General features: G+C 44.0%; 4 protein-coding genes across 6 annotated transcripts in view; 1 reads left to right on the forward strand and 3 right to left on the reverse strand.

The window, feature by feature from the left end:
- Positions 1 to 18,323: 18,323 nt before the first annotated feature.
- Positions 18,324 to 47,922, reverse strand: LOC115191894 (intracellular protein transport protein USO1-like). Of its 3 annotated transcripts, XM_029749896.1 has the most exons (6): positions 47,676 to 47,922; positions 47,299 to 47,402; positions 45,539 to 47,039; positions 45,362 to 45,425; positions 18,698 to 18,765; positions 18,388 to 18,570 (listed from the first exon to the last, which is right to left on the reverse strand). In XM_029749896.1, the coding sequence occupies exons 2-5, from the start codon at positions 47,299 to 47,301 to the stop codon at positions 18,699 to 18,701; spliced, it is 1,635 nt and encodes a 544-aa protein (XP_029605756.1). In that variant the 5' UTR covers positions 47,302 to 47,402; positions 47,676 to 47,922; the 3' UTR covers positions 18,388 to 18,570; position 18,698. The 3 variants fall into 3 exon arrangements, with proteins under 3 accessions (XP_029605755.1, XP_029605757.1, XP_029605756.1); XM_029749895.1 differs by having other exon boundaries at positions 18,324 to 18,765; XM_029749897.1 differs by lacking the exon at positions 47,299 to 47,402 and having other exon boundaries at positions 18,324 to 18,765.
- LOC115191895 (neuropeptide Y receptor type 2-like) lies at positions 33,570 to 41,150 on the forward strand. Its single transcript, XM_029749898.1, has 2 exons — positions 33,570 to 33,947; positions 40,019 to 41,150. Exon 2 carries the CDS (start codon positions 40,050 to 40,052, stop codon positions 41,148 to 41,150), a length of 1,101 nt encoding a protein of 366 aa, XP_029605758.1. The 5' UTR covers positions 33,570 to 33,947; positions 40,019 to 40,049.
- A 1,349-nt stretch (positions 47,923 to 49,271) lies between the features above and the next one.
- Positions 49,272 to 60,568, reverse strand: pdlim3a (PDZ and LIM domain 3a). Its single transcript, XM_029749899.1, has 7 exons — positions 60,345 to 60,568; positions 55,883 to 56,034; positions 55,164 to 55,248; positions 54,723 to 54,910; positions 52,463 to 52,590; positions 51,104 to 51,215; positions 49,272 to 49,670 (listed from the first exon to the last, which is right to left on the reverse strand). Exons 1-7 carry the CDS (start codon positions 60,435 to 60,437, stop codon positions 49,481 to 49,483), a joined length of 948 nt encoding a protein of 315 aa, XP_029605759.1. The 5' UTR covers positions 60,438 to 60,568; the 3' UTR covers positions 49,272 to 49,480.
- Positions 60,569 to 62,667: 2,099 nt separating this feature from the next.
- The window catches only part of LOC115191897 (sorbin and SH3 domain-containing protein 2), a 78,409-nt gene continuing 77,211 nt past the window's right edge, over positions 62,668 to 63,865 (reverse strand). Inside the window, exon 25 of the mRNA XM_029749900.1 lies at positions 62,668 to 63,865. This exon is cut by the window's right edge and continues 1,352 nt beyond it. The gene's annotated coding sequence lies outside the window, so the exon portion shown is untranslated.

The following is a 63,865-nucleotide window of genomic DNA, read 5'->3' on the forward strand; positions in this document are numbered from 1 at the left end:
ATATCATGGGAAAATCAAAAGAAATCAGCCATGACCTCAGAAAAAAAATTGTAGACCTCCACAAGTCTGGTTCATTCTTGGGAGCAATTTTCAAACGCATGTTGGTACCACGTTAATCTGTACAAACAATCGTACGCAAGTTAAAAAAACACCATTTGACCACGCTGCCGTCATACCGCTCAGGAAGGAGACAAGTTCTGTCTCCTAGAGATGAACGTACTTTGGTGTGAAATGTGCAAATCAATCCCAGAACAGCAGCAACGGACCTTGTGAAGATGCTGGAGGAAACAGGTACAAAAGTATCTATATCCACAGTAAAACGAGTCCTATATTAACATAACCTGAAAGGCTGCTCAGAAAGGAAGAAGCCACTGCTCCAAAACCTCCATAAAAAAGCCAGACTACAGTTTGCAACTGCACATGGGGACAAAGATCGTACTTTTTGGAGAAATGTCCTCTGGTCTGATGAAACAAAAATATAACTGTTTGGCATTAATGACCATCGTTATGTTTGGAGGAAAAAGGGGGATGCTTGCAAGCCGAAGAACACCATCCCAACCGTGAAGCACGGGGGTGGCAGCATCATGTTGTGGGGGTGCTTTGCTGTAGGAGGGACTTGTGCGCTTCACAAAATAGATGGCATCATGAGGCAGGAAAATTATGAGGATATATTGAAGCAACATCTCAAGACATCAGTCAGGAAGTTAAAACTTGGTCGCAAATGGGTCTTCCAAATGGACAATGACCCCAAACATACTTCCAAAGTTGTGGCAAAATGGCTTAAGGACAACAAAGTCAAGGTATTGGAGTGGCCATCACAAAGCCCTGACCTCAATCCTATCGAAAATATGTGGGCAGAACTGAAAAAGCGTGTGCGAGCAAGGAGGCCTACAAAACTGACTCCGTTACACCAGCTCTGTCAGAAGGAATGGGCCAAAATTGACCCAACTTATTGTGGGAAGCTTGTGGAAGGCTACCCGAAAGGTTTGACCCAAGCTAAACAATTTAAAGGCAATGCTACCAAATACTAATTGAGTGTGTGTAAACTTCTGACCCACTGGGAATGTGATGAAAGAAATAAAAGCTGAAATAAATCATTCTCTCTACTATTATTCGGACATTTCACATTCCTAAAATAAAGTGGTGATCCTAACTGACCTAAGACAGGGAATATTTACTAGGATTAAAAATCAGGAAATGTGAAAAACTAAGTTTAAATGTATTTGACTAAGGTGCATGTAAACTTCCGACTTCAACTGTAACTGCCAAAATAAAATAAACACTTACATTAAGTGTCTTAAGAGGGCATTGGGCCACCACGAGCCAGAACAGCTTCAATTCACCTTGGCATAGAGGAATGATGTGACACCTTTCTTCCCTGAGAATTTCCATCATATGGTGTTTTGTTGATGGTGGTTGAAAACACTGTTAACAGACGGCCACGGCATATGGTTTACATCGTTTTCATGCTCATCAAGCCATTCAGTGACCACTCATGCCTTGTGGACAGGGGAATTGTCATCCTATGGGGGCATAGCCATGGTAGCCAAAATAATGGCCTGCCCAGCATTTTTATACATGACCATACGCATGATGGGATGTTAATTGCTTAATTTACTCAGTAACCACATGTGTGTGGAAGCACCTGCTTTCAATATACTTTGTATCCTTCATTTACTCAAGTGTTTCCCTTCCCCATGGCAGTCAATTGTAATGCAAGTATTATACACAACATCGTTCAATTCTCCCTTGGATAAGAGAAGCAAGGCTAATTGAATCTACCTTCTAATTAGTTTGTTGTGAAATCTGTTTCATTCCTTAAAGCTTGACTCCATAGAGGTTCAAACAACAAACAATGTTTTTTCCCCTCATTGCACATCACTGCATGACACTGTACTACTATTATTAATTTTGTTTATATGATGCTGGATGCTCTTTCCTCAAAACAAAAACAATAGCAAATGCGCCTCGGGCGGCCAGCGGTTCTGTTTCGCCTATCGTGGATCTCAGCCTCAATCGCATGTGAATATTACAGACAGTCCCAAGGTCTTACCATATCAATCTGAGTTTGTTGAAGGTCTTCAAAAGAAACTTCACTGCAGTGTGAACGAGGGGGATTTTTGTTAGATCCTGCTATTTTGATTGGTTGGATTAAGTGCGATATCCCCATCAAATATCTAATCTATTTAAGCCGTCACGTTTCAGAACTCTAGGGGCAATTCAGGACACACAAATCGACTCTCTTTGGCAAAGGAAAACCTAGTTATCACAGTGCAAATGCCTGCTATTTACATTTGGCTGCTAGGCCCGTAAAAGGGTATGCATGACATAACCGCATCTCCATATCAGCTACAAACCTACAATATATTGTGATTTATAATTTGGTATAATACCATCTTATTTTAAACGTGTCTTCATCCAATCATCGCCCTAGGTCCAGAAAATCAAGCAGATGTCAACATTTTCCTCCTTCCTATGGTCTTATTTACCCTACGGAGCAGACTGTTAAAGAGCACCGCGGTACTGATAAAACCTGCCACATGTATGCCCCCCCCCACAGACCTTTGGTGGAGGCAGCAAGGTAGAGAGCACCGATAATAAGATATCATTACCTCCCCACGTCAAGGCACGAATCCGGGAGAGAGGCACACATACCATTGATTTAGTGGTTCTGTGGATTGTGCCTACAATTTACTGGAACCATTTGGAGGGAGGGCAGTACGGTAACAACCTCTTCTGAGTTGGAGTGGAAATCCTGGGGCCTTGCCACGAGCACACTGCCCTTCTTGTTATGTAACCTAGATACTGTGTGTCTTCCATTCATTAGAGCCACTGTGGGGAGAGTGGAGGCTGGAGTCTCTTCTGAAATAGAAGGCTTTGAAACTGTTTCCTGTTCTTGTTTGTCTTCTTCAATTGTCATTGGGCATGATGAGATTCTTCTGTTTCTCTTATATGACTGCAAACTCTATGGCAGCTTTAAGGAAGAAAACTAGGTTTAATTTAAGAGTTGATTCTTGGGAGCTGTCCTCAAGCAGCCTTCTGAACCATTACAGATGAATGAGGTGTCAGGCCCCATGCTGTGTAGACGGGTGAGGACCGAGGAGAAGGTAATGAAAGGGATCCCATCACGGTATCACTCCCAATTAAATAGACGCTATTGTGGAAGGGTGATTTCTGTTCCGTATCACAGTTGTGTGTTGTGCTATCGACCATATGCCTCTGGTGATCTCAATGCTCTTGGCACATCATTTTAAACCAAACCAAAGCCAAGGTAAGATTAAATTTAAAACACACTGACCTGCTTTGAACTATCTATCTGGCCAATGATATTCTAATAAATGTCTGTCAGAGATGTTATATTCACCTAATATCATACACAAGACAGTATGGCTTCCATCTAACATGGACGAGTACATGATAAATACCCATCTGGCAAAAATGGAGAGTCAAACACCTGTTTGTAAATGTCAACATTTACAAGCAGGAATGTGGTTAAAATATGCAAAGGAGTCAGGTCGCCTTCATTTGGCCTGTGGCTAATGCAAAGCTGCTAGTAATTAAACGTGAATATGGTAATGTCAATTGATTTGAAGCGCAAACATTTTCTTCGCATTAGGCTAATAGTTAAATTCTCCGGTCGACATGTCTGATATAAAAAAAAATACATATAGATACATAGCTCAAATGTATGTAATGCCTGACAATATTCCAGAAATAAATGGCTATGACATTTAGACTGCAGGGTGGCCAATGGTTCCTTATTCGGCTTCTTAAATTACAATTGATGTATGGTTCAATGGAGACACATTTTTTTTTGCCACCAAGCCAAAGATTTGGCAATGAAATAATTTAAATCGTGATGGTGAGTAAAAACCCGAACCTTTAACATTCTGTCATGAAGAGCACATGTTCAACTTGACAAAAAAACATGTTTTCCCATCACAAGAAGTTAAAAAACTAAATGACTATAGTAAGTGCCTCTCTTCAGCTTAATTAAATAATGAAAAAAAATTGAGATCGGGCACTAGGATGGTTTAATTATTTATTTTAGTTTGTATCGATTTAAACAAAAACTATACATTGTACAACACTCCACAATATGTCCAAGTGTAGATCTAGGTCTTGTGCTTCCAATGACTGGTTAGCGGTGTTATAGTGCATTCATAACCAAGTGGGAAGAGAAAATTTAACACATTTGGGAAAAATCCACTTGAACGGCTCTTGAACTGGTGACAATAAAATAACTAGGGCTTTACAATGACGGTAAAAAGTTGGGAGTATTTTGAGGGGTTAGTGGGTTAAAATCTTCCTAGAAGTAACAGAGGGTGTATGAAGGGACATTCATATTGTCTTTATTCATATTGAAAATCAGATTTATTGAATTCACCATGTGATATATATATTAAAGGGCACTTAATTACATATAACAGGCTTTTAATAATGCAATATTGGTGCACAATTTCTACTTAACATACCAAAGGGATGCAAAAGACACTAACAGTACAATGAACGGTACACTGACTGAACTAGCCTGGTCCTATACTGCTAGTGCTAATAGTGCGTTGTTTTTATATCATTGCATTTTAAATGTGTGTGATTGTCCTTGTCTGTCAGTGTGTTTTGTGCTTTTTGGTTGACCTCAGGAAGAGTAGCTGTTGCTTCTGCAACGGGGATCCAAATAAATAAACAAATAAACAAATAAATAGCAGATTGAGGAGGGGCCCTGGCCCCACGCCAGACAGCGTGGGATACATCCTGCTGCCACTCCCTTCCATCTGTACCGCATTCAGGAAATCCATCAAGCCCAACGAGCCCCTTCCTGCTTCCCCTCATGGCACACAGTCTTGTATAACTAACCTTGACACACAATTCAGTCCCATTCAAAATCCTATTTTCCCTAACCCCTAAACCTAACCTTAACCCTAGCTCCTAACCCAACACTATTTCTAACCATAACCCTAAACCCCTAGAAATAGCATTTGACCTTGTAGGGATAAAAAAAAAAAATCCCAGTTGGTCAACTTTTTGTTCTGGTCCCCACAAGTATAGTTAAACAGGCCTGCTGCCACTCCCTTCCATCTGTACCGCATTCAGGAAATCCATCAAGCCCAACGAGCCCCTTCCTGCTTCCCCTCATGGAACACACAGTCTTGTATAACTAACCTTGACACACAATTCAGTCCCATTCAAAATCTTATTTTCCCTAACCCCTAAACCTAACCTTAACCCTAGCTCCTAACCCAACACAATTTCTAACCATAACCCTAAACCCCCTAGAAATAGCATTTGACCTTGTAGGGATAAAAAAAAAAAAATCCCAGTTGGTCAAAGTTTTGTTCTGGTCCCCACAAGTATAGTTAAACAGCCCCATTGACAAGGTCCTCCCATGTAGTTCTGGGCTGATTCCTCACCGTTCTCATGATCATTGCAACTCCACGAGGTGAGATCTTGCATGGAGCCCCAGGCTGAGGGAGATTGACAGTTCTTTTGTTTTTCTTCCATTTGCGAATAATCGCACCAACTGTTGTCACCTTCTCACCAAGCTGCTTGGCGATGGTCTTGTAGCCCATTCCAGCCTTGTGTAGGTCTACAATCTTGTCCCTGACATCCTTGGAGAGCTCTTTGGTCTTGGCCATGGTGGAGAGTTTGGAATCTGATTGATTGATTGCTTCTGTGGACACGTGTCTTTTATTCAGGTAACAAACTGAGATTAGGAGCACTCCCTTTAAGAGTGTGCTCCTAATCTCAGCTCGTTACCTGTATAAAATACACCTGGGAGCCAGAAATCTTTCTGATTGAGAGGGGGTCAAATACTTATTTCCCTCATTAAAATGCAAATCAACTTATAACATTTTTGACATGTGTTTTTCTGGATTTTTTGTTGTTATTCTGTCTCTCACTGTTCAAATAAACCTACCATTAAAATTATAGACTGATAATTTCTTTGTCAGTGGGCAAACGTACAAAATCAGCAGGGGATCAAATACTTTTTTCCCTCGCTGTACTTGTCCTCTTGTTCAGTTTTGCACCGGGGCCTCCCACTCCTCTTTATATTCTGGTTAGACAGTTTGCGCTGTTCTGTGAAGGGAGTAGTACACAGTGTTGTACGAGATCTTCAGTTTCTTGGAAATTTTTCGCATGGAATAGCCTTGAATACTCAGAACAAGAATAGACTGATGTGTTTCAGAAGAAAGTCTTTGTTTCTGGCCATTTTGAGCCTGTAATCGAACCCACAAATGCTGATGCTCCAGATACTCAACTAGTCTAAAGAAGGGCAGTTTTATTGCTTCTTTAATCAGAACAGCAGTTTTCAGCTGTGCTAACATAATTGCAAAAGGGTTTTCTAATGATCAATTAGCCTTTTAAAATGATACATTTGGATTAGCTAACACAACATGCCATTGGAACACATGAGTGATAGTTGCTGATAATGGGCCTCTGTACACCTATGTAGATATTCCATTAAAAAAATCTGCCCTTTCCAGCTACAATAGTCATTTACAAAATTAACCATGTCTGCACTGTATTTCTGATCAATTTGATGTTATTTTAATGGACAAAAAATGTGCATTAGGACATTTCTAAATGACCCCAAACTTTTGAACGGTAGTGGTTATAACAAAACATTAGGAACACCTGCTCTTTCATGACAGACTGACCAGGTGAATGCAGGTGAAAGCTATGATCCCTTTTTGATGTCACCTGTTAAATCCACTTCAATCAGTGTAGATGAAGGTGGAGAGACAGGTTAAAGAAGGATTTTTAAGCCTTGAGACAATTGAGATATGGATTGTGTGTGTGCCATTCAGAGGGTGAATGGGCAAGACAAAATATTTAAGTGCTTTTGAACAGGGTATTTTAGTAGGTGCCAGGCGCACTGGTTTGTGTCAAGAGCTGCAACGCTAATGGGTTTTTCACGCTCAACAGTTTCCCATCTGTACCAAGAATGGTCCACCACCCAAAGGACATCCATCCAACTTGACACAACTGTGGGAGTCCACATGGGCCAGCATCCCTGCGGAATGCTTTCAACACCTTGTAGAGTTCATTCCCCCGACAAGTTGAGGCTATTCTGAGGGCAAAAGTGGTTGACACTCAATATTAGGAAGGTGTTCCTAATGGTTCTACACTCAGTGTATATAATAATGGACACGGCCGGTGGCCCATGAGCCAGTTTTTTTTTTAAATGACTTTTGCGCTATTGCTCTGTTGTCATAATCGTCTATATCAGTGGTTCCCAACCAGGGGTACTAGAACCCCTGGGGGTACTTGGCCCATCCACAGAGTGTTCTTGAGAAGACTCATAACACCATAGACTTACTGGTAAAATGCTCATGAGGGGGTACTTCGGGGTACTCCGGGCACAGCAGAATTCAGTTGGTGGTACAGGAACCGGAAAAGGTTGGGAACCACTGGTCTATAATGATCATTTGGCTGACCAGTGGGCCATGGCCCGGCACCTCTACCAAGATGGGCAGCCCCGGTTCTCTGATTGGCTGGGCTGAGATGGCGCAAATTCACATTCAAAGTCAAACGTGCATCATCAAAAAGAGTGAAACCCGCTCTGACTGTCATTCAGTCAAAACAGGGTGGTGGCGAAAAAGAGACCAAAAAAGTGCTCGAGGCCTACACCGCTAAATGTGTGAAATGATCCAACTTATTTGCTAAAACATCCGGTTCTACTGGTCCAAGTGCTGTGTCTGTGGTGCAGTCGAGGTAGGAAGAAAACAAAAGAAAGACACACTCAAGCACACTGACACAGATCATGTAGCCTACTACTGTCAGTTAGGCCTAATATTTTGGCTGTATAATGTATGAAATATATTTCATACCTAACATAGTAAGCTAATTAGGGAAGGTGGATTGGGGGAACATTTAAACTACTAGGCTATAGCCTAACAAGTCATTAGATTGGCTTTTACAGTTTAACAGATAGGTAAGGCAAAAGCCATCTACTAGACATTTATACAGTGCTTTTCACTAAACACAAGAAATCACGTACTACAATAAAGGTCAATTCGGGGACTGTCTACGTATTTTAATAGTTTTATCAATGTTATTCACTTCTGAATCTCAGTCTCTTCCACCCAGCGAGTGAGTTTATGAGCTGTATTAAAAAGTGAGACTCTGGTGTTGGATTACATTTTGGTGTTGGATTACATAAACACAGCCTTAAATGCTGGAAAGTTCCGCCTATCTCCCGCTCATTTCATTTGCCGAAAGGCCTGTCACTTCTTGGCAGAAAGATGCGCAATAACGTGTGGCACTGTGAAACAATGGAAATCTACCCGCATCCACATAAACTAGTCCAGGCATCGTTTGCGTGTTTGACAAACACAGAAGGTTGAATACTGAATTCAATAGAAGAAAACAGAGAGAGAGAGAGACAGCCAGTGCCTTAACGTAGCCATTGGCTACAACCAAGACAATAAGGAACTGGCAGTCTCTCTCTCTCCTCTCTCTGTTTTCTTCTATTGAATAATATGCAGCCTAATGTTTAAACACGTATCTAATGTGGGCAGAGGGGAACACTTAAAATAAACTAATTTAAAATATTTAGTTAGGCTGTTCTAAGGTATTATGGGCTCTATTTTAACAAGCCTAACGTGCTGGTCAATCTAAGCGTTGGTGGCAGCACTATACAGTGCATTGGGAGAGTACTCAGATCCTTGACTTTTTCCACACTTTGTTACATTACAGCCTTATTCTACAATGGATTAAATCGTTTTTTCCCTTATCAATCTAAACACAATACCCCATAAATACATTTGTGCAAATGTATTAAAAATAAACAACTGAAATATCACAGTCACATAAATATTCAGACCCTTTACTCAGTACTTTGTTGAAGCACCTTCGGCAGCGATTACAGCCTTGAGTGTTCTTGGGTATGACGCTACAAGCTTGGCACACCTGTATTTGGGGAGTCTCTCCCATTCTTCTCTGCAGATCCTCTCAAGCTCTGTCAGGATGGATGGGGAGTGTCGCTGCACAGCTATTTTCAGTTCTCTCCACAGATCTTCGATCAGGTTCAAGTCTGGGCTCTGGCTGGGCCTCAAGGACATTCAGAGACTTGTCCTGAAGCCATTCCTGCATTCATCTTGATGGTTGTACAGTCGTCTCAAATAAAACTGTGAAGGACCTCGGCGTTACTCTGGATCCTGATCTCTCTTTTGACGAACATATCAAGACTGTTTCAAGGACAGCTTTTTTCCATCTACGTAACACTGCAAAAATCAGAAACTTTCTGTCCAAAAATGATGCATAAAAATTAATCCATGCTTTTGTCACTTCTAGGTTAGACTACTGCAATGCTCTACTTTCCGGCTACCCGGATAAAGCACTAAATAAACTTCAGAAAGTGCTAAACACGGCTGCTAGAATCTTGACTAGAACCAAAAAATGTGATCATATTACTCTAGTGCTAGCCTCTCTACACTGGCTTCCTGTTAAGGCAAGGGCTGATTTCAAGGTTTTACTGCTAACCTACAAAGCATTACATGGGCTTGCTCCTACCTATCTTTCCGATTTGGTCCTGCCGTACATACCTACGCGTACGCTACAGTCACAAGACGCAGGCCTCGTAACTGTCCCTAGAATTTCTAAGCAAACAGCTGGAGGCAGGGCTTTCTCCTATAGAGCTCCATTTTTATGGAATGGTCTGCCTACCCATGTGAGAGATGCAGACTCGGTCTCAACCTTTAAGTCTTTATTGAAGACTCATCTCTTCAGTAGGTCCTATGATTGAGTGTAGTCTGGCCCAGGAGTGTGAAGGTGAACGGAAAGGCACTGGGGCAACAAACCGCCCTTGCTGTCTCTGCCTGACCGGTTCCTCTCTCTCCACTGGGATTCTCTGCCTCTAACCCTATTACAGGGGCTGAGTCACTGGCTTACTGGTGCTCTTCCATGCCGTCCCTAGGAAGGGTGCGTCACTTGAGTGGGTTGAGTCACTGACGTGATCTTCCTGTCTGGGTTGGTGCCCCCCCTTGGGTTGTGCCGTGGCGGAGATCTTTGTGGGCTATACTCGGCCTGGTCTCAGGATGGTAAGTTGGTGGTTGAAGATATCCCTCTAGTGGTGTGCGGGCTGTGCTTTGGCAAAGTGGGTGGGGTTATATCCTGCCTGTTTGGCCCTGTCCGGGGGTATCGTCGGATGGTGCCACAATGTCTCCCAACCCCTCCTGTCTCAGCCTCCAGTATTTATGCTGCAGTAGTTTGTGTCGGGGGGCAGTCTGTTATATCTGGAGTATTTCTCCTGTCTTAACCGGTGTCCTGTGTGAATTTAAGTATATTTCCTCCACCTCTCTCTCTCTCTCTCTCTCTCTCTCTCTCAGTGACCATCAGGTTCTTGGTCACCTCCCTGACCAAGACGGCGGACAGCTCTAGGAAGAGTCTTGGTGGTTCCAAACTTCTTCCATTTAAGAATGATGGAGGCCAGTGTTTTCTTGGGGACCTTCAATGCTGCAGACATGTTTTGGTACCCTACCCCAGATCTGTGCCTCGACACAATCCTGTCTTGGAGCTCAACGGCCAATTCCTTCAACCTCATGTCTTGATTTTTGCTCTCACATTCACTGTCAACTGTGGGACTTTATATTGACAGGTGTGTGCCTTTCTAAATCATGTCCGATCAATTGAATTTTCCACAAGTGGATTCCAATCAAGTTGTGGAAACATCTCAAGGATCATCAATGGAAACAGGATGCACCTGAACTCAATTACGAGTCTCATAGCAAAGGGTTTGAATACTTATGTAAATAAGGTATTTGTGTTTATTTTTAATACATCAGCAAACATAAAAAAAACTGTTTTTGATTTGTCATTATGGGGTATTGTGTGTTGATTGATCAGGATAATTTATTTTATTTAATACATTTTAGAATAAGGCTGTATACTTTCCAAACGCACTGGGTATGTCCGAAATATTTTAGCTATTTTCACAACCACAATTATCGGCACAGTTGCTGGTGTTGGGGTGAAGGGCCTAGGTTTTGATGAATAAACAAGTTGTGGGTGTGTCGAGGTTTGGCCTCTCACTGGCCAAACAGAACGTGCTCCATGGCTAAATATATTGTTGCTTCAATTTGAGTATTTTCGGTCTTTTATGTATTGCCTTGGAATCAACTCCAATTCCAATGTTAGTCCATTATAGTTTGTTAAACAGCTTACAGAAACAAAATAACTGTCACGACTTCCGCCGAAGTTGGTCCCTCTCCTTGTTCAGGCGGCGTTCGGCGGTCGACGGCACCGGTCTTCTAGCCATCGCCGCTCCACCTTTAATTTTCCATTTGTTTTGTCTTGTTTTTTTCCCGCACACCTGGTTTACATCTCCTCATGATTACTATGTGTATTTAGCCCTCTGTTCCCTCCATGTCTGTGTGGGGTATTGTTTATTGTCTAGGTTGGCACGCTTCCGGCTGGTTTGCGCCGTGTTTAATTTGTACCCGTGATTTGTGTCAGCCGGTACTTTGTACTTTGTGTTGCCTCACTTGTTCTTTGGGCATTTGTTTTTGTGACGCGGTTGCGTTCTGTTCTTAAAATTGCCTCAGTAAAGTGCTTCTTTGTTCACTCATCTCTGCTCTCCTGCGCCTGACTTCCATGCACCAGCTACACCCACCGCATGACAGAATACCCCACCTCAATGGAGTCAGCAGGAGCTGGTGCCCCTGTTATAGGGTTAGAGGAGCACGTCCAAGAGCACGCAGCGGTTCCGCCATGGACCGCGTCGTCCAAACAATGAACCGCTGGGAGAGACAGGGAGTCCCTCCAGCACCCCCACCAGCACAACAGGGGCCTCCACTACTCGCTCCCCCTGCACCCGGTTCCAGTGGGATTTGTCTCGCCCTCCCTGTTCTTAAAATTGCCTCAGTAAAGTGCTTCTTTGTTCACCGTGAGATGGTGTCCGCCCTCGTCTCGTGCCTCTCGGGGAAAGCCCTGGAGTGGGCCAACGCCGTGTGGGTAGAAGGAGATGCGGTGCTGGACCACTTCGAGGAGTTCACCCGTCGTTTCCGGGCAGTCTTCGACCACCCACCCGAGGGTAGAGCGGCAGGTGAACGTCTCTTCCACCTGCGGCAGGGGACGAGGAGCGCCCAGGAGTTCGCTATGGACTTTCGGACCATGGCCACCGTAGTGGGATGGAACGACAAGGCCCTGATCGACTACTATCACTGCAGCTTGCACGAGGATGTCCGTCGGGAGTTGGCCTGCAGGGACACCACCTTCACATTTGACCAGCTGGTGGACCCGTCCATCCGGCTGGATAACCTGCTGGCCACCCGCGGACGTCCAGAACGGGCTCTGTTGGTTCCATCCTCCAGCACCAACGCTCCGATACCTATGGAGCTGGGAGGTGCTGCGCTTAGGGAGGCTGGAGGGGCCTTCTCGTGCACCATCTGTGGCCGCAGAGGTCACACTGCCGGCCGGTGTCGAGTTGGTTCCTCTGGGGGTCGAGGCAGCAGGCGGGGCACTCTAGTGTCACCCCAGGTGAGCCGGCACCATTCTCACTCAGAGCCCTCTGTTGCACACCTGTTTTTGCATGTAATTTTTCCTGTGTTTTCCCCGCATAAGGCGCTCGTCGATTCAGGCGCGGCTGGGAATTTTATAGACAGAGCATTCACTCATAGTTTAGGGATCCCCATTGTTCCGGTGGCTGTGCCCTTCCCAGTTCACGCTCTAGATAGCCGACCCTTAGGGTCCGGGTTTATTAGGGAGGCCACCGCTCCCCTGGGCATGGTGACGCAGGGGAGGTCCCAAGGAGAGAATCAGTCTCTTCTGCATTTCCCGTGGTGCTAGGCCTTCCCTGGTTAGCCTGTCATGACCCCACTGTCTCATGGCAGCGGAGGGCTCTCACGGGGTGGTCGCGAGAGTGCTCGGGGAGGTGTTTAGGGGTTTCCGTTGGTGCTACTACGGTGGAAAGTCCAGACCAGGTCTCCACCGTGCGCATTCCCCCCGAATATTCCGATTTGGCTCTCGCCTTCTCCAAGTAGAAGGTGACTCAATTACCACCCCATCGTAGGGGGTGTGTGCGATAAACCTCCAGGTAGACACTGCACTTCCCAGGAGTCACGTGTATCCCCAGTCACAGGCGGAGACGGCGGCTATGGAGACATATGTCTCCGAATCCCTGCGTCAGGGGTACATTCGGTCCTCCACTTCACCCGCCTCCTCGAGTTTCTTTTTTGTGAAGAAGGAGGGAGGTCTGCGCCCATGTATTGACTATCGAGCCCTAAACCAGATCACTGTGAAGTACAGTTACCCGCTACCTCTCATAGCCACAGCAATTGAGTCAATGCACGAGGCGCGCTTCTTCACTTAACTAGATCTCAGGAGCACTCACAACCTGGTGCGTATCCGGGAGGGATGTGGTGGCTAATTTCTGCATTACCAAATGAGGAGAGTTAAACACATCAGTCCGAGTTAACTACATTTTTAATACTTAAGATACTTTTGCAAAAGTTCTTGACCCCCAATAATGCACTCTCTCGAATGAACCATTGAACAAGGTGTTTACACAATGGCTACAGGGATCTTTTATAGCAACGATACACCCCCTTCAACGTACATTGACAAACCACAGATACTTAGTAACAGTTCACAAAGGTTAAGTTTTGTATGACAGATATCCATAAAACACAGCAGGCAGTAACTGCTATGTCAACAGGGTTCATTATATAGACCAGTATCTGGTCCCCTTAGAACTGTCCCTCCCTGGTACGGTATAGAACAAAAACACCATTTCATCCAATGGCATATATCAATTGTCAACTCTAGATACTCCCATCTCAAGCAAACCCCCTCTTGACCCTACTCCTGGACAGGCTCACTGGGGAGTGAGCCTCTAGGCCATGTATTATCACAGGATAAGTGCGAGATCTAAGAGAGGACATACAAGGGTCCATCTACTGCCATAATCCTCCCCACAATAAAGAAAAGGAAGGAGTGACTTGCTCACAGACATTGTGGAGACAAGTCATTGGTTCCCCATTAATCACGCCATCCCTTCACATGGTTTAAGAATAAGTAAAGACACATTCCCATGATGACAAGTCTGACCTCTCCCCTCTCTGGGCCCCAAGTGTCTGAGCCCCAGCTAAGGGAGACGTGCAACTGAAAAGACACCATAGTCCAATGGACACTTTCTAATGACAAGTACCTCAAATAAGCATATTATACTAATAAAACATCTGAATTATCTATGTTACCCAACTAATTCTGATTCGTCCACGACAGGGAGACGAGTGGAAGACAGCGTTCAGTACTACTTCAGGGCATTATGAGTACCTCGTCATGCCGTGCGGGTTGATGAATGCCCCATCAGTCTTCCAAGCCTTTGTGGACGAGATTTTCAGGGACCTGCATGGGCAGGGTGTAGTGGTGTATATTGATGACATTCTGATATACTCCGCTGCACGCGCCGAGCATGTGACCTTGGTGCGCAGGGTGCTTGGTTGATTGTTGGAGCATGACCTGTACGTCAAGACTGAGAAATGCCTGTTCTTTCAGCAGTCCGTCTCCTTCCTAGGATACCGCATTTCCACCTCAGGGGTGGAGATGGAGAGTGATCGCATTTCAGCCGTGCGTAATTGGCCGACTCCCACCACGGTAAAGGAGGTGCAGTGTTTTCTAGCGTTTGCCAATTACTACCAAAGGTTTATCCGGGGTTTTGGTCAGGTAGCGGCTCCCATTACCTCACTGCTGAATGGGGGCCCGGTGCGTTTGCAGTGGTCAGCTGAGGCGGACAGGGCTTTTGGTCACCTAAGGGCTCTGTTTACCTTGGCTCCTGTGCTGGCACATCCGGATCCCTCTTTGGCGTTCACGGTGGAGGTGGACGCGTCCGAAGCTGGGATTGGAGCCGTGCTCTCTCAGTGCTCGGGCACGCCACCGAAGCTCCGCCCCTGTGCCTTCTTCTCGAAGAAGCTCAGCCCGGCGGAGCGAAACTATGATGTGGGGGACTGGGAGCTGTTGGCTGTCGTCAAAGCGTTGAAGGCGTGGAGACATTGGCTTGAGGGGGCTAAACACCTTTTTCTCATCTGGACTGACCACCGCAACCTGGATTACATCCGGGCAGCGAGGAGACTGAATCCTCGCCAGGCAAGGTGGGCCATGTTTTTTACCCGTTTTGTTTTCACCCTTTCTTACAGACGAGGTTCCCAGAATGTGAAGGCAGACGCATTGTCCCGGCTGTATGACAGAGGAGCGGCCCATGGATCCCACCCCCATACTCCCGGCCTCCTGCCTGGTGGCGCCGGTAGTGTGAAAGCTGGACGCGGACATTGAGCGGGCGTTACGTGCAGAGCCCCCGCTCCTCTCCAGTGTCCCGCTGGGCGTCTGTACGTTCCGTCTGCTGTCCGTGACCGGTTGATCTTTTGGGTCCACACGTCACCCTCCTCTGGTCATCCCGGAATCGGTCGGATGGTGCGCTGTCTGAGTGGGAAGTACTGGTGGCCCACCTTGGCCAAGGACGTGATGGTTTAAGTTTCCTCCTACTCGGTGTGCGCCCAGTGTAAGGCTCCTAGGCACCTGCCCAGAGGTAAGCTACACCCCTTACCTGTTCTACAACGGCCATGGTCGCACTTGTCGATCGATTTCCTTACCGATCTCCCCCCATCACAGGATAACACCACAATCCTGGTTGTTGTGGATCGTTTCTCTAAGTCTTGCCGTCTCCTCCCTCTGCCCGGTCTCCCTATGGCCCTACAGACTGAGGAGGCCTTGTTTACGCACATCTTCCGGCACTACGGGGTGCCTGAGGATATAGTGTCTGATCGGGGTTCCCAGTTCACTTCGAGGGTCTGGAGGGCGTTCATGGAACATCTGGGGGTCTCGATCAGCCTTACCTCGGGTTTTCACCCCGATCAGCCTTACCTCGGGTTTTCACCCCGGTCTTACTGCCAGGACCGGCCGGGGGAGTGGGCGGCGTTCGTGGGCCGAGATGGCTCAGAATTCGCTTCGCCTCTCCTCCACTAACCTCTCCCCATTCCAGTGCATTCTGGGGTATCAGCCTGTTCTGGCGCCTTGGCATCAGAGTCAGACTGAGGCTCCTGCGGTGGACGACTGGTTCAGGCGCGCGGAGGAGACATGGGACGCCGCCCATGTTCACCTCCAGCGGGCCGTGCTGCGCCAGAAAGCCAGCGCAGACCGTCACCGCAGTGAGGCCCTGGTGTTCGCACCTGAGGACCGGGTCTGGCTCTCGACTCAAAACCTGCCCCTCCGCCTACCCTGCCGGAAGCTGGGGCCGCGGTTTGTGGGGCCATTTAAAGTCCCGAGGAGACTGAACGAGGTGAGTTACAGGTTACAGCTTCCCCCCGATTACCGTATTAACCCCTCGTTCCATGTGTCTCTCCTCAGGCCGGTGGTGGCTGGCCCGCTCCAGGAGTCTGAGGTGCGGGAGGTTCCTCCGCCCCCTCTGGACATCGAGGGGGTAACGGCGTACTCCGTTCGCTCCATACTGGAATCGAGACGTTGGGCGAGGGGCCTTCAGTACCTCGTGGACTGGGAGGGGTACGGTCCGGAGGAGAGATGCTGGGTCCCGGTGGAGGACGTATTGGACCCTTCAATGCTGCGGGAGTTCCACCGTGTCCATCCGGATCGCCCTGCACCTCACCCTCTGGGTCGTCCCCGAGGCCGGTGTCGGCGCGCTGCTGGAGCCGCGCGTCAAGGGGGGGCGAGGTGTCACGACTTCTGCCGAAGTTGGTCCCTCTCCTTGTTCGGGCGGCGTTCGACGTCACCGGTCTTCTAGCCATCGCCACTCCACCTTTCATTTTCCATTTGTTTTGTCTTGTTTTCCGCACACCTGGTTTACATCTCCTCATGATTACTACGTGTATTTAACCCTCTGTTCGCTCCATGTCTGTGTGGGGTATTGTTTATTGTCTAGGTTGGCACACTTCAGGCTAGTTTGCGCCGGATTTTATTTCTAGCCGTGATTTGTGGCAACCGGTACTTTGTACTTGGTTGTTGTACTTTGTGCTGCTTCACTTGTTCTTTGGGCATTTGTTTTTGTGACGTGGTTGCGTTCTGTTCTTACAATTGCCTCAGTAAAGTGCTTCTTTGTTCTATGTACATATTGGAACCATTTAACAGATTGCATTTGAACCTCTCCAGAAGTGGATATGTATGCATGCCACGGACGTTCTCACAATAAAACAAGGACAGTGAATCATTCTAATAAGTTTGGTTTTGATGAGTCCGGATTTCTAAACTTTAAATATTGTTAATCCTGAATTATACTAGAGACATGAGGAGTGCCATAGTCTGGTTTATACACCAGAAGTAATGGGTATCTGAGGAGCAAAGTATGTGGTGGGGTCAATGAAGGTTGGATAGGACCCAGGGTGCTTTGGAATGTACTGAGTAGAGGAGAGGCAATCACATGATTGCAGCCACTGATAATGGTGGAGAAATGTGGTTTAGTGAGGAAGGGGGCCAGGTCAGTGAGGAAGGTCAGGTCACGTTAAGGGAGAAGGAACAGTTTATTGCCTGCATCACTGAATTTCCTCCCTAGCGACAAAGATGTCATGTTTAGAGAGAAGGAGGAGATTCCACCCCAAATTGGGGTATATATACTACCACTGGTGGAAGCATGTCTTTGCCTTATGCAGCTGTATGACCCAATGGGTGAGTCAACTTGGTTTAAGCTTTACTAATCGTCCTGGGAAATTTTAGAACCTTCATTTACAACCTAACAGTTTTAATACAATTCAATGAAAAACAAGTCATCTGTTCATTTTTTTCATAAACAATAAATACATGTAAAATGTAATGATGTTATAAAATCAGCAGCATATAAAAAGACAACGCAATGCTGTTGAACCAGCCATCGTTGTAGCAGAATATGAAATGGAAAAATAACTTCTAAATACAAGGTTCACCGGTATTAACAGAGGTTCTAATCTCTCATTTCATGATGGGCATGGACACGTCACCTACATCACGGAGGGGGTTTTACACGCCTCCAAAGGATGGCTAAAATAATGTGGGCCTGCCTACAATACACAGATAAAAAGGGAATGTCAGCTCATCGTTTTACTCCTCTAAAACTTAATATTTGAATAAAGCTTTGGTGATTAAGATGTATTTCTCAGCGGTCTCACAAGCCAAAAACTTCATCGTCGGTCTTGACTAGCCTACTTGATTACGTTGGGCAGGACAAAAAGAAAACAGCCTTCATTGAGAGGGGAGGCTATGCTTGGTTTTTAATCAAATAAAACGAAATGGGGAAAAAACATTCGTGTTTTTTTATGTTTCTAAATACAAAGTATACAGGCACCAAATCACATTTTGTTCCATGAGCATATGGGCAGTGTGCGTCACGGCTGGATAGGCTGTGTTTCCGCTGTCAATTTTTTATTTTTTTTCAAAATTCATTCCATATCCAACTGCATTTATAAATTGTGTTCACCATTTATTAATCATTACTCCCACATTAAAAAAACATTTACTAAACATTAGTAAAGTATTTTTGCAAACCCTAATCAAAAGTGAGTGCTAATTTTACTTCATAAATGTTTTGAGTTACCAGTGTAATTTCTCACAAAAAGATGGGCATGCCATTGGTAGACATTCCTGCTGTACCTGGTAAAAGAACAAACACACAACACAGGATGTTTAAGGAAATGTATATATGTGTGAATAACTAGCTTACTAAAATGTACAAATGGTGAGTAAAGGGTTTGTAAATGCCTTTAAAATAAAGTGTTACACTAGGGGGTTGTTGGGCCCAGCACAGGCAGTGTGATCCCCTGGTCTTCTGGTCCCGGTGATGCTAGGCTGCAGCAGTCACGTGTAGTGGACGTAGGGAGAAAACACAGACACACAGAGAGAGAAAGAGTGATAGAGAGCGAGAGAGAGTAAGACACATTTTGTTTATATTTTGGCTCTACATTATATATGACCTATATGTAATACTAATGAACCATTATGTATGACAGCCAGACACTTATACTTGCAATGTAAGTAGTTAGGCTTTCATGAGCCAATGATCCTCTATTAGGTATTCATTCAGTAGTCTTTCTTCTTTATCTAATAAATGTATTTATTCATTCACAACTAGGATGTTGCTGGGCCCAGCACAGGCAGTGTGGTCCCCTGGTCTTCTGGTGCCAGTGATGTGGTTAAGGATGCTAGGCTTAGCAGAGACAGCTCAGAGGTGAGTGCAGAGGAGGTTGGAAGAAAAGAGAGACACAGATGTACTGCCAGTTCCTTAATATGTTGGCTCTATATGTAGTAGCAACTAACCTGCTGACCACAATGCTGGCGTTAAGTGCGCGAGCGTTGCAAAATAAATGTACACATACATGTTATTCAATCATCTCATCCAAACTGCTCGCGAGCATCTGCGTAGCCAGGTGTTAAAATAAAACTTGGTTCTATTTTAGACGCACTGCAAGTCCAGCCTCACCCATCTCCTCATTGTTTTTAAGGAGCATATACCCACGTGGGTGATTGAAAGCTGAACTGAGGTCCACACTCCAGTCCAGTTGGTGGTGGCAATGCACCTTAAAGTTGGTTGCCAACCGCCATACAAAGTCCAAAGAAGAAGAAGACTGAAGGAGAGATTACTACAAACTAACTAGGTTTAGTTAATATAGGTGGTTCAGAGTTCGTTTTGATATTTCAACCTGTGCGTCCTGATCGAGTCTGGTGTGGATAGACAAAATCAACATGCGTGCCCTTGCCCAGTCTTATCATGTTAGGAGTGACAATGGAGAACAATGAGAATCACAGACAGAAAGAGTGACAGACAGACGGGCGGACAGAAAGACAGAGTGACAGCAGAGAAGATGCAGAGACAGACTGCACAACAGGGAGGCAACAGAGGCCCAGTTATAGTGTTGAGTTGTATGTCCAGTGGTGCTTTTACATGTTGTATTTGATTTAAACATGAGCTGGTTAAAAAAGGAGGAGGAGTATGTTTCACCAGTCACTGGTACAGTAAAAGTTGAGAAATGCTTTACTATAGTTGCCGATGTTATGTGTCAGTATGTGTGTGTGTAAGTAGCGGGGGGGGGGGCTGAAATGCCAGGGCTATATTTTTGTCCCTGTCCACCTTTATAATAAAGCATTGCATGCATACCTTTGCAATTGCTTAGTGGCCTGCATGTAGCAGTAGAGTTGAAGTGCTTACAGAAGTTGCACACATAGGGAGAAAACATTTTATGGTCCGGGAAACCTTTTGCCTTTTATAAACACCTCATGCAATTCTACATGACTGGAGACTTCGGACAAGTATTTTTTAATACAGCACAAATTATTGAAAAGATAGGCTACTTTGACAAAATTTCTAAACAACCTAGTCTTGAATCCATCAATAGCCTAGGCCCAGGTGTGTGGAGACACACATATTGTAGGAGGAAATTGTAGTCCTAAAAGAGACTTCCAGTTGCACTGACTCACCCAATGATGCACAGCTCACTAGCCGGCAATGGACAATGCGCTAGTGCCAAAAGCTTATCTCCCCCCTGTTTAACTTCGTAAAACAATGTTCGCTCAACAGGCCTATTTGGAAGTTGATATATTTTGTTCATCTACAGCAGACATATTAGAGTCTTCTCTTTCAGCAGGAGCCATTTGCTTCCCGCGATTTTATTTGAAATATTGCGAAAGGCCTGTTTTGTCTTCATGCTGTTCACTGACAAATTTGCCTGGCGTTCCCGACCGTAGGTTACGCCTTGTTATTGGGATAGCTACTGATCCTCTGTGGCTAAATTATAGGCCTAATCATGGTGTAGTAGGCTATTCTGAATGATTTCATTTATTTCTGACAGACAGCAGCAACGCTATAACTTTGGTTAATGTATTTCAATTTATGAAAGGTGCTGCAGCTCATCCAGAACCCTTCATGCCGCTATGAAATAAATTATGAAGTGATATTTAAATTAGATAGCTTGCTACACACACACACACACACACACACACACACACACACTCGACCGGTGACCGCAGCTTAAGACATGCACATTTGGATACCGTGTGCATGCAATCTCCGCACACGGCAGACAGGGAAAAAGACACAACCGGGCCATTTGGGAAAAGTGGGTTGAGAACAACAATGACAAGAACTATATACAAAAAAAATACATAAACCCAAAAGGGCACTTGCCAAGTGGGAGGGCAAAGGAGCAGGTGTTCGGGAACAGGTAGACCCCTATCTGTGCACGTACCTGCTCAGGGCACTCCCAGACCATATGAATAAAGGTTCCGGGAGCACCCTGAGGGCATAGAGAGCATTTCGGGGTTAGATGTATTTTCATTTTGAACAGTCTGTGCGGGGTAAGATAAGATCTTTATCATGGTTGTAGTCATTGCTTTTGGTATGCTTTTGGTATGTGTCAAGAACAATAAAAATGTATTTTGACAAAATACACTGCTCAAAAAAATAAAGGGAACACTTAAACAACACAATGTAACTCCAAGTCAATCACACTTCTGTGAAATCAAACTGTCCACTTAGGAAGCAACACTGATTGACAATACATTTCACATGCTGTTGTGCAAATGGAATAGACAACAGGTGGAAATTATAGGCAATTAGCAAGACACCCCCAATAAAGGAGTGGTTCTGCAGGTGGGGAACACAGACCACTTCTCAGTTCCTATGCTTCCTGGCTGATGTTTTGGTCACTTTTGAATGCTGGCGGTGCTTTCACTCTAGTGGTAGCATGAGACGGAGTCTACAACCCACACAAGTGGCTCAGGTAGTGCAGCTCATCCAGGATGGCACATCAATGCGAGCTGTGGCAAGAAGGTTTGCTGTGTCTGTCAGCGTAGTGTCCAGAGCATGGAGGCGCTACCAGGAGACAGGCCAGTACATCAGGAGACGTGGAGGAGGCCGTAGGAGGGCAACAACCCAGCAGCAGGACCGCTACCTCTGCCTTTGTGCAAGGAGGAGCAGGAGAAGCACTGCCAGAGCCCTGCAAAATGACCTCCAGCAGGCCACAAATGTGCATGTGTCTGCTCAAACGGTCAGAAACAGACTCCATGAGGGTGGTATGAGGGCCCGACGTCCACAGGTGGGGGTTGTGCTTACAGCCCAACACCGTGCAGGACGTTTGGCATTTGCCAGAGAACACCAAGATTGGAAAATTCGCCACTGGCGCCCTGTGCTCTTCACAGATGAAAGCAGGTTCACACTGAGCACGTGACAGACGTGACAGAGTCTGGAGATGCCGTGGAGAACGTTCTGCTGCCTGCAACATCCTCCAGCATGACCGGTTTGGTGGTGGGTCAGTCATGGTGTGGGGTGGCATTTCTTTGGGGGCCCGCACAGCCCTCCATGTGCTCGCCAGAGGTAGCCTGACTGCCATTAGGTACCGAGATGAGATCCTCAGACCCCTTGTGAGACCATATGCTGGTGCGGTTGGCCCTGGGTTCCTCCTAATGCAAGACAATGCTAGACCTCATGTGGCTGGAGTGTGTCAGGAGTTCCTGCAAGAGGAAGGCATTGATGCTATGGACTGGCCCGCCCGTTCCCCAGACCTGAATCCAATTGAGCACATCTGGGACATCATGTCTCGCTCCATCCACCAACGCCACGTTGCACCACAGACTGTCCAGGAGTTGGCAGATGCTTTAGTTCAGGTCTGGGAAGAGATCCCTCAGGAGACCATCCGCCACCTCATCAGGAGCACACCCAGGCGTTGTAGGGAGGTCATACAGGCACATGGAGGCCACACACACTACTGAGCCTCATTTTGACTTGTTTTAAGGACATTACATCAAAGTTGGATCAGCCTGTAGTGTGGTTTTCCACTTTAATTTTGAGTGTGACTCCAACTCCAGACCTCCATGGGTTGATAAATTGGATTTCCATTGATTATTTTTGTGTGATTTTGTTGTCAGCACATTCAACTATGTAAAGAAAAAAGTATTTAATAAGATTATTTCTTTCATTCAGATCGAGGATGTGTTGTTTAAGTGTTCCCTTTATTTTTTTGAGCAGTATATATTGTAGCGGCAGGAGCCTATTGGAAAGACTTGGAGGCGTGGCTTGTTGGGGCTTTTTGGCCTTCCACGGATTGTATTGTATTATGTTGTGTTCTGTGATATGTATTTTAAATAAAAAATGTTTCCCTATGGGTTCTTTGTTTGGTTGATTTGCGTGGTTAAGCATTATTAGGTGAGCTTGTTGAGCTTGTTCAAAGAGCGGGAATCTGCACGACTTTGAGCAGGTAATACCAGTTAGTGTTGACAGTTTAATCTGAAGAATATCAAGACGCCGTATTCACAAAGCCCTTAGCGATGTATTTGAAGCTTTGGTTCCCCCACTACAGAGGCTTCTAGTTGTAACTTCACCTCCCTGAACAGAATTAATACAAACTCCTAGTTTCCTTCATGACCGCCATTTTACAGCTTTCACATTAAAACAATGAAGATGGAGCGCTAATTCAGACACAGTTTCTAAAAAAATATATTTAGAGCCCCTATACTACTGTAGGCTACCTGATTTAAGCCTGTCACACATTTCCTTCACTAGGAATTTCACACACTCCCTTCACTAGGAATTTCACACACTTCATTCACTAGGAATTTCACACACTTCATTCACTAGGAACTTAATACTTGTAGGACACCCCGATGTTTTGAAATTCGGGACATGTTTTAAATTATATTGGGGGCACAATTTCAATAATCTGTGGGATCCCGTCAGTTGTACGACTTATCGATTCAATACATCTAAACATCCTTGATATTCTTCACTGTCCTTGACACGCATTCCATAAATACCCAACTATCTAAGTTGAAGTCGATGTGAATGCCTTGCATCTGGCGAATTGGATATTCGAACTCTCTCAAGTGCCTTGTGATGTGAAAGGTAATGCAACCACAAATCATGTTACGCAGCTCCGGATGAGTCATAAAATGTCTACCTTGGTGATCTTCTACGGAGGCCATCTTTCTAACTGACAATTTACCTGCCCAATCTACCTGCTCTTAAAAGGAAACCGAGCGTGGTGGATTGCCTACATTTCGCCTTGACACAGAGAACCAGAAAGTGGCACAAAAGGTGAAAGATTTGTCGTGGCAACCATAGTTATGATCTGATTCCCGCCTCGTGTTCTCTGCAGTCCCGCATGATGGACTGGTCCGACTGCCTGAAATCCTTTAAAATGGAGGCAGTGCAGCTCGCTTTCTGCCGCGGCTTTATTAAAAGCGACGGGTAAACACTGCACGGTCGCAGTGGCAGTAATTGTAATGCATTTTGTGCCTGAGATAAGGTCGGCCAGATAGGACATAGCCCATTAGCCCCAGCCATGAGAAAGCATGTGTATGGTAACACTAGGCTAAACTGATTATACACAACCTGGAAACACGGTAGAGTCGCTAGCGATGGACCCCGTTCATCATGTTATGGATGCAAATTTGCCAGTTATTTTTCCCCGATGAAGATGATTGAAGTTCTAGCGTCGAGATGATTCAATTTAGATTCACAGAGTAGAGCCTTGGAAATTGGAGGTGATGGAACTAAAGTGGATTAACACAACGTAAGCCTCAGAAACCTGCCTAAATGTCCACACTGCTGTATGAAAAGACAACACCTTGAATTTTTCATTACGCTTGAGCTCAGAAAACTCTCAAATCGATATCGCTTGAGAGGTCTCGGCCAAAGTTGTCATCAGAACAGCTGTCAAACTGACATCAAGTGTTGGCGGTATTGTGTGAGATCCTATCATGTTTGCCCCAAGAGCATTAGGTGTACCTGCTGATGTCATAGGCCTCTTGAGCAATCTTTATAAGATAAACCCAACGCATTGGAAATGCAATGAAAGCAGTCCGAGCAATATGTAACACATAAAACACAACATCCATCTTGAACTGTAGCGACCTTCACCATTCATAGCAGTTAGTCTGACGGATGTAAAAAAAATAGGAATACCGCCCTGTACATCTTATTGTTCAGGCCGTGTGTCACATCTGTTAATTTAGATAGACTATAGGCCTTCTGAGAATTTATTTAACTGTTTACTGTACATCCCGTGTGCTTACGTCCTGTTCTCTTACATTTGAGCCCATTGATAGCAAAGCAATTTTTTCCCATTAATTTTCTTGGCACAAATTACAATCTATATCGGCATACTGCCGCCTACGAGGGCAGTATATTATAGAACTCGCAGAAGATAACAGGCTAAACAAGGCTGACTTGCAATCTGCTAAAATTGTACCGGCAGTTATCAGTGAGTCCAGTGGAGTTTTAGCCTGGTTCCAGATCTGTTTGTGCTCGAGTTGGCATCAAAGCACAAACAGACTGACACAGGAGGGGATACAACCTTTTCCCCATTCCACTTGTTCACCTACATTAGCATGGAGAGCTTCATTTGAAAGCTTCATTAATGACAGTGGATAGAGGGAGGCGACATTATAAATAACAGGTGATATTGCAGAATTGTGATATTTAATGGACTAGATGATGATTAAGAGCCCCTGACACCAGGGCTACCGCGGTGTTGGGAATATTGATGCTTGGTAGTACTTAGACAAATGATGAATTTAGTGCCAGCCAGTACACAGGAAGGCAGCCTCAAATGCCATTGAGGGCATTTACTGCAGCTATGCTTCAGCCATGGATGGAACTTAATTACCGTCTAGATGGGAAGGAAATCGATAATGGATTTCTATTCTGTGTCCGAGGGACAGACATGGTATATTGCGGTGTATTGCTGATGGATGGCTAATGGCTATACCTCCAAGAAGTCTGACTAAACACAGACACTTGAACAATGATGTTGTTTCACCTGCTTTTCAGGACTATGATTAAGAAATATTGGGCATAGCTAAGTTCTATAAGTTATTTTTCACAACATCTACAGGACGTTAGCTCTCCAGGAACAGGTTTGGAGAGCCCTGGATTAGTCAGATTTACAAAATTGTGGCTAAATCACATGGAAACATAGTTGCTGAAACTTGTTTGTAGCCAGTGGCTAGCAGATTTGCAGCATCTGCCTGGCTGGCCTGCCCTGAAGGGGCAGAAGAGCTCTCCTGGACATATCTGTATCTGAGAGATGCTTTAGAATACCATTTACATTACAATACATTACAATATGGTGTGTTAACCAAGGCTTCTACTCTAGCCTGTTTGTTTAGGGGGATTTCATACCCTCTTCTGGCTACGACTTGTAAGCCTTTTGGGATATCTTCAATTTAAAATGAGAAAATGGGGCTTCTTGCTCACGAGTTGACGTTCACTTTAAAACAAGGTCAACAACCATGTGCATTTGTTTGAGTGGTTTGCAAGCCAGTCAGAGGAATTTGCCGGAGCCTATGGGCTCTAATGCATGTTATAATTGCCTTGGGAAGTGCTGAAGCTCTCGAAAAAATAAGGAAAGTTCTAAGTATGCCCCATGTATTCATCATTTCACGGTTTGTTTCATTATTTAACCATCTGTGTATTAGCACCAAGGGCTTTGGCTATAAGGAGGCTGGCAGACACTAACTTAATTTGAGAGGCCACGTGAGGTCTTGAACCATAATGGTGGCAACGGAATTAGAGGCGCAATTACCTGCGGCACGGTCTGATATGGATCAACTCCATGGTTTCCCTTCGTTTGATAAACTCTCATTGTCTTCCTGATTATTGCATTTCCTGTCAGTAGTCTACAGAGGAATCGTGCAGACTCAGCAGTGGCTTTCACATCAGTACCGGTCCATAGAAACACATTTAGAGCAGAATGGAAAATTAGAAAAATGGGAAACTGTAAAGTGGCTTTCAGCGTGAAATAAAACCGAGACAGCCATGTAAACAGAGAATATGATATATTATTTGACTTTTGAAACTTTGCATACTTCTACTATATTGTAGGCTATTTAGATTAAAAACGCATAATGTGAACTTTAAGATCTTATGTTGCAGGGCTTGCAAACTATCCCAGATTACAAAGGGAAACCAAGCTGCGAGCTCCTCAGTTACACAAGCCTACTAGATGTGGTCTGCTACATCCGTGAACAAAAAGTTATACATTGAGAGCATTTAGACTGGCTAAATCACCGATTGGTATTCTTGGCATCCATTCAAAAAGCACTACTGAGGGTAGTGCATACAGCCCAGTACATCACTGGGGCCAAGCTCCCTGTCATCCAGGACCTCTATACCAGGAGGTGTCAGAGGAAGGCCCTAAAAATTGTCAAAGACTTCAGCCACCCAAGTCATAGACTGTTCTCTCTGCTACCGCACGGCAAGTGGTACAGATACACCAAGTCTGGAACCAACAGGACCATGAACAGCTTCTACCCCCAAGCCTAAAAAACTGCTGAATAGCTACCCGGACTATCTGCATTGACCCCTTTTGCACAAATGCTTTAACTGATCACATACACTGCTGCTACTGTTGACTATCTGTCACTTTATTCCTAATTATATGTACATACAGTGCATTCGGAAAGTATTTAGACCCCTTGACTTTTTCCACATTTTGTTACGTTACAGCCTTATTCTAAAATGGATGAAATTGTTTTTTCCCCCTCATCAATCTACACAGAATACCCCATAATGACAAAGCAAAAACAGGTTGTTCAAATTTTGTGCCATTTAAAAAAAAATTATATGAAAATATTACATAAGAATTCAGACCCTCTACTCAGTACTTTGTTGAAGCACCTTAGGCAGCGCTTACAGCCTCAAGTCTTCTTGGGTATGACGCTACAAGTTTGGCACATCTGTATTTGGGTTCTGATGTTCGATCGGGTTCAAGTCAGGGCTCTGGCTGGGCCACTCAAGGACATTCAGAGACTTGTCCCGAAGCTACTCCTGCGCTGTCTTGGCTGTGTGCTCACGGTCGTTGTCCTGTAGGAAGGTGGACCTTCAAACCAGTCTGTGGTTCTGAGCGCCCTGGAGCAGGTTTTCATCAACGATCACTCTGTACAGCTTTCCCTCGATCCTGACTAGTCTCCCAGTCCCAGCCACTGAAAAACATCCCCACAGCATGATGCTGCCACCACACTTCACCGTAGGGATGGTGCCAGGTTTCCGACAGACGTGACGCTTGACATTCAGGCCAAAGAGTTCAATCTTGGTTCTGTCTGGCCACTCTACCATAAAGGCCTGATTGGTGGAGTGCTGCAGAGATGGCTGTCCTTCTGGAAGTTTCTCCCATCTCCACAGAGGAACTCTGGAGCTCTGTCAGAGTGACCATCAGGTTCTTGGTCACCTCCCTGACCAAGGCCCTTCTAACCCGATTGCTCAGTTTGGCTGGGCGGCCAGCTCTAGGGACAAACTTGGTGGTTCCAAACTTCTTCCATTTAAGAATAATGGAGGCCACTGTGTTCTTGAGGACCTTCAATGCTGCAGAAATTATTTGGTACCCTTCCCCAGATCTGTGCCTCGACACTATCCCGTCTCGGAGCTCTACAGACAATTCCTTCAACCTCATGGATTGGTTTTTACTCTGACATGCACTGTCAACGGTGGGACCTCATAGACAGGTGTGTGCCTTTCCAAATCATGTCCAATCAATTTAATTTACCACAGATGGACTCCAATCAAGTTGTAGAAACATCTCAAGGATGATCAATGGAAACAGAATGCACCTGAGTCTCATTACAAAGGGTCTGAATACTTATGTAAATAAGGTATCTGTTTTACATTTTTTATACAATTACCAAAAATGTCTAAAAACCTGTTTTCGCTTTGTCATTATGGGGTATTGTGTGTAGATTGATGAGGATTTAAATGTATTTAATACATTTTTGAATAAGGTAACAAAATGTGGGAAAAGTCAAGGGGTCTGAATACTTTCCTAAGGCACTGTATCTACCTCAATTACCTCGTCCCCCTGCACATCAACTCAGTACCCATTGTACATCGCCATAGTCATTGTGTATATAGTATTACTTTTATTATTACATGTTTTACTTTTCTATTATTTCTCTATTTTCTTTCTCTCTGCATTGTTGGGAAGGGCTCGTAAGTAAGTATTTCCCTGTTAGTCCACACCTGTTGCTGGCAAAGCATGTGACAAATACATTTTGATTTGAATTAGATGAAGGTTGCATCAACACAGCCCCTAGGTGCTTTAAAACAAAATCATATATGCTTGCTGCATGCTGATAACTTGCAACATGTAGTTTACCTCAGGCATATCTTTTGGATGATATTAGCCATGACATTGTCATACTAAGAGCCTGAGTTTCAATGTGTGTGTTGTTTGTTTGAACTGGAAATGGATCTGAAATAATCGTTAAGGCATAGACTTTCTCCCTCGAGGCAATAGAGGGGGTTTGATTAATCTGGCCCAGGTTACACCGGCCTATGGCCCATCACGTCATCGGGCGAAAGCGGGGAGAGTGGAGCGCCCTTCTCAAATCGAACAGTAATCTGCCCTCACATCTGGAAAGCTACTGGGTGTGCAGGCTTTTGATCAAGCATTGCTCAAAAACAGAGAGTTTATCAAGGTCTGGCTGAGCAGCTCATTACTAAAATGTGGTTTGTTAGAGGGGGACTGGAATAAAAACCTGCACACCCATTAGCTCTCCTGGAGGATGGTTGATTACCCTTGATGTAAAACATTGTAACATTACAATCAAATACGTTTCATGCCTTTCGAAATAATTCGGCTCATTCAATATATCAAAGATCAAATGGCTATGGCAGGCTACAATTATTTTTTATTCAGCTGAAGCAAGCACACACATTTTCATGAAACGTACCTTTGCTAGCTTTGTCATATTTATCTTAGCTAATTTAGAAGTATTTATTTTGCAGGCTGACTACCATCTATTCAGTTTCAATGTCCCATACACTGGATACTCAAATCAGCTGGAAGTATCTACAGTGCATTCGGAAACTATTCAGACCCCTTGACTTTTTCCACATTTTGTTATGTTACAATGTTACAAACGTATTCTAAAAAAAAATTTACCTCATCAATCTACACAAAATACCCCATAATGACAAAGCAAAAACAGGTTTTTAGAAATCTTTGCTAATTTATTACAAATAATAAACTGAAATATGACATTTACATAAGGCCCTTTACTCAGTACTTTGTTGAAGCACCTTTGGCAGCGATTATAGCATTGAGTCTTCTTGGGTATGACACTACAAGCTTTGCACACCTGTATTTGGGGAGATTCTCCCATTCTTCTCTGCAGATCCTCTCAAGCTCTGTCAGGTTGGATGGGGAGCGTTGCTGCAAAGCTATTTTCAGGTATCTTGAGAGATGTTCGATCGGGTTCAAGTCCGGGCTCTGGCTGGGCCACTCAAGGACATTGAGACTTGTCGCAAAGCCACTCCTGCTCTGTCTTGGCTGTGTGCTTAGGATTGTTGTCTTGTTGGAAGGTGAACCTTCACCCCAATCTGATGTCCTGAGCACTCTGGAGCAGGTTTTCTACAAGGATCTCTCTGTACTTTGCTCCGTTCATCTGCCTCGATCCTGACTAGTCTCCCAGTCCCAGCCGCTGAAAAACATCCCCACAGCATGATGCTGCCACAAACACTTCACCGTAGGGATGGTGCCAGGTTTCTTCCAGATGTGACGCTTGGCATTCAGGCCAAAGAGTTCAATCTTGGTTTCATCAGACCAGAAAATATTGTTTCTCATGGTCAGAGTCTTTAGGTACCTTTTGGCAAACTCTAAGCGGGCTGTCATGTGCCTTTTACTGAGGAGTGGCTTCTGTCTGGCCACTCTACCATAAAGGCCTGATTGGTGGAGTGCTGCAGAGATGGTTGTCCTTCTGGAAGTTTCTCCCATCTCCACAGAAGAACTCTGGAGCTCTGTCAGAGTGACCATCAGGTTCTTGGTCACCTCCCTGACCAAGGCCCTTCTAACCCGATTGCTCAGTTTGGCTGGGTGGCCAGCTCTAGGGACAAACTTGGTGGTTCCGAACTTCTTCCATTTAATAATGATGGAGCCAACTGTGTTCTTGGGGACCTTCAATGCTGCAGTCATTTTTTGGTACCCTTCCCCAGATCCGTGCCTAGACACAATCCTGTTTTTGAGCTCTACAGACAATTCCTTTGACCTTGTGGTCGTAAATGTGACATTTATTTTTTTAAATATATACAGTTGAAGTCGGAAGTTTACATACACCTTAGCCAAATACATTTTAGCTTTAACTTCCTGACTGATGTCTTGAGATGTTGCTTCAATATATCCACATAATTTTCCTCCCTCATGATGCCAAATATTTTGTGAAGTCCATCAGTCCCTCCTGTAGCAAAGCACCCCCACAAGATGCTGCCACCCCCGTGCTTCGCGTTTGGGATGGTGTTCTTCGGCTTGCAAGCCTCCCCCTTTTTCCTCCAAACATAACGATGGTCATTATGGCCAAACAGTTCTATTTTTGTTTCATCAGACCAGAGGACATTTATCCAAAAAGTACGATCTTCGTCCCCATGTGCAGTTGCAACTCGTAGTCTGGCTTTTTTATGGCGGTTTTGGAGCAGTGGCGGAGCAGTGGCTTCTTCCTTGCTGAGCGGCCTTTCAGGTTATGTCGATAGGACCTGAGCGGTATGACAGCTGCGTGATCCCATGGTGTTTATACTTGCGTACTATTGTTTGTACAGATGAACGTGGTACCTTCAGGCATTTTGAAATTGCTCCCAAGGATGAACCAGACTTGTGGAGGTCTACAATTTTTTTCTGAGGTCTTGGCTGATTTATTTTCATTTTCCCATGATGTCAAGCAAAGAGACACTGAGTTTAAAGGTAGGCCCTGAAATACATCCACAGGTACACCTCCAATTGACTCAAATGATGTCAATTAGAGTATCAGCAGCTTCTAAAGCCATAACATCATTTTCCTAGCTGTTTAAAGGCACAGTCAACTTAGTGTATGTAAACATCTGACCCACTGGAATTGTGATACAGTGAATTTATAAGTGAAATAATTTGTATGTAAACAATTGTTGGAAAAATTACTTGTGTCATGCACAAAGTAGATGTCCTAACTGACTTGCCAAAACTATAGTTCGTTCACAAGAAATTTGTGGAGTGGTTGAAAAACGAGTTTTAATGACTCCAACCTAAGTGTATGTAAACTTCCGACTTCAACTGTATATACGTTTACATCAATTTCTAGAAACCTGTTTATGCTTTATCATTATAGGGTATTGTGTGTAGATTGCTGAGGATTTGTATTTAATTAATACATTTTAGAATAAGGCTGTAATAAAACAAGGTGTGAAAGCCCATATTCCACAAGAAAGGCAACATCTAATGTTTTTCCTAAAATGTATGTTCACCGTGATTGAACCGAAACCCAACTAATACAATGGCGAAGTGAATACATCGTTTCGTCAAAATAATCGTTTAAATGAATCATATGAATCGTTTAAAAAAGTAAATAAACTTTTTATGGCCTTATTCGTGAGTGTCGGTGGAAAGGTTTTTGGACATGACGAAAACATTAACACATGCTAATAATAGGTAAACAGTTAACTAGAAGGTACAATATATGTTTTGAATTGGCTACTTAATCTGTTCTCTTTCATATTTTATAGGCTAGTCCTACCTGCTGCTACAAAGTCCGACTCGCTCTCTCTCCTTGAGCAATTTCTCACTAGTCTGGCACAATGCAGGTGATGCGCTCAAATTAGATGCACTAGTGTTATTCTGATCCTGGCTGATATGTTGATTTTTATTTGATTGTTGAAATATTTTAAAACTGTGCCTAAATAAATTACATTAAGAGAAATTATTAAATTCATTCCCATGACTTTTCCAAACTTTTCAGATTTGATCATTTTCCAAAAACTTTTCCAGGCCTGGAAAACACTTTTTAAATTGCATGACTTTTCCAGGATTTTCATGACGTAAGAACCCTGCATCAGACAGAGCTGGGCTCCTGGCTCATGCGTGGAAGGCAGCCTGGTTCCAAATCAAATGAAATCGATTTTCACACCTACATGGGTGCCCAGGCGAGATTAATAGAACCCCCTCCCCATGTTTATATCTGTCAGGGTTACACCCCCTCTCTGTCATTAACGCGCTTCATATAATCTCCCCCTCCTTCTCTGTCTCCCTCTTGAAACTGGCCACAGAATATGCGCGCCTTCAAAGGAGTCCACCGCGTGCGCAGTGCGCTCGTCTTGTTGGGCATACCTCTGTTGAAAAAAAAATCCATGCAATTTTACCACAATATATCTCCAGTCAATTAGTTAGCGGCTTGTTGTGTATTTTCCTAAATATGTCTATGTACAATACAATAAAAATGTATTTGATATCACAGACATGGGTGATTTAAAAAATGCTGCAACTTGAAAAAATGAATTATGTAATGTTCAATTAATGTTAAAAGACTGATAAATTGCTCAGAACCTTTCAAAATAACTTTATTTGACAAAACTGGTATTATTGCAAGTGCAACCAAATTCCCATGTGGTCTATATTAAAAGGGCACTTAATTTTAATATAATAATATAAAATCAATATTAGAACACAATTTCTACATAAAATATTCAAGGGACGCACGAATTTCGTGGAATGCCCCAGGCAGTTTACCCCAGGCATATCTGTTTGTTTGAACTGGAAATGGATCCGAAATCATTTATAAGGCAAAGACTTTCTCCCTTGAGGCAATGCTTATTTCTGTCAGGGTAATACGCCCCCTGTCATTTAGCGCGCTTCATCATCTCCCCCTCCCCCTGGCGCACACTCTCGGAGCTTGCCACACATAATATGCGCTCCTTTCAAGACAGGAGTCCACAGCGTGCGCAGTGCGCTTGTCTTGTTGGGCACATACCTCGTAGGAAAAAAGCCGTGGAGTTTTGCCAATATATATCACCGTTCAGTTAGTCAGTTGCTTGTTGTCTAGATTCCTAGATCTGTCTACTATACTACTTGATGTGCGATACAATAAAATGGCTTGATATCTAGGACATGTGGTGATAAAAAAAAATGCTGCAACTTGAATATAGGGTATTATTTAATGTTAAATTGAAAATACTAATACGCTGTTGAGAACCTTGACAAAAAGGGTTATCATCGGAAGTATAACGAATGCGTCTGTTACAGATCAAGGTGAGTCGGTTATTCTATAGCAGTTACTTGCCGATGGGAAAATATGCTGATCATTTGTTTAGTTAAGAATTTATCAAATGTATAGCCTGTTTAATCCTATATTTGTTTTGTAGGCTACAACTGTAATCTTGATATCAGCATCCCCAAGATGTAATCTAAGATACACAAACTAAAATGTCTGATTACAATGTTTTCTTCTAGAAATCAGTATCACGAAAGATTTCTTATGTCATATTTTCTAACCTTCTATAGGTTGTAGACAAATGCAATTAATTTAGGAACGCCATAAAATGTCTATGACGTGAGAAATAAATTCCTGATAATCATTTGAAGAAAAATCGTATAGAATGCACTAAGATATTGTGAGTAATTTCCAAAGCAGACAGTCTATTTCTTGGTGTATCATACAGGATGCCAGTATATCAACTCTTTTCATCGCTCTTCATTCTGATGCAGTTGTCACAGGAAGCAATAGGAATTTTTGGTATGAGTTCCAAGTCATGTTATCATGAATTGCCAAAGTTTGTCAGCCAAGAAGTATTAATGCAGGACTGTTTGAAATCCCAAATTCACTCCTAAAAATACTGCCATTTAGAAAAGCAGCTAGACATATACAGCTTCTTGAGAGCAAAATGAAATTGATTGATTTTAATTTAACTTTCATTTTAACAGGCAGGTCAGGAGATCATAAGAATTAGGTCATAAGAACAAATTCTTATTTACAGACACTAGGACATGCTGCTCATTAATACCCCTTACACTCTGGAAATTGGCCTATAGGCAGGGGCGAAAATCTGATATCAACTTTGGAGGGGACAATTACATGACATTTTCTCAAGAGCAATTCCTGAGGGGGCCACCAAAAGTAGTGCTGTAACACATAGCCTACATTGTAATATGGTACATGTATATTGAGGAACCAAAGAAATAAGGTGTTTGCCGTACTCCTAACTACCGGTACCCAAAACTACACAACTAATCACAACAGCAATACCATTGCCTTTAACAAATCTTAGTTCAGTCACCAGTTTAAGTTGAGAGTGGGGGTATCCATGGCATTTTCCAATTATGTTCCTATTTTACAAGTAAAAAAAATTGAGAACCTTTCATAATGTTGCCAAACAAAGACTCAACAAACTTACCTGAGACTCCCTGTCTCTGCCAGTCTGTCCCTGCATATCTGTCCCCAGCTCTGCTGTCTGTGTGCCATCTGTTGCCTGCTCTGCCTAATGACATCATTGTGAAACATTTCCATTAGAATTTCATTTCTTTCTTATGAACATTTTATCAACTAGTCTTTGAGATATTAGGCTACTAGGGTTCTTACTATGCGTTTTGGTGTATTGAAAAATACTCTGATGTCCGTCTTTTATTTTTCTGCCATTTTTCTACCTGGCTGGCTGGCTGGCTGGCTGGCTGGCTACACACACACACAGTGTGTAGGTTATTTACAGTAGGAGATGGGCTTCTATCATCTTCTATCATTCTATTTAGGCTTCGATCTAAAAGGTAGCTAGCAAATGTGAAACGGATTAAAATGACAAGAGTTGACAGCTGTATGAGTTCACCATTTACACAACATATGCTGCAACCTTTTGTAATTTTAATAGTTTGTTTCATATTGGCTGGCTTCCAACAATAGCTGAATTTGCAAAGCTAGCGAGCACCAATTCAGTTTCAGTGGTGTTTGCTATAATCTTTGCTACCCGGGTTAAATAAAGGTGAAATAAAATAAATAAATAAAAGTTCCCTTGCGACAATTTAGCTTTTGCAACGAGACCATTAAATATATTTAAGACAATGGTAGAAGAGAGTGTAGTTCTGTTCAGTTTGGACTTCAGTTTATCGCTAACTTTATCACAGGGACTTTGAAGCACTAACTTACATCATCTGCATGCTGATCTTGGAATAAATTGACGATAGCAAAGATTCCATCTTTGACGATGCCACATAAATGGAATAGGTACTAGCTAGCTTAATAGTTAATATTTGCGCGCTAGCTCTGCATATTCAGCTAGTGTGTGTGCGCGATTGACTAGATTAACCTCACGTCAGCTACGTTCATTGAGTGCCTTTCAGACAGTAGATACGACCCCTCTGTTACCTTGCCAACTAAGGAACTGGCAGTGGATCAAACCATTGTGAGGCAAAGGGTGGGGGGGGTCGCAATCTTTTGAAACTTAAAAACGCGCTATTAAGTGTCTATAATCAGCACAATTGCTTTCATTGCGTATTATTAATATTATTTAAATTACATAGTTATGTTTCAGTGATATATTGGGGGGGACAAATCATATTTTTCCCAGGATGGGGGGGTCGTGTCCCCCCCGTCCCCCCCGGGATTTCCGCCCCTGCCTATAGGGATAAAGCAACATTTAAATGTTTCTACCAAAATAACTATAAAAAGCATATACATGACCAAGGTAGCAATTGAAAGATAATTTCGCCATAATCTCAAGTGTTATCAGACCAAAAGGTGAGGTCACAACAGTTCACCTGACACAAGACTGAATCCAAACATAACACTTTTGATTTTATGTGCATTTAACATTTACTGTACTTTTCACAGCATTTGTCAATAGCAAAATCTGAAAGTACTCCGGATACATTTAGTAACATAATAAAGAACATTCAGTGCATTTTTGGAGTGCAAGATAAGAAAAAACTATTACAAGGGTTTGAGTAAGAGGTCTAACTGGTGTCACCAAGTGGACACACACACCACTCCAAACTGTGCACAGTTCTTAGTTTTTTGAGCACTCCTAGCTTTGCCATTGAGGAACTGAAGCAAGCACACTAGTAGTTTTTGGTTTGGAACACAGACCCGTGTCCCCACCATCAGGTGGGCATCATTTGAAAGCTTGTCCTTCACAATACGACAAACATAGGCTCATTCTCTTCAGGACAACCCCGGGTATAACGCATGTCATCCTTGTAACTGTGGATCGAACATAGCTATCATAAACGTTGCTACTGTAAATGACATGAGTTTTCAAATATGGAAATGTGAACTGCACATATGGACTCATGGGTGTGGTTTGCTTGTGTGACATCACTGGTATTTATTATAATCCTTAAAGTCTCATCTTTCAGAACACATCGACTCCTCTCGATTTACAGCATTTCCCTCAGATGACAACAAATGTGCAAAAGTAGCCCAGTTAGCGGGAGGGATGGGGGCATCTTCTTGTCGCGCGCTGAAGTTTATAATGGCTGTCAGTCAAAACCCATACAGCACTGAGGCGGAGAACCTGAGCTCTGACCTCATGTATAGCATGTTACTGTAAAGTCACTGCGTTACAATTTAGGCACTTATCAATGATAAAAATCGGCCATTTTCAAATCGTATAGGCTACACTATGACTGCCACAAACAAGACATGATCTTGGAAACAATAAGTGTGACGAATACTGGAATAGGCTACTACCCTCGGTTTTTCCATATGTTTTCCATGCAGGTTATACATCATTTGATAGTTCATTTACATCTCCACTACATTACCAAAAGTATGTGGACACCTGCTCGTCGAACATCTCATTCTAAAATCACGAGCATTAATATAGAGTTGGTCCCCCCTTTCCTGCTATAACATTTACATTTAAGTCATTTAGCAGACGCTCTTATCCAGAGCGACTTACAAATATAACAGCCTCCATTCTTCTAGGAAGGCTTTCCACTAGATGCTGAAACATTGCTGCGGGGACTTGTTTCCATTCAGCCACAAGAGTATTAGTGAAGTCGGGCACTGATGTTGGGCGATTAGGCCTGGCTCGCAGTCTGCGTTCCAATTCATCCCAAAGGTGTTTGATGTGGTTGAGATCAGGGCTCTGTGCAGGCCAGTCAAGTTCTTCCACACCGATCTCGACCAACCATTTCTGTATGGACCACGCTTTGTGCACGGGGGCATTGTCATGCTGAAACAGGAAAGGGCCTTCCCCAAACTGTTGCCACAAAGTTGGAAGCACAGAATCGTCTAGATTGTCATTGTATGCTGTAGCATTAAGATTTCCCTTCACTGGAACTAAGGGGCCTAGCGCGAAGCATGAAAACAGCCCCAGACCATTATTCCTGCTCCACCAAACTTTACAGTTGGCACTATGCATTGGGGCAGGTAGTGTTCTCCTGGCATCTGCCAAAACCAGATTAGTCCGTCAGACTGCCTGATGGTGAAGCGTGATTCATCACTCCAGAGAACACGTTTCCACTGCTACACAGTCCAATGGCGGCGAGCTTTACACCACTCCAGCCGACTATTGGCATTGCGAATGGTGATCTTAGGCTCTTAGGTGTGCGGCTGCTCCCGAAGAACAATTCTTGTGCTGGCGTTGCTTCCAGAGGCAGTTTGGATCTCGATAGTGAGTGTTGTAACCGTGGACAGACGAATTTTACATGCTTCAGCACTCGGCGGTTCCGTTCTGTGAGCTTGTGTCGCCTACCACTTCGCGGCTGAGCTGTTGCTGGTCCTAGACGTTTCCACTTCACAATAACAGCACTTACAGTTGACCGGGGCAGGTCTAGCAGGGCAGACATTTTTGCAAACTGAAAGCTGGTATCCAATGACGGTGCCATGTTGAAAGTCACTGAGCTCTTCAGTAAGGCTATTCTACTGCCAATGTTCGTCTATGGAGATTGCAAGGCGGTGTGCTTGATTTTATTCACCTGTCAGCAATGGGTGTGGCTGAAATAGCCAAATCCCCTAATTGGAAGGGGTGTCCACACACACACACACACACACACACACACACACACATATATACATATATACATACACATACATATATATACATACATATACATACATACATACATACATATATATACACACACACACATATATATATATAGTGTATTTAAACCTATAGTGGTAAGTAAGACGACCCTTGGCTATTTGATCATCAAAAGGGCAACAGTATGATGCAGGATGAGCAATCCCCTGCAGCAATGTAGGTAATCGTATAGCTGATTTACAGCTATATCGCCTACACTCACATGACTGTGTTTTGTTGACAGTGTTAAGGTCTGTATAAAGCTAGGTAAAAAAAAAAAGCCCCTTCCACTTGGAACAAGCTATAAAAGGACATGAAATTGCAGGATCTGGTCTCTTTGAATGAGTTTAAAGCGAAGGTAAAAACTATGGTGGGCAGTGAAGTTGGGGGGCTATCAATGCAACACACCTCCCCAAAGCATCTTGCATGCTCAATATGTAAATTCATTTTTAAAATGTAGTCCTTTGTGTTTTGTTGTAAATGTATCTGACATTTACTGCTTTTTCATCCAGCTGTCTCTTGTAGAATAGATATTTAATCTTACCTGGTAAAATAAAGGTAAAATATAAAATCTATAAATAAATACAGTATTGAGACTAACTAGTTTTATCAGGTGATCCTTAATGCAATGTGCTGTGAAACAACTGAAAGGGAACACAAGTCATATTTTATTCAGTGGCTTGGGGGTGAGAGGAAAACTAGAAAAAGGTTGTTGGCATGATATTTATTTCTATGCTGCAAAATTCAACTAGTCTCCGGAGTTCAATGAGTCACTGTGATAGGGCAACCTCATGTTTTTGCCCTGCCCTCGATGTTGCAGGAGATCTTGTATGCACACCCCCGTTCAAAAGTTTGGGGTCACTTAGAAATGTCCTTGTTTTTGAAAGAAAAGCACATTTTTTGTCCATTAAAATAACATCAAATTGATCAGAAATACAGTGTAGACATTGTTAACGTTGTAAATGACTATTGTAGCTGGAAACGGCAGATTTCTTATGGAATATCTACATAGGCGTACAAAGGCCATTTAGTGGACAAAAATAGTGCCTTTCTTTCAAAAACAAGGACATTTCTAAGTTACCCCAAACTTTTGAACGGTAGTGTATATGTCACAGGTATGCCTCACACTTGATGCTAGCGGCTTATACAATGGTCTTTAAACCTCCCAACAATTACATAATTCTCTGCAGTCTAAAATATGAGCAGGCAAGGAGCTTTTAAAATGTTTTGTAACCCAAGACTATGTTCATAGATGTAAACAAGTTTATGCCCTCTGTCAAAATGATTTCCCTCCTCTTATTGCAGAATTTGTGAGGCCTGGAGGGGAACGATACCAATGGATAATGCAAGTCAAGTAAACATAACTCCAATGGAGGACTGTGCGAATTCTTCTAGACTTGCTGGTGAATTCTCAAACTGCTACAACATCTTTCCAGACCTGGAGGACAGCACCAAGCTGGTGGGAGTGCAAGTGATCCTCATCCTGGCTTACAGCACCATCATACTGTTCGGAGTCATCGGAAACTCCCTGGTGATATACGTGGTGTACAAGTTCAAAACTCTGCACACCGTCACCAATTTTTTCATTGTGAACCTGGCTGTGGCGGATCTGCTGGTGAATACTCTATGTCTGCCCTTTACTTTGATCAATACTCTCCATGGAGAGTGGAGGTTTGGCCAGGCGTTGTGCTTTATACTGCCCTTCTCCCAAGGCATGTCCGTGCACGTTTCCACCATCACGCTCAACATCATCGCCCTGGACCGCCATCGAAGCATCGTCTACCACCTGGAGACCAAGATGTCCAAGGAAATGTGTGCCGCCGTCATCGTCATGACGTGGGCCATAAGCGCAGTCCTGGCCAGCCCACTCGCCGTCTTCCGGGAGTACGGGACGTTTGACCTTTCGCCCGAGCAGTCCATTCAGGTTTGCACGGAAAAGTGGCCAGGGAGCGGCATGGACGGGACCATCTATAGTATCTCCATGCTCCTGCTCCAGTACTGCCTGCCGCTGGCCATCAACTCCTTCGCCTACATCCGCATCTGGAGTAAGCTGAAGAACCACGTGAGTCCGGCAGGGAGGAACAACCGCCACCAGCGCAAGAGGAAGACCACTAAGATGCTGGTGATCGTGGTGGTGGTGTTTGCAGTGAGCTGGTTGCCTCTCCACGCCTTCCAGCTGGCCATTGACATTGACAACAGTGTCTTGGACATGAAAGACTTCAAGCTGCTTTTCACCATGTTCCACATCGTGGCCATGTGCTCGACCTTTGTCAACCCCATCCTCTACGGGTGGATGAACAACAACTACCGGACTGCGTTTCTGTCCGTGTGTAAGTGCAGCCAACCTGTCAATTCTGGGTCGAGGAGCATCATGAGCAGAAAGACACTGAGGGAAAAGGACATGAGCGATACAGATTTCCAAGCGACTAAAGTCTGAATTCATAATATCAACTGAAATTGCTTTTCTGTGCAACCTACTGTAAGGGTGAATTATGGGTAAAACATTCTGCTTTTTTACATTAGTTTATTGTCAAAAGGTTCAGTGAAGAACCAAGTGTGTTCAAAATGTGTAAATGATTTCATGCAAGTGCCAAATGCATTGCTGAATTGTGCCATTGATAATCAAGAGCTTATGAAACTGCTGTTTAAAACTTGCTGCTTCTTACAACTGGACTACTTTGGCCACATGCAAATGTTGATCGTGGGACAAAAAAGGTTGACATTGACTTTGTGAATGCTACCATAGTAAACCATGTTGATCATTCTTTTTCTTTTGAAATGGATTCTGAGGCCTTGTTTTGATAGATGTGCTTTAATTACAAGCTGAGGTGGAAAACAACACATTAGTTCAGAACGCAGGTTGTAATTTATTGACACCTAATAGTTGCAAACTCAGCATGTAATGATATAAACTGACTCATCCATTTAATCAAGCTGTGTGTCAGTGCTGACATTTCCAAATTCAAACCAAGTCACATTGTATTTGTCACATGTGCTGAATACAACAGCTGTAGACCTTACTGTGAAATGCTTACTTACAAGCCCTTAACCAACAAGAAATAGAGTTAGAAAATATTTACTAAATAAACTAAAGTAAAAAATAAAAAAGTAACACAAAATGACATAACAATAACGAGGCTGTATACAGGGGGTACCGCTACCGAGTCAATGTGCAGGGGTACAGGTTAGTTGAGGTAGTTTGTACATGTAGGTTTGGGTAAAGTGACAATGCATAGATAATAAACAGCAAGTAGCAGCAGTGTAAAAACAAAAGGGGGGGGGGGGGGGGGGTCAACGTGGCCATTTGATTAATTGTTCAGCAGTCTTATTGCTCGGGGGTAGAAGCTGTAAAGGAGCCTTTTGGACCTAGACTTGGCGCTCCAGTACCACTTGCCGTGCGGTATCAGAGAGAACAGTCTATGACTAGGATGGCTAGAGTCTTTGACAATTTTCCATGCATGGTGGATTTTGGATAGATGGACCTAACTAGAGCTATGGCTACTGTTGAGCATGTTATGTACACTTAGTGTACAAAACTTTAGGAACACCCACTCTTTCCATGACAGACTGACCAGGTGAATCCAGGTGAAAGCTACAGTATGATCCCTCATTGATGTCACTTGTTAAATCCACTTCAAATCAGTGTGGATGAAGGGGAAGAGACAGGTTAAAGAAGTATTTTTAAACCTTGAGACAATTGAGACATGGATTGTGTATGTGTGCCATTCAGAGGGTGAATGGGCAAGACAAAACATTTAAGTGCCTTTGAACAAGGTATGGTCGTAGGTGCCAGGAACACCAGTTTGAGAGTGTCAAGAACTGCAACGCTGCCGGGTTTTTCAATCTCAACAGTTTCCTCGTGTGTATCAAGAATGGTCCACCACCCAAAGGACATCCAGCCAACTTGACACAACTGTGGGAAGCATTGGAATCAACATGGGCCAGCATCCCTGTGGAACGCTTTCGACACCTTGTAGAGCCCATGCCCTGACAAATTGAGACTGTTCTGAGGGCAAAAGGGGGTGCAACGCAATATTAGGATGTTCCTAATGTTTTGTACACTCAGTATATATTGCAGCTCTGGCACAAATATTTGTACGCTATATTATTAGACAGTCCACGACAGATCCGGAACCCCTCCCTCGCCTTTGGTTGCAGCAAACAGTCTCATTACCGCTAGAGTATGTGCTCACTATATTTCTGGATCATTTAAGAGGCTCTCCTTTCTTCCTGTTTCTTAGTCAATCACCGTGGTTGTGTGGCGGGGATTGGTTCAATGCCTCTATTTTTAGTAACTCATTCATGGACCATTCAGCACGTAAACCAATAACGGTTTATCAGGCTGTCGAAAGTTATTGACCTGCGACTTACAGAGAGCGGAGCCCGGGAGGGAGCTGCCCCCGTTCTAAATCAAGTCTGAAGGACCTGAGCAATGGGGTATAAGACGTATGTCATTTTCCCTTTGATACTGTCTGTGTTCACTACGGAATTACATTAGGATGCAAGCAGTGAAGTTGATGACTTACCGCTCGGCTTTCCCTCCATCTAACACTTTGAAGTCAAAGTCTATGAATCCATTGACAGAATGGGAGTTATAGGTTAGTATGAGTATTTGTGAAACAGAATCAATATCAAATGCCCCCATAATATTTTCTTTCGACAGATATACATTAAAGAATTATTCAATGACTCACATTATGACTGTAGCATGAAATGACTGCAGCAGTTACATCAGTGAGGTATCAGTGAGAAAATGAATGTCACGAGGTCAACAATATGTTTCCCGAGACACATAACAAACAAAACAAGCATTGATTCTGTCAAACGATGGAGTTCTTACTTTGTGAAATTACTCAATAGACTAAAGTTGCTCAGGATAAGTGGCCTGATGACAATGCAATACATCGGTCTTTCTGCCAGACAAATGGGTATCGGACAAGTCAGAAGGTAAAACATGGTTTCGGGGGGAGACAAAGAAATATGTATCGATTCTGTCAAAGAATAGGACTCTTACGCCCTGAAATTACTAAAAAGACTAAAGTTGGCAGGAGTAGCTAAGAATAAGTGGCCTGATGACAACAATGCAACACAACGGTCTCGCTGCCAGACAGATGGGTAACGGACAAGAATGAAAGCCTCAAGACACGCTGAGATGTGAGTCATGAGTAGCATAGTCCCACAAAAGCCATCCACTGATTAGCATGGCATGGCTAGCGGGGTATACAGAATCCCAATGTGCTCATCTGCCATCTGTGTAACCATAAGGAGTCAAAAGGGGTCACACCTTATTAGGATAGTGCAGATAGTCCATCTGTAGAATCTCTGCAGATCGTTATACTATACAATCTGTTGATAAGCAACTGCTTGCTAGGGCTACGGTAAGGGTTGTTACGGTTAGGGTAAGGGTTACGGCTAGGGCTAGCAGATCGTTAGTTGAAATGTTACTGGTAGTCCATCTGTAGATGCTCTACAGACTATCCAAATAATGTGTTAACTCAAATGGTGGGTTTCCATCTGACTTATTGGGTCTTTGGGTGCAAAATAGCAAACACTATAATACTAGGCCTGACTATAAACAAGGGAATCAAATATAAAACCTCACCAATTGGATTGTAATGCCCTGTGGATGTTTATTAGACATGTTAGTATGAATGATGCATACAGCAGACTACATACTACCAACATAAACTGTGATGAGCCCTTATGGTTAAACCTTTTGGCTGTTGAGGTCTAATAGAGAGGTGGCTCATGAATGATACAACAGCTCCCCCTACTGTCCAAAAATATCCTGACCTTCTCCAAATGAAACTACATGGGGCACGTGCTGCACAACAGCAACAAATAGGGCCGAGATTATTTATTTATTTTATTTAACTAGGCAAGTCAGTTAAGAACAAATTCTTATTTACAATGAAGGCCTACCGCGGCCAAACCCAGACGACGCTGGGCCAATTGTGCGCCGCCCTACAGGACTCCCAATCACATCCGAATGTGATTCAGCCCGGATTCGAACCAGGGACTGTAGTGACGCCTCTTGCACTGAGATGCAGTGCCTTAGACCGCTATCACAATATTTTTTCCCCATGACAGAAATGAAAACATGAAGCAGACCAAACTCTTTGGTCCTTTAAAAACCTGTTGTATATAACATTTTATGTGCTATAGCTTGGAAAATAAATACATGTGACTCTGGATGACAACATGTTTGTTTCCAACATCAGGGCTGTTTTCCTAAAGAAGTGAAATCCGCTTCATGTTTTGTTTCCTTGCCACATTACTAACGAGTATGATAATACTGGCACCGTCCCGACCCTAGCCACAAATAGCCTTGATATGCCATGTATCTACAGTAGCTCGAATTCTCAAGTATTAAACATCAGAAATGATAACACTGACAAAATATTTTGAAAAGCATAATATAATCAGGGAATTAAAATCTATACAGTGCATATGGTACATGACTTTGTGAAGGGCATATTGTTGGTAAAGTGGTGCAGAGAGCTCTACGGTAAGCTACAGTATGTTTGACCCCTCCTGACTCTTCTGTCACACAGGATGTGGTACGGGAGGTAGAGGTAAACATCCAGTCTGCCTAGCCCACTGATCCAGCTACAGCCTCACTCATTCTGATTGATGATGTTTTTGTACCTCTGGGCTCTCTGTTCCTCCTCCTCCTCGAAACGCTTCCTTATATGGTCAATTGCCTCTCCGCCTACACAGTCCAAAGAAAAGGAAAGAAAGTCATTAAAATTATGAGCTCCAGGACGACTAGTGGTGATATCTCTACTTTTAAAATGTTCATCTTCTGTTAGCTTTTAACCTTACCTACAGGGCCATCCAGCATTTCTCTGGTAATAGGGCTGCTGTTCAGAGGCTGCCTTGGACTCTCTTGCTGCCTGGCTCCACCATCAATCACCTCATGTGACCCTGCTAATATCCTGGTAGTGGCGACGGGGCTCCTCTCTCTCAGCTGCAGCGAGATGCTACTGCTGAGATCAATGTACTCCTGGTGGAGCTGCCGCACCTCCAGCTGTAGCAGGTCTTTCTCCTGCTGCACTGTGAGCAGGCAGCTTTCCAATATGGCCTGCAATTCCCTCAGCTGCTTGGCTACGACCTCTGCCTCCTCAACCCTCTTGACGCTCTGCTTGAGGTTCTCTCGTAGTGTCTTGTTCTCCTCTTTGAGATGGTCCACAGAGCCCGACATGGCCTTGCGCTCTTTCCCCACGCTGTCCAGAATGCGTTCGGCCGGGTGTTTGTTGCCCGACGAGGCCAGAGAGCTGCCGTCCCTAGTCGTGCTCCCCTCAAGGGAGCTTCTCCCCCTGGCCCCCAGCCGATGGAGTTCGGCCCAGCTCATATCCAGCTCGTTCGTGAGGCGGCTGACTTCCCTTGCCAGCGAGGCCATTCGGTCCTCCAGCTGCCCCTTCTCTTGGGTGAGCTGGGTGACGCGATCGTTGGCCCTCTCTAGTTGAACGCACACCCTGTTGTCACCATCCCCTTCTTTGGGCTCCCGAGCCAGGCTGGGATCCCTGGATCTCTCCCCTGCCTGGCTCTCGGCTTCAAGAGTGTTGACCAGTCTGCGGTTCTCTGCGGCCTGCTGCTTGTTGCACTTATCCAGGGTTTTATTCAAGGCTTTGAGATCCTCGTACTTTGGGAGGATCCTCTTGAGCTCGTGGACGCACTCCTTGCAGTAGTCCTCCGTCTTCCGCAGCTTCCTACGCAAGTCCTGTTTCTCCTTCTCCAAGTAAACGCACCTATCCTCCAAGGATAGGCTCTCCATTTTGAGCATCTCTCTCATCCTAGTCTCCTCTATCTTGGATGGTGTATCATGCCTCTGACTTTCTGGGTATGTTTTGACAATGTTGAAAGTGACAGGGTGGGTATTGAGTTTGGAGGTGGGTCTGTGATCACCAGCCATTTCCTGTGAATTGTTGCCACTTGTTGAGCCTAAGACATTGTGATTGGTCAAAGATGGCCGGTCTTCCGCCTTGTTTTCTCTTATCTTCTTGTTGAGGCTCAGGTTGTCCTCCTCCAGTGACACCAGAGCATTTTTCAGTCTGTCCACCGTATTCTCCAAATCGACTATCATCTCAGATGTATAGTTTGTCCCGAGAGCTCGGTCTCCTGAGCCACTGAGTCTTGGGGAGTAGGCAGAGTTGAACGCCGTCGGTGAATGCCTGTAGGATGCTCTACGAGTCTCTGATTCATTTGTTTCTTTCATCAATGAAACATTGTTAAACTTTTCTGAAGATATCGCTGATTTGCTGTTACAATTATGAAGAGGCTGTGTCATCTCCATGTGCTGTGAAACCAGTGTGCTCCACTCAACCTGAAGTGAGTGCAAGGAATGAGTGAGGTCAATAATAAAATATTATCGTGGGTTTAACACAGATTCGTACATACATATTCAGCAGCCATTCTTAATTAGCCTGCTCTTCAACAAGTAGGCTTAGCATATGGAACACTCGACTTATTTCCTAATGAAAGCCTAGGCCATATTCTTTGTAACTATCATCAAACAATGTCATTACATAAAAATGCCTAGCTTAAACGCAGAACATGATATGTCCTCATTATGAACATTCAACCATGTTGCATTCTCTTGGAGACAGAGGGGCCTCAGGTGTGCAGGGGCCTTCTTAAGCAGCTGATGCTCTCTGGGGTGATAGCTAGATGACAGCACGTTTGGTCCCTGAACAGAAATGGGCCTAATATTACACTCATTGACAGTAACCTAAAACATTAATGAGCAGGGATTAAATGCCATTTCATTTAGGATAGTTTAGCTAATGTTCCAGTTAGACTTCTCATGTTAAGACTCAAGGCTATCAACATTACTGGGTTAAAAAGCCAGCTACAAGGCGACTGTAACTAGCTGACGTAGCTAAAGTTTGCTAACTTAGCTAGCTACTGTAGCGAACGTTATAGTAAAACATAGTCAAAAGGTAAATAAATAATAACTTACCCTCTACAGAAACTCTGTTTGCTTGTAGCTACATGACACGTTCAAACTGCTTATTAATATTCGTAGCTCTTTTGTTTCAAGACTGGCTAAACTTCGTGTGAAAGAACTGCTAAACTTCGTGCTCCCTAATAAATCATAGCGTAATTATACCATGGTAACCGGCATTCTGGTTCCAATCAGAGTTTGGATAGAATTTGAGGGAAATCAGAATTCCGATCACCATGGTAACAATACGCAATGATTTATTAGGGAGCACAACGTTTAGCATCAACCGTTTTTTCACACACCATTTTTACACACTTCTCAATTTGTTTTGGTTTGCGAGCCTTTTGATACTGAACCTTTTGCCATTTTAACAAGTCATGTCTAATCTATAAACATGCTTAGTCTCATTTTAAGAAATATCTGTATGCTTCAAATGAGATATTGTTCTATAGTAGGCCTATTATAGGCCTGTTTACAACGTTTCATGGAGAACTGGGTTGTATCGTGTGCCAACACTTCTCACCCTTATGCCATGTTGTAATACAGACTCTTGCCAAGGTACCATTTTTCCTTTTACAGTTATAGCCAACGGGATCAACTTACCTGTGATGTCACCCTGTCAAATGTCTGTGATGTTTTGCCCCACTGAGAAAACATCTGGCATCATCTAGAACAAGAGGGAGGTGACACTTGAGCCCACCTAAAATGTGTGGGAACTGAAAAGTGACCTACAAAAGTCACACAAGGTACAGTATTCAGAGAAAGAAAACGCATCAGTGTCTGATTCATTGGGCCGATGGTACATTATTTAGCTGGGGTCTTTGGGTTATTATTGGAGCCAGGCCCGGTTTCATAGGCCTCTCACAACTGGTGGAGGGATATAGGCTACATCACTGTCGACTTACCTCATAACACCTCTCTGAGTTAACTTTCTTGAAAAGAGCACGCAAAACAAAATGTCATTGACTGTTATTGTGACTTAATTTACACATCCAGGACCAACATGTCTTTTCAGACTACTACGTCATATCCATTCATTTCTTCACCCACACAGCTGTTGGGATGGCTACTGAACACTAGGGGAAAGTATAGTCTCTTCGGGATAAAGGTTGAAATAATGTAGGCTAGCGACTTGAATTAGGTTCACTTCACTTCAGCAACATGACTCCTCACAATCTCATAATGATCCGCTCATGCACACAGCAGGTGTGTGACAAGCTCAACCAACAGAAGACATGTAACTTTTTGTTTTTTATCTCATTCGTTTTTCTCTAATCACAGTTGTCCGTCCTCGCGTTCATCCCTTTCAGCTGTCACCCAAACACTTGCTGACCTTACAACTCATTCACTGAGGCTCACCGTCTGGCCGGATGCCAAATCCCCAGATCGTAAACAGACAGTACCCTTTATGCCCACCGTGACACCCCGTGAGGAAGCACAGCTGACCCTGGGAAGGTGACACATTCACAGCTCCTCGCCGTCCCCCCCCACTTGAGGGGCTCTCAGTGCCCTCTGTGACACTGTGACGTGCCAGAACTTCATCTAGTGTGTCTGCCTGTCAGTCAGCCAGCCAGCACAGGAAAGGGATGAAGAGAAAGACAATATGAGACATTTCCACAACATGGAGTTAAAACCCCCTTTATTTGAAGGAAGAGAGTAGTATACATGTAAGTGTATTCACAAACAAATGCACTCTCAGGATTTGTGCAAAACAGAGCATACAGACAATAGAGAACACAGACACAAACAGTTACAATCAAAGGTGCCTCACTGGCAGACAGAGTTTTTAGGCTGGTGCGTGCGTGTGTGTGAGAAGGGTCCTATGCCGAGGGGAAAGCGGTGACAAGGTCATGGCCCTCCGGGGGTCTCGTCCGGGCTCGAGCGTGGGTCTCGCAGTACAGTTGGCCTTCCACGAAGAAGTAGCCCTTCTGTTTAAGGTTGACGTCACAGTCGGTGCACACGAAGCAGCCAGGGTGACGGAACTTGTCCCTCGCTTTCACCACTGTGCCCCTATAGAAGAACAACAGAGTTAATTAACAACAGGAGTAGGCAGAAGTTACCGCTGATCCCTCCCCCAAGTTTGCTGGATGTTCTTTGGGTGGTTGACCATTCTTGATACACACGGGAAACTGTTGAGCGTGAAAATCCTAGCAGAGTTGCGGTTCTTGACACACTCAAACTGGTGCGGGTGGCACCTACTACCATACCCCGTTCGAAGGCACTTAAATCTGTTGTCTTGCCCATTCACCCTCTGAATGGAAAATATACACAATCCATGTCTCAATTGTCTCAAGGCTTAAAAATCCTACTTTAACCTGTCTCCTCCCCTTCGTCGACACCGATTGAAGTGAATTTAACAAGTGACATCAATAAGGGATTATAGCTTTCACCTGGATTCACCTGGTCAGTCTATGTCATGGAAACAGCAGGTGTTCTCAGTGTACATTGTTGTCAGCTATGTTGCTCCTCACCCGATAACAAGTTTTCTCATACATATTTCTCGTATGCCAGTCTTTAGTCTAAAGACTGGTAGAAACATGTTAGAAATATTAAAAAGTACAACCTCAAATTCCAACTTCCCCTTTAAAGGCCCAGTGCAGTTAAACATGTGATTTTCCTATGTTTTATATACATTTCCACACTATGAGGTTGGAATAATACTGTCAAATTGTGAACATTATGATAATGCCCTTTTAATGTAAGAGCTGTTTGAAAAGACTGCCCGAAATTTCAGCCTGTTTCAGTGGAGTTTTGGCCTGGTTCTTCCAAACCTCTCTGCCAATAAAAGCTAGTTTTCAGTTTTCCCCTCCCCAATCAGACCACTCCCAGACAGTCCTAACAAAATTCTTGCGTGAGAAATTCCTCTTTACTAAGAGTTTATTATGACTATTTTAATTGAAAACAATCACGGTTAGGTACTTAATTGTTGCTCAGAAATGTTTTGATAATGAGATAAAAACGGCCTGCATTGGACCTTCAAGAGGAGACTAGTTTCTGGCAGAACTATTTAGGTGTAACTCTTCTGGTCTGGGTAGCAGTTTGATTCTGCTATCATTATACTCCTTGCCACTCTTTGTCTGACCAAACACCGATGATTAACACAACTAAGCAAACCCTCTGTAGAAGAAAGATACTGTTTGGCAACACAGGAGGTTGATGGCACCTTCATTGGGGAGGACTGGCTCGTGGTAATGGCCGGAGCTGAATTGGTGGAATGGTATCAAAGACATCAAAAGTTCTGACCATTATTATGAGCCATCCTCCCCTCAGCAGCCTCCTGTTCTTGGCAATGACACAGAATAAAAGGTGTGGAATGTTATCTCAAAACAGGTTCTGGATTTCAGGCTGTAACTCTTCTTTTAAGTACTGAAAGAAATGGGTGCAACTCAATACCAACTTTTTATATGACATTCTCAGAGCAGCTTTGTCTTCGAAGTACTCACACAATGCCGTTTCCACACTTGTCACACATGGGCAGTTTCTGCAGGTTTCCTGTGGGCGGCGGTGGCTTAGTCATGGGCGCTCTCACTGTCCTCGTCACCATGGGGCGAGTCCCTGGACAACACATGGGACACACACTATTGGTACCCTATTCCCTATATAGTGCACTACTTCGAGCAGGTCAATACATAGGGAATAGGTTACCATTTGTGACAAAGAATACAAGTCACAAACAAATGATACAAATTAGGAGCATACTGTACATGGAGTATATTAAATTATTTTAATATTGAAATACAAAAGGGAGCAGAGCATTAGAGACATATATGATGTCACAGATATGATGTCACCATAGCACAGTATGTTGATGATGTCACCATAGCACAGTATATTGATGATGTCACCATAGCACAGTATGTTGATGATGTCACCATAGCACAGTATATTGATGATGTCACCATAGCACAGTATGTTGATGATGTCACCATAGCACAGTATATTGATGATATCACCATAGCACAGTATATTGATGATGTCACCATAGCACAGTATATTGATGATGTCACCATAGCACAGTATATTGACGATATCACCATAGCACAGTATATTGATGATATCACCATAGCACAGTATATTGATGATGACACCTTAGCACAGAATTTGAGTGAAATAAGCTTTTTGTGCATATGGAAAATGTCTGGGATCTTTTATTTCAGCTCATGAAACATGGGACCAACACCTTACATGTTGCGTTTATATTTTTGTTCATAGGCCTTATACAGCACTTTTCTAAAACCCAAAGACCCTTTACAATAAGCAACAAGTAAAGATATCAAACCTGGGTCATCAGTACCACTCAAGGTGACCATGTTAGCCTGCTGAACCAAAGCCTAGACATGTAATCTGTTCCCTACTAATTCATTTGTATATAGAGTTTACTTCTTGTATACCCACTTTCCAAGATCAGAACAATGTGCATTCTAAATGATCTCTTTCTACTTTGTCTTATGAAGTTAATGGCCAACAAAATACTGATTTCAAGTCATATCTTCCTTTTGATTGTGGCTCTTTCCAATAGTTTTTTCTCGGGGTCAAAATGTATGCCATGTTGATAGCGAAAGGTTTTAATTCAACTATAGGTCGTGAAGTGTGTGAGTGGGAGAGAGCTAGCCCACACTGACGATGGCTTCAACACCGACAGGTTTGTCCTTGATATGTCTCATTAAGAAATAATACATTATTATATGCAACCGTGAAGCTCGTCTTGACTGCAGCATTATAGCCTGGAATCCACACTGAATGATGATATCATTACCCACCCATATCATAATGAAAGAGAAGATACTTAGTGGAGAACTGACCGTCGCTGTCGACGAAGTCCTGCAGGGCCTTGAAGGAACCTGATTGCCGGGGCTCCTGGGGCTCCTCCTGGTCTTTCAGGAGCATGCGGTACACATCAGACTCCTCGATGGAGCTCAGCGTCTTGCTACTACAGAGACGGACACACACACACACACACACACACACACACACACACACACACACACACACACACACACACACACACACACACACACACACACACACACACACAGAGATGAGCAAAAATACACAGACACAGAGGTGAGCATTAATAACAGATGCGGCACACACTCACAAACAGACACACAAAATTCCCACATTTTGTGGAGATGAAAAAAAGGGGGAAACCTAGTCAGTTGTACAACTGAATGCATTGAACTGAAATGTGTCTTCCGCATTTAGCCCAACCTCTCTGAATCAGAGAGGTGCAGGGGGCTGCCTTAATCGACATCGATTGCACCTATTCCATCCGAGATCTGCGGCTCCCATGGGAAGCACTGTTCATCTAGCCCAGCAGACACCAGTGTAGTCATAACAACACTATCCTCCATATCCGATTTAACATCAGAGTCGTATTGAGGCCTGGGGGTTCAGACCTCCCCAGCTCCAGGTTTAGGGACGGGCTGTAAGTCACAGAGGGAAATGATGCCTGCCATCTGGGGCACTCTCACTACAGGGCCCTGAGGCTTTTGGTTATCGTAGGCCGCATCAAGCAAAAGGAGCCTCGCCAGACATTACAGAGACCAGACCTGGGCTCAAATACAATTTGAAATAATTTCCAAATACATTATCAGTGCTTTATTGAGCTTGCCTGGCTCCATGGACCAATAAAATAGTCCCAAAATGGCAAACCCCATCCATGTGGTACTCCAGGCAGGCTAGAGCAAGCACTCAAAGTATTTTAAATATTTCAAATAGTATTTGAACCCAGGTCTGACAGAGACACACATAACACAGGCATCAGCAGACATCCATAAAAGGAAGTGAAGAGTGGGAAAAACAGAGAGGAAGAATGGACGGGAGGAGAATGGAGAGAGGAGGTTAGAGGTGATGAAGCATGAGTGTGCAGACGCCTTTCATATACACAACTCTTTGTATAGTCACCGCCCATAGCCAGAACACCAAGTGATCTAATCAGAGTTTGCTAAAAGAGATCAACAGGCCTATAATACTAAACATGGATTGAAGCAATAAGGCACCTCAGGGATTTGTGGTATATGGCCAATATACCACGGCTAGGGCTGTTCTTATGCATGACACAACGCAAACCCCCGAGGTGCCTTATTGTTACTATAAACTGGTTACCAGTGTAATTAGATAAGTACAAATAAATGTTTTGGCATACACGTGGTATACGGTCTGATATACCGCGGCTGTCAGCCAATCATCATTCAGGGCTCGAACCACCCAGTTTTTAAAATGTGTATATACACTGAGTGTACAAAAGATTAGGACACTTTCCTAATATTGAGTTGAACCCACTTTTGTCCTCAGAACAGCCTCAATTCATCGGGCGGGGACTCTACAAGGTGCCGAAAGTGTTCCGCAGGGATGCTGGCCCATGTGGACTCCCACAGTTGTGTCAAGTTGGCTGGATGTCCTTTGGGTTGTGGACCATTCTTTTTTTTATATATACACTACCGTTCAATAGTTTGGGGTCACTTAGAAATGTCCTTGTTTTTGAAAGAAAAGCTAATTTTTTGTCCATTAAAATAACATCAAATTGATCAGAAATACAGAGTAGACATTGTTAATGTTGTAAATGACTATTGTAGCTGTAAACGGCTGATTTGTTACGGAATATCTACATAGGCGTACAGAGGCCCATTATCGGCAACCATCACTCCTGTGTTCCAATGGCACGTTGTGTTAGCTAATCCAAGTTTATCATTTTAAAAGGCTAATTGATCATTAGAAAACCCTTTTGCAATTATGTTAGCGCAGCTGAAAACTGTTGTGCTGATTAAAGTCAAGGGGTCTGAATACTTTCCGAATGCACTGTATGAGTTTTGGAATAGTGCTAACTACAGTAACCAAACTCTGGCAGAAACAAATGAACAGAAGCTTTCATAGAAGTCGACAGTGGAAGCTTATATAGCGTTACTGATATCACCATGCCGCCGGATTGAAGGAAGGAAGGAAGGCAGGCAGGCAGACAGACAAACAGACAGAGGGACAGACAGACAGACAGACAGACAGACAGACAGACAGACAGACAGACACCCACCCACCCATACACCCACCCATCAACCATCTCACCCCTCTGGCTTGTCCTGGACCAGGCCCCTCATCTGTCCGTGCATGGCGTCCTGGATGTTGCCTGAGGAGTAGAGGCCTATGGGGGTGTTGTAGGCCGTGCTCACCACCTGACGATGGTCGTCGATGTTAGCTGCAGCTATAAAGGGCTGGGCCTTGCGGTTGTGACCCGTACCAATGGGTTTGAACTCCTGAATGGAATGAGAGAGAGAGAAAAAGACAAGGAGGCCTTATGTGATGTTCTCAGACTATTTTTTCTCGTTGGAAATGTGTAATTACACACACAAACACCAACAGGTGCGGACACAAATATATATAGACATCTAAAACAAACAAATACACACATACAAGCTATGCAGGTACACACATATACTCACGCACGCACAGTCTTTCTCTCTCGAACCCCCTAATGAGATCCACATGACTTCTCCCTCTAGCGCTCACCTGCTGCTCAGCCTCCAAGTTGATTTTGAACGGGTTGGCTTTCCCGTCTTCCGTGACTTGAGGCGACCATAGCCTGGTTTCTGGTCTGGGAACAAGAATCGGGTCATGATCAAACAAGAGCTCACTGTCAACTCCCTCGACCGCAGGTGAAACGATTATGACCACAGACCATACATCAGTTTACATGGCGGCTGGGCCACGGTGCGCTGAGCACTCATAAATCAAACCCAACTTTATAGACTTCCTTTGGTGTGTGAACAGTATAAAAGCGTGTGTGTGAGTATGTGCGTGGGCGTGCATAAGTGTGTCTGTATTAGAGAGTGGGTGTGTGTGTGTGGCTCCTTTCTTGGCGTCGTTGGGTATGAAATCAAAGAACAGGAATGCGAGAGCTCATCTTTTGCCAGCTCTGGAACATTCTACATAAGACGGAACGTTCTACGTGTGTGTTAAAAGATATCTTGGGATTCATCAAGTAAGTTCTGTAGTTAATCAAACATGAAAGTGTGTTTGACTAGCTATGTGTGTCACTTGTGTCAGTGATGTTTGTACACCTGTCTCAATTGTACGTCGTGTGCTTTTATGTGAGAGGCGCGTGTGTATTTGCGTACATGTATGTATGTGTGTGTGTGTGTATGTGTTTATGTGAGACGGCTGATATCCGTGTGTGTATTCCTGTGTGTGCATGTGAGTAGTGTGACCCCCACAGTGTGACCCCTGACCTTTGGACGGTGAGGATGAGCTGGTAGATGGCGTCTTTGATCTTGTTCTGGGCCTCACAGTGCATCATGTCCTCCGCCGGGACGCCCTCGATGGCCAGGATGACATCACCAGGACACAGGTTGGCCACCGCCGCCTTACTGCCCGGAGTGATCTGCCCAGAGAGAGAGAGAGAGAACGAGAGCAGTGACACATGCGATTGATCATTATTCATTCCATTGTCACAAATTATTATAATAACGGTTGCTGTTATTAGTGTTGTCTTCGTTTACTTTGGTGAAGTAAGCCAATGTCTTCACTTTTCATACTTAGAAAGTGAACTGAACTGAGAGAATGAGGGAGCGGGAGATGGAAAGAAAGAAAGAGAAAGAGAGAGAGAGAGCTTGAAGTGAGAACCCCGGCTGCTGCCAAGGTACATTTTTACGATTCTCTCCCGTATGTAACTCGGTATGACTTGTAAAACCCGATCATTCAGACAGAGAGAGAGAGATGGAGAGAGAGATGGAGACAGAGAGAGGAGAGGGAGAGAGAGAGAGAGATCAGTAAGGAGCAGGTGCATGCTGCTGTTAATAATCTACTATTAGCCAGGCAGAAATGTGTGCCATATTTGTGTGGTTCCGTAGTCACACAAACAACACGGGGATATCCTTCTTACCTCACCACACAAGCATGCCATCTCCATCTCACTCCCTTCCTCCCTTGTCCCCTCCCTCCCTCACTTCCCCATCTCTCTCCCTATTTCTGTCTCACACTCCACCTCTCTTATTCTCTCTAACACTCTCTCCTTCCATCTCTCTCCTTCTCCCTCCATCTTGCACTCTTTCTTCATCGTAATCAAATGGCACTTCAAAAAGGCATGTACTGTCCTATGTATACATAATGAATGAACACAAGTTAGGTTGGTCTGCTGTGTATCAGTGCCACCTCGTCATCTGTCTGTAGTTAGGTTGGTCTGCTGTATATCAGTGCTACCTCATCATCTGTGTGTAGTTAGGTTGGTCTGCTGTATATCAGTGCTACCTCATCATCTGTGTGTAGTTAGGTTGGTCAGCTGTATATCAGTGCTACCTCATCATCTGTGTGTAGTTAGGTTGGTCTGCTGTATATCAGTGCCACCTCGTCATTTGTGTGTAGTTAGGTTGGTCAGCTGTATATCAGTGCTACCTCATCATCTGTCTGTAGTTAGGTTGGTCTGCTGTATATCAGTGCTACCTCATCATCTGTCTGCAGTTAGGTTGGCCTGCCCTATATCAGTGCTACCTCATCATCTGTCTGCAGTTAGGTTGGTCTGCCCTATATCAGTGCCACCCCGTCATCTGTCTGTAGTTAGGTTGGTCTGCTGTATATCAGTGCCACCCCGTCATCTGTCTGTAGTTAGGTTGGTCTGCTGTATATCAGTGCCACCCCGTCATCTGTCTGTAGTTAGGTTGGCCTGCCCTATATCAGTGCCACCTCATCATCTATGTGACTGATTGTAGTTGAACAAATCTCTTTGCGCCTAATTGATACGTTAGGTTAACTGTAGGCCCACTTCTAGTGAGGTAGACAACCTTTAACCACTTCTGGTCGATAGAACCGCAAATAAAAGCATAGATTTGCATGATTCTATTTCCTCCTAACACGTCGTTGCATATAGATTGGGAGAAGGTTGTTCATGAAATTACCATATGGCAATGTTTTGACGACCCAATTTTGTTGATAGGGTTGCTGCATTTTGTGCACAACAACCCACAACTATATGCTATGTATGTTCACACAAATTAAAAGCAATACCAAAACTCCAACTCAAAAGTAGATTCTGCTGCAGATTTTGCAGTTTGTTTTAGTAGCCTGTCTACTTGACAGTGTCCTGGCCTCCAAAGTACATGGTTGAAACCTCTCTGTGTATAAAGTCAGGAGTTAAACCTCTCTCTCTGTATAAAGTGCCTTGCCCTCGCTGGTATTTGAGCTCGTGCTCTCTCTCTCGTGCTCTCTCTCTCGTGCTCTCTCTCTCGTGCTCCCTCTCTCTCGTGCTCTCTCTCACTCTCTCTCTCGTGCTCCCTCTCTCTCGTGCTCTCTCTCTCTCTCTCTCTCGTGCTCCCTCTCTCTCGTGCTCTCTCTCACTCTTAACTCATAGGCCTATAAATAACCCAGGATGAACATTTTAAACTTTGGCTTTTTCCTAGACAACCATCTGCATCTCCCTGTGATGTGCATTATTTTTACTACTCTCCTATCCATTCCAACAGTCCGTCACAAATCGCTCCCTAACCCTTCATTTGGCCCTTTAAACGTTTGCAGATCTGTAAGGTGAAAGCAAAATGGCGGAAGCTCCTCCACTACACTGGAATCTACCCAGACTCTTCAGATCTGCAAACATTGAAGGGTTAGGGACAAAAGTTTCCTTCGTGGATGGACACCTGGGTTGTGTTCAGGAGGGAGAAAGCAACGATTTGAAACGGAGACCTACTACCATTACTCATTTCTATTTTGCTATGCTGGACACACGCTACTGAACACAGACCCTAGTTTCTTCCCTACTCAGCTTCCAGTCCCAGCCAAAAATGCACGGCCGCAGCTAATTTAAACGCCACTCGTCATCCGTCCTGGAGATAGTTTACACTTTCATTTGGAAACAAAATCAACCCGAAGAAAGGGGGTGGCCCGGGAAGAAGAGGTTGAGACAAGGTCGAGGTCGGGGTTCAAGCTCTGCGAGCGAGAGGAATGTGGCAGTGGCTAAATCTCATTACAAGCGAGCAGCCCTTCGAAACGAGAGCTGATAAAAACCACGTAGAGAGAGGTTTGAAAAGCTTTGATGAACGGCTGCTTTGTGAGAGGTTGAGAGTAAAGTGATGAGAGCGTGTCTAGTGGGTGGATTGTGAAGGGATCGGGCACACAGGCAAGCACACACGGACAGGGTCAAGGGTATGTGAGGAGATTTAAATCAATCAGCGGGAAAAAAGTGAAAAGTGACTGAAACTGACTCAGACTGTACTTCATCCCCCTGATGGTTAAGGTTAAGCTTGGGGATCAGGTAATCTGACCCTAGATCTGTGGTTAGGGGCATCATCTACCTGCAGTGCCTTTGAAAAGTTGTTTGATAATCAACACTTGTCTGACATCATGGCAGAGACCCCAGTACTTGTCCCTCCCTCGCCTGCCTGACCCTCTCCTTCAGCTTGCGGTTCTCTGCTCACACAACAGGTGTGTAGTGGCCCCCAAGGGTCGGTGATTCACAGATCTCCCCAGTAACTTTTAGCCCCCGGCCCTGGTGTCAGGCCTAAACTTAGACACACGACAGGGATTACTGATACTCCTATGGTTACGCACGCGCACACACATACACAAACACACGCACCTTGCCAACGTTAAAAACTCCAACATGTACGCACACACAGAGACAGACAGACACAGAGACAGACAGACACACATACAAACAAACACACAATGCTAACACAAACACATGATGACGATGATGCTGCTGATCACACACACACACACACACAGTTTAATGTCTTGACTTGAGCTAAATGGAGGGCATTCTCTGAATAACTCAACCTAGAAGCCTAGCCAGGAGACTGCGCTTTGATCACCAGCTATTAATCCATTCCCGGCCGTCTGCGTTCATTCAGCTGCTGTGTGTGTGTGTGTGTGTGTGTGTGTGTGTGTGTGTGTGTGTGTGTGTGTGTGTGTGTGTGTGTGTGTCAGTATATGATGCAAACAGCTATTTCAAACTAAGCTGCAGATATTTACTGGAACACGGGTGTGTGTGTGTGTGTGTGTGTGTGTGTGAGGATGATCCCCCAGCCTTCCACCCCATGGAAAGACCCCTGCTGTATCAGGCTTTAACACACACATCCCCAAAACACACATTCACAATCCAATGATCTTTCACTGGAAGTATCTGGGCTGTTCTATGTTAGGGAACGACCGTGTCCAAATTGCTTCCTATTCCCTTTATAGTGCACTACTTTAATTTTTTTCTACCAGATTCCTATGGGCCTTAGTCACGATATAGGGAATATGTTTTCATTTGGGATGCAGCCTTTTTGGAAATATTACTGCATAGTCAGTCAGGTTTAATACACTGAGCTCTTCCATGCTGTTTCTCATCCTTGGGCAGCTACTTAACTGAGACAAGAGGGTAAAGGGAAGGTGAGCCAAGTATGCTGGCAGTGAGCGAGAGAAAGGGGGGAGGGAGCACACCATAGACTAAGACAGAGCGGATCAACCTAACCCTCTACACGCAGAACACAATGGTGGAACGGTTGAGTACTGTATATCGGACTGTGTGCGTTCACTGTAGGAAGACACACACACACACACACACATACACCTCCCTACGACTGGCTCCTCACCCACACAAACACCTAGCACCAGGCCCGCTCAAAGATGCTTGAGCACACATTACACATACAACACATACTGTAAACACACAATCACCCACCCATTGTCAGTCTGAAAGTATCAGGTACACTCTCTTACCCTGGAGATGGTGAGGGGCTGGTTGAAGTCCTTTCCCCCGGTCAGTCGGAAACCCCACGGGGCCGGGCCGTTTAGGACAACGTCCAGTGACATGTCCCCCTCTCTGTCCCTTGTCCCTGGGTGTCTCTGTTCCTGTATCTGGAAGTACACTGGTGTGTGTGTGTGTGTGTCCCAAACACAGCAGGGTTCTCATAAACAAAGCAGCGGGACAACTTAGTCATGTACCCTTTTATACTAGCGGAGTGGTGGGGGGGGAAACCCCACCCCCTGAGTGAAGTCATTGGCCCGACTCAGGACCAGAGGCAGCTCTCCCTCTCTCTCTCTTGTTCTTTTCATTTTTGGCTGGTGACACTTTCTCGCTGTTTTCCTTTACTTCTGTTTGGACTCACTCTCCCTCCCTCTCTTTTCCACCTCCTTCTCGGACATAGTAGCCCTTTCGCTGTTTCTGAACATGATACTCGTTACACTTCAACTCATCCAACTCACACAGCGTCATTCTTCTCCAGCAGTGTCTCGCTCTCTCGCTCCACCTGTATGCCTATGAACATCCAGGGGAAGAGCGGGGATAGGCCAGTGTCTGTGAGCATGCGGCCCACTTGTCTCTCCTTGACCCTGGGTTGCCTAGGAGCCGACTGGGACTGCCCCCCCCCCTCCGGCTCTCAGGCGGCTCCTCCTGCCCTTATTTGGTCTGCCGGCCCAGCTCCTTGCTCAGGCCCTGGAGGTCCCCCAGGCGCAGCAGCATTCCAGGCCCTATTGATCTGGAGCGGCCCAGAGCTAGGGCTCTCCTCCCAGCCTCTCTTTCGCTCTCTTCATTTAATTCGAGATCTCTCGTTCTTGCTCTCTCTAATTTTCTTTCTTTCTCTATCTCCACACAGTGAGTATTAAACAGAAACGAGGTCAGAGGTGTTTACATTCCCATTAGCGGAGGCACTTTTTCTTTCTCTCGCTCACGCCTAACTGAAACCGTTACAAGAACATCTAATGCAACTAACTCATCCGTCAAACACAAGCAGTTGTTATGTGTGTATGTGCGTAACAACGTTAACGCACAGTAAGCATTGAAGCAAGACAACCTAATCTATTCAAGTTGTCAGCCCACCCCCTGTGCATTAAGCCTGTTTCCATAATGTCAACGGGGAGGAAGAAAGCCAACAAAAACAACGGATGGCCAATTATGATGACGTTAAAGTCGTTCGTTCTCCCCTCAATGTCGATCTCCTGAAACTGCTAACATACCTCCTTCAAGACGTATCAGTCCGGGTTTGTTTGTACAGTTGCCATGGGGACAGGTTTAGGGAGGAGCTGACTCCTACACAAATAAAGGATGTCTCGGATGGTGTGTGTTATGTAGAAGGAGCGTACGTACACACACACACAGAGTGAACTTTAACCTTTCAGTTTACAAATAGAAAATACGTACACCCAAACGCGCTACAGCCCAGCTTAAACAGAAGGCTATGATGGAGACGATTTATGCCGAAACATAACCCTTTTGTTTGTTTGTCCCATCAATAAATCTATCAGATTTACCCAGCAACAAAGGGCTCCTTTGTCTTTATTCTGATAGTCACCAGTTGAAGTATCCCGGGGCAAATTATGTTTTTTGGATAAATACAGTTTAATTTCATACAGTATCAAATGTACAGTAATTCCTACATGGACAACAGCACTACTTAACTACTGTATAACCATGTTTTTGTCACACCAGTGAGAAAAGAAGTCCGCCTGCTTTCACAGACTTTCCAAAGAGAGAAAAAATATTGAAATTATCAGGCAGAATTTATTAGGAATACAGTCACCAAAATCGTAAATTAAAGCAGAAAGACTTGTAATAAGAATGTCATTGCAATGCATCCACTTGAGTTTACATTTGGACAAAAGCTAAGAATCCACACTTGTAGGCCCCCCTTTCAGATGCAATATAAACAACTCCAATGTGAGCGGGGATCCTCCATGTCTTCAGTCCAAAACCTTTAAAGTCCCCGAAAGTGGTAGCAAAGTCAGACTAGAAATAGTTTAAACGTTACAGTCTATCCTTATTAAGTTGTGGGTAAAGTACATTCCCTTATACTCAATTTTGTTCTCCAGAGCAGTTATCCCTGGTAACACTACAAGGTACCACTTTACATTAAGGTACCCTTCATAAAGATAACCTTAAACTAGTGTAGTCCACCACAAAGGTTTTCTGTTTTTGCATAAACGTTATTTATTAATTTTGCACCATAGGGATATGGCGGTATGGCTGTCTGAGGCGAATGAGGTGGATGTAGGAAGAGGTGGTGTGAAAAAAATGACAAGCAGAAAGAAAGGCAACCCAAACTGATGGTGGGTGAGAAAAGAAGAGTTTATAAAGCAGTGGATCGTGTCATCGATTTTACAGCTCCATACAAAAGACGTACAAAAAAAAACAACAACGCCGACAGACACGCAGTGCTCTCACATGCCAGGGTCGTGTTCATTAGGGATAGCAACGGGAAACGTTTGCAACGGAACATGAAAATTTGCATTTCTTTATTGGACATGTCCAGGTAGTCCGTTTTCTTTTGGTGCCTAATGAACACGACCCAGGGAAGAGTGAATGAAAAGGGGATGGGGAGAAAAATAAACTAGAACAAAACCAACCAAAGACAGAAACCAAAAATAAAGTAATTACATATTAAGGTGCTTAAACGACTGTTCTGCGGTCAGTGTCCTTCCTATACGAATACATACTCATTTACCCACGAAAAAAAGGCAAAACAAATGTCATAAATCATATTCATTGAACACAAAAAGTATGCCTAATAAATGTTATTCAAATACATCGTTATAAGCTATTGCAGTGACACTCTAATCGTTTCATTCATCCCGGACAGTAAAAAAAGGTCACTGTCAGAATTACCTATAGAGAAACAAACAACTCCAGGAACATAACTGTATAATTCAATCAAATTCATTTACACTGCTTATCTGATTATATTAGAGTGAAGTAAAACATCCCATTTGGACAAAGGCAATGAATGTGGCAACATTCCTAATACGGTATTCAACAGCAATCGTAAAAAGAAAACCTCGTCATAGAATAAAATAAACACCATTTCAAAAAGGAGGGTTATTTTATTGTTGAGACCTGAACGTTTGTTGTATATTGACAAAAGTAAAATGTCAGACTCGACTGGGAACAAATTTTTGGCTATTGTCTCGTTATCTTAAACATGACAAGGGGATTTGCTCTGGTTGAAATGAGCCAAAAGTACAATTCACCTTAGGCCACTTCAACTAAAAGAAAGTACACAAAGTAAGTTGAGAAACGGATGTTGCTCCATCCATTCCGTGAGTTATATCTATGGACGGAGACATCTAAATGACGTTTTATCATTATTCAATACTTTTCCCATTATAAACATCTATACATACAGAAAAAAGTGGGAAAACGAGTTGCTTTTGCATATGGTTTTCCAACGGTATCAAACTCCTGAAGCCCTATCGACAAATCCAATCTAGCTTTCACTTGTAAAATCCGTAGTGTACTCTGAAATGTT

The sequence above is a fragment of the Salmo trutta genome, chromosome 4 (genome assembly GCF_901001165.1).
Source record: "Salmo trutta chromosome 4, fSalTru1.1, whole genome shotgun sequence".
In the NCBI taxonomy this organism is placed as follows: Eukaryota; Metazoa; Chordata; class Actinopteri; order Salmoniformes; family Salmonidae; genus Salmo; species Salmo trutta.

Excerpts from the sequence above, each read along its gene's own strand:
- LOC115191895 (XM_029749898.1), top strand. The coding sequence starts at position 40,050 with ATGGATAATGCAAGTCAAGTAAACATAACTCCAATGGAGGACTGTGCG.
- LOC115191894 (XM_029749895.1), bottom strand. Across the intron at positions 45,426-45,538 it reads AATGCTGGATGGCCCTGTAG|GCGGAGAGGCAATTGACCAT; the intron begins GTAAGGTTAAAA and ends TGGACTGTGTAG. Across the intron at positions 18,766-45,361 it reads GAGGAACAGAGAGCCCAGAG|CCTAGCATCACCGGGACCAG; the intron begins GTACAAAAACAT and ends TGACTGCTGCAG.
- pdlim3a (XM_029749899.1), bottom strand. The coding sequence starts at position 60,437 with ATGTCACTGGACGTTGTCCTAAACGGCCCGGCCCCGTGGGGTTTCCGA. Across the intron at positions 56,035-60,344 it reads AGCCCCTCACCATCTCCAGG|ATCACTCCGGGCAGTAAGGC; the intron begins GTAAGAGAGTGT and ends CTCTCTGGGCAG. Across the intron at positions 54,911-55,163 it reads ACTTGGAGGCTGAGCAGCAG|GAGTTCAAACCCATTGGTAC; the intron begins GTGAGCGCTAGA and ends CATTCCATTCAG.